General features: G+C 46.1%; 1 long non-coding RNA gene across 1 annotated transcript; it reads left to right on the forward strand.

Annotated features, from left to right (window-relative positions):
- The first annotated feature begins 31,256 nt into the window (after positions 1 to 31,256).
- Positions 31,257 to 36,191, forward strand: LOC125945259 (uncharacterized). Its single transcript, XR_007466755.1, has 3 exons — positions 31,257 to 31,476; positions 32,628 to 32,731; positions 34,859 to 36,191. It is a non-coding gene; the product is annotated as an uncharacterized LOC125945259 (long non-coding RNA).
- Positions 36,192 to 53,758: the final 17,567 nt, after the last annotated feature.

Genomic DNA, 53,758 nt, shown 5'->3' on the forward strand with positions numbered 1-53,758 from the left:
TTTGAAGTGGTTGCCCAGTCTCTCGCGCTTTGCTTGACGGCCTCGAATGTGTATGCTTGAGCGCCGAGTGAAAAATCCGTGTCCGCTGGTGTGTTGACGTCTCGCTCGCTGGTATTTAGCTTCACACATACGTTTAGGTAAACGTTTGCCTCGATACTGGTGCACTGATCTCTGCAGAATTCACCAGTGCGGCGGGCACGCAATAGTTTTGCGTAGTTGACTTCAGAGCGGCAGATTCTGTTTGTTGGATGTACTAATTGAATGCCCCCGAACGGGTGTTGTTTCATAGTAAACCCCCTGTCACACGGGCACGTTCGATCGCAATTGAGCCTCGATCCGAATCCAGTCGGTCGTGATCCGCAAATCGTAATCGAAGTGTCCGATTTCGATCGGAGACCGACGTAAGCAGCTTCTAGCTCAGTGTGACAGAAAACGAGGTACAACGAGAAAGAAAGAGATCCGAAGAAATAACCCTCTAAAAAGGCCGTTTTATTTTTTATGCACGTATAATTTGAAAATCTGTGTGCTGCGTCGACGCCATGCACGTAGTTCTGAGATTTGCAGACGATCAGAATCGGCGGACGTGGCACGTCGTTTACCTAAAATACTGAATGAAAAAGTAATTTTTCTGAAAATTGATTTGTACGTACCTTTACTACCTATTAGGCACGTTTATTATTTGCTTCGGACTTAGTTACACTTAAAGCGTTAGAGCCCAAATAACACGATTCTGATCCTTGGACTGTGTAGTAGCGATCATTTTCGATTGCGATTGAAAGTCCGAGCCGGATCGAGGCTCGATCGCGATCGAAAGTGGCCATGTGACAGGGGCATAACTTTGGCTAGCTGTAACTCAAGCGTTTTATAAATGAGAGCTCCCGTTTGAACTTTTCGAACTCTTCATAGGAGAGCAACACCAGCTTAGTAATCAAATATGTATTAATTATTGAAACTCCAGAACTATAATTTATAAATCCAAACGATCAGTTTAATATCAGACTGTATCTGTCGTGTTATTTTAGTTATTTCAAACATCTGCAGATGTCTTGAGGAGTAAATAAAAAATCAGCTTTCTTTCATTGCCATTATTTTTTTCATTCCCGCAGTACATACAAATGTTTCTCCCCTATTTCAGTTGTCTACGACTACATGGTCAAGGCAATCGACCAATATGGGAAGCCTGCACAGGACTACAGGGGGTTTGCAGAGGGCATCAACTTTTTTGACAGTGGCAATGTTGGGAAAGCTTTGTGTCAATCCAAGAATGGCATGTGCAGCATAAAGCTGTGTTCCAAGCTGCAGTGTTGGGTAGGGATAGTCCTTGGTTGGACGCCCATCAACAAAGTGAATAGAACATCAGGGTGATTCATGTAATATTACAATGATTTGCTTTTATTTGAACGTAAGAATAAAGGAGTCCACATAAATAAAAAGCACGCACATGGGTAACGCATGCAGTTCTTATTGCAAACTGCCACAAATTTGAAAAAAAAAAGGCAATAGCACTGTGCCGCCAATGTCTTTTCCATAATCACAAATAATGTCATAATTTCATAGTGTCAAATAATGCCGCAATTTCACGATGTCAAAAGAGGCTATGAAAATTAAAGTAAATAATATACATATTCAGCATGCGCTTTTGGGGAACCCTGAAAGACACAAGGCAGAAGGAAACAGCTGATTTGTAGTTACCACTACTTTAATACGCAGCTAATCAAATAATGTCAAACTGGTGAGTTTGAAATTATTTACTTTTATTTCCATGGTTTCTCTTGACATCACGAAATTGTGACATTATTGTATATCACTTTACGATAAACACGCAACCAACGCTTCTAGCGTTGTTTGAAACAATAATTTTGTGCTACAGCGTCAACACAGCTAGCTTTCGCGCACCTGTTACTGGCGACAAACAACGCCAGGTCTACATTCTGATCACACCGTGCATCCGATACAGCAGCGAAACCAACATATGTAAAATCAGACGCGCAGGCAGGAATTCGTCAAGCTTAACGATTTAAAAACGCGATTCAGATAGCACTTCTCCAATCTTTTCTGCAGGAGTTGTCACCGCGACAACTAGTACGCCTTAATTGGCACCGATCCCGGCGCATATACGCACGTGGCGTGTAATTTCGCTTAAAGATAAACATGACAGATAGCAGGTGACTGTTCCAATACGATATCGCTAATGATTGTGTTCTGCCACGAAAACACCGCACGGTGACCTTAATGTACAGCAAGCGAAAGACGTGAAAAGTTTATACACTATTCCGCAAGCCGAGCGCGTTCGCTTATTCGGTACTATGATCTGCCACTTACTCTTGCCGATGTGCCTTAATTAAAGTTCTTTCTCTGTAGGTTCGCTATCCAGCATTGTCGGGTGAGCTTGTTTTTCTCTCCTTGAGGAAATCGGCGCATGGAAAACGGCCTCGGGCACGGGCAGTCTTGATGCAGCTGTGGCGCGTGTATTTCACACACCGACGTGTTCCACAGCTTAATGTCGCCATCACAGTTTTTGCATCCGACCACAGCACACGTTTTCCCTCTTAATCTCCACATGGAGCAGAATATTGTTCGACGTTTGACAAACTGCGCTTGTTAAACGCCGCTGGCTACGCTTTCGCGACTGAGCAATGGTAGTTTCGTTTGCGCGCCCAAGGCCAGAGATGTCCAACACGCGCGGCGCTCCGGTGGCGCCATCTGATTTCAGTTGCACAAACCGGCTGCTGCAAATCGTCTATAGACGGTTTTCAGCAGCGGCGCACGGGCGCGGCCATGTTTGATCACGTGAGTGCGCCGGCATGACTGGCCTTGGGTTGAAGGCCAGCGAAGGAGCCGTACTGCTGTAGTCGTGGGCGACGGTGCGGCAAGCGGCGTTGTTTCGGGTCCACCGATGGACAGCGGCGGGATCGACAACACAAAGCTCTGGCCCATGGTTCAACGATCATGTAAGTGAACCATTGTTTGTCATTTTAACGTTGTATGTGCTCGCGCCGGAGCGCTCTGGCGCTCGATCATCGTGCATGCGCGTCGCTCATTCGCGCCGAGCGATTCGAGCTCATGGAGGCTTCTTGTGCAGCGTTCACGTCAGTTCGCTAGTTCTTTTTCTTTTTGTGGCTAGTGCGGTGTACTTGAGCTACGCTCTGAGCTGTTTGAAGTGGTTGCCCAGTCTCTCGCGCTTTGCTTGACGGCCTCGAATGTGTATGCTTGAGCGCCGAGTGAAAAATCCGTGTCCGCTGGTGTGTTGACGTCTCGCTCGCTGGTATTTAGCTTCACACATACGTTTAGGTAAACGTTTGCCTCGATACTGGTGCACTGATCTCTGCAGAATTCACCAGTGCGGCGGGCACGCAATAGTTTTGCGTAGTTGACTTCAGAGCGGCAGATTCTGTTTGTTGGATGTACTAATTGAATGCCCCCGAACGGGTGTTGTTTCATAGTAAAACCCCTGTCACACGGGCACGTTCGATCGCAATTGAGCCTCGATCCGAATCCAGTCGGTCGTGATCCGCAAATCGTAATCGAAGTGTCCGATTTCGATCGGAGACCGACGTAAGCAGCTTCTAGCTCAGTGTGACAGAAAACGAGGTACAACGAGAAAGAAAGAGATCCGAAGAAATAACCCTCTAAAAAGGCCGTTTTATTTTTTATGCACGTATAATTTTGAAAATCTGTGTGCTGCGTCGACGCCATGCACGTAGTTCTGAGATTTGCAGACGATCAGAATCGGCGGACGTGGCACGTCGTTTACCTAAAATACTGAATGAAAAAGTAATTTTTCTGAAAATTGATTTGTACGTACCTTTACTACCTATTAGGCACGTTTATTATTTGCTTCGGACTTAGTTACACTTAAAGCGTTAGAGCCCAAATAACACGATTCTGATCCTTGGACTGTGTAGTAGCGATCATTTTCGATTGCGATTGAAAGTCCGAGCCGGATCGAGGCTCGATCGCGATCGAAAGTGGCCATGTGACAGGGGCATAACTTTGGCTAGCTGTAACTCAAGCGTTTTATAAATGAGAGCTCCCGTTTGAACTTTTCGAACTCTTCATAGGAGAGCAACACCAGCTTAGTAATCAAATATGTATTAATTATTGAAACTCCAGAACTATAATTTATAAATCCAAACGATCAGTTTAATATCAGACTGTATCTGTCGTGTTATTTTAGTTATTTCAAACATCTGCAGATGTCTTGAGGAGTAAATAAAAAATCAGCTTTCTTTCATTGCCATTATTTTTTTCATTCCCGCAGTACATACAAATGTTTCTCCCCTATTTCAGTTGTCTACGACTACATGGTCAAGGCAATCGACCAAGATGGGAAGCCTGCACAGGACTACAGGGGGTTTGCAGAGGGCATCAACTTTTTTGACAGTGGCAATGTTGGGAAAGCTTTGTGTCAATCCAAGAATGGCATGTGCAGCATAAAGCTGTGTTCCAAGCTGCAGTGTTGGGTAGGGATAGTCCTTGGTTGGACGCCCATCAACAAAGTGAATAGAACATCAGGGTGATTCATGTAATATTTACAATGATTTGCTTTTATTTGAACGTAAGAATAAAGGAGTCCACATAAATAAAAAGCACGCACATGGGTAACGCATGCAGTTCTTATTGCAAACTGCCACAAATTTGAAAAAAAAAAGGCAATAGCACTGTGCCGCCAATGTCTTTTCCATAATCACAAATAATGTCATAATTTCATAGTGTCAAATAATGCCGCAATTTCGCGATGTCAAAAGAGGCTATGAAAATTAAAGTAAATAATATACATATTCAGCATGCGCTTTTGGGGAACCCTGAAAGACACAAGGCAGAAGGAAACAGCTGATTTGTAGTTACCACTACTTTAATACGCAGCTAATCAAATAATGTCAAACTGGTGAGTTTGAAATTATTTACTTTTATTTCCATGGTTTCTCTTGACATCACGAAATTGTGACATTATTGTATATCACTTTACGATAAACACGCAACCAACGCTTCTAGCGTTGTTTGAAACAATAATTTTGTGCTACAGCGTCAACACAGCTAGCTTTCGCGCACCTGTTGCTGGCCACAAACAACGCCAGGTCTACATTCTGATCACACCGTGCATCCGATACAGCAGCGAAACCAACATATGTAAAATCAGACGCGCAGGCAGGAATTCGTCAAGCTTAACGATTTAAAAACGCGATTCAGATAGCACTTCTCCAATCTTTTCTGCAGGAGTTGTCACCGCGACAACTAGTACGCCTTAATTGGCACCGATCCCGGCGCATATACGCACGTGGCGTGTAATTTCGCTTAAAGATAAACATGACAGATAGCAGGTGACTGTTCCAATACGATATCGCTAATGATTGTGTTCTGCCACGAAAACACCGCACGGTGACCTTAATGTACAGCAAGCGAAAGACGTGAAAAGTTTATACACTATTCCGCAAGCCGAGCGCGTTCGCTTATTCGGTACTATGATCTGCCACTTACTCTTGCCGATGTGCCTTAATTAAAGTTCTTTCTCTGTAGGTTCGCTATCCAGCATTGTCGGGTGAGCTTGTTTTTCTCTCCTTGAGGAAATCGGCGCATGGAAAACGGCCTCGGGCACGGGCAGTCTTGATGCAGCTGTGGCGCGTGTATTTCACACACCGACGTGTTCCACAGCTTAATGTCGCCATCACAGTTTTTGCATCCGACCACAGCACACGTTTTCCCTCTTAATCTCCACATGGAGCAGAATATTGTTCGACGTTTGACAAACTGCGCTTGTTAAACGCCGCTGGCTACGCTTTCGCGACTGAGCAATGGTAGTTTCGTTTGCGCGCCCAAGGCCAGAGATGTCCAACACGCGCGGCGCTCCGGTGGCGCCATCTGATTTCAGTTGCACAAACCGGCTGCTGCAAATCGTCTATATATAGACGTTTTCACGAGGGCGCTCCCGACGGTCTGGCGTGGAGAGTATGTAGTGTTGCCTGTTCGGTCTGGACTGTGAGCTTGCCTTGCGCTTGCATTGCGGAGTGGTAGCTTTGCTTCGATGTTTCCATTTATTTTGTTGCGATAGCAATTATAGACGATTTGCAGCAGCCGGTTGGTGCAACTGAAATCAGATGGCGCCACCGGAGCGCCGCGCGTGTTGGACATCTCTGGCCTTGGGCGCGCAAACGGAACTACCATTGCTCAGTCGCGAAAGCGTAGCCAGCGGCGTTTAACAAGCGCAGTTTGTCAAACGTCGAAAAATATTCTGCTCCATGTGGAGATTAAGAGGGAAAACGTGTGCTGTGGTCGGATGCAAAAAACTGTGATGGCGACATTAAGCTGTGTAACACGTCGGTGTGTGAAATACACGCGCCACAGCTGCATCAAGACTGCCCGTGCCCGAGGCCGTTTTCCATGCGCCGATTTCCTCAAGGAGAGAAAAACAAGCTCACCCGACAATGCTGGATAGCGAACCTACAGAGAAAGAACTTCAATTAAGGCACATCGGCAAGAGTAAGTGGCACATAATAGTACCGAATAAGCGAACGCGCTCGGCGTGCGGAATAGTGTATAAACTTCCCATCTTGCGCTTGCTGTACATTAAGGTCACCGTGCGGTGTTTCCGTGGCAGAACACAAGCATTAGCGATATCGTATTGGAACAGTCGCCTGCTATCAGTGATGTTTATCCTTAAGCGAAATTACACGCCACGTGCGTATATGCGCCGGGATCGGTGCCAATTAAGGCGTACTAGTTGTCGTGGTGAGAACTCCTGCAAAAAAGATTGGAAAATTGCTATCTGAATCGCATTTTTAAATCGTTAAGCTTGACGAATTCCTGCCTGCGCGTCTGATTTTAGATATGTTGGTTTCGCTGCTGTATCGGATGCACGGTGTGATCAGAACGTAGACCTGGCGTTGTTTGTGGCCAGCAACAGGTGCGCGAAAGCTAGCTGTGTTGACGCTGTAGCACAAAATTATTGTTTTAAACAACGCTAGAAGCGTTGGTTGCACGTTTATCGTATCGTTTATCGTAAAGGTCAAGAGAAACCATGAAAATAAAAGTAAATAATTTCAAACTCACCAGTTTGACATTATTTGATTAGCTACGTATTAAAGTAGTGGCAACTACAAATCAGCTGTTTCCTTCTGCCTTGTGTCTTTCAGGGTTCCCCCAAAGCGCATGCTGAATATATATATTATTTACTTTAATTTTCATAGCCTCTTTTGACATCGCGAAATTGTGGCATTATTTGACACTATGAAATTATGACATTATTTGTGATTATGGAAAAGACATTTGCAGCACATTGCTATTGCCTTTTTTGTCACATTTCTGGCAGTTTGCAATAAGAACTGCATGCGTTACCCATGTGCGTGCTTTTTATTTATGTGGACTCCTTTATTCTTACGTTCAAATAAAAGCAAACCATTGTAAATATTACATGAATCACCCTTTTCTTTCAGGTATGTTCTATTCACTTTGTTGATGGGCGTCCATCCAAGGACTATCCCTACCCAACACTGCAGCTTGGAACACAGCTTTATGCTGCAGATGCCATCCTTGGATTGACACAAAGCTTTCCCAACATTGCCACTGTCAAAAAGGTTGATGCCCTCTACAAACCCCCTGTAGTCCTGTGCAGGCTTCCCATCTTGGTCGATTGCCTTGACCATGTAGTCGTAGACAACTGAAATAGGGGAGAAACATTTGTATGTACTGCGGGAATGAAAAAAAAATGGCAATGAAAGAAAGCTGATTTTTTATTTACTCCTCAAGTCATCTGCAGATGTTTGAAAGAACTAAAATAACACGATAGATACAGTCTGATATTAAACTGATCGTTTGGATTTATAAATTATAGTTCTGGAGTTTCAATAATTCATACATATTTGATTACTAAGCTGGTGTTGCTCTCCTATGAAGAGTTTGAAAAGTTGAAACGGGACCTCTCATTTATAAAACGCTTGAGTTACAGCTAGCCAAAGTTATGCCCCTGTCACATGGCCACTTTCGATCGCGATCGAGCCTCGATCCGGCTCGGACTTTCGATCGCAATCGAAAATGAACGCTACTACACAGTCCAAGGATCAGGATCGTGTTGTTTGGGCTCTAACGCTTTAAGTGTAACTAAGTCCGAAGCAAATAATAAACGTGCCTAATAGGTAGTAAAGGTACGTACAAATCAATTTCCAGATAAATTACTTTTTCATTCAGTATTTTAGGTAGACGACGTGCCACGTCCGCTGATTCTGATCGTCTGCAAATCTCAGAACTACGTGCATGGCGTCAACGCAGCACACAGATTTTCAAAATTATACGTGCATAAAAAATAAAACGGCCTTTTTAGAGAGTTATTTCTTCGGATCTCTTTCTTTCTCGTTGTACCTCGTTTTCTGTCACGCTGCTTACGTCGGTCTCCGATCGAAATCGGACACTTGGATTACGATTTGCGGATCACGACCGACTGGATTGGGATCGAGGCTCAATTGCGATCGAAAGTACCCGCGTGACAGGGGTTTTACTATGAAACAACACCCGTTCGGGGGCATTCAGTTAGTACATCCAACAATCACAATCTGCCGCTCTGAAGTCAACTACGCGAAACTATTGCGTGCCCGCCGCACCGGTGAATTGTGCAGAGATCAGTGCACCAGTATCGAGGCAAACGCTTACCTCAACGTATGTGGGAAGCTAAAATACCAGCGAGCGAGACGTCAACACACAAGCGGACACGGATTTTTCACTCGGCGCTCAAGCATACACATTCGAGGCCGTCAAGAAAAGCGCGAGAGGCTGGGCAACCACTTCAAACAGCTCAGATCGTAGCTTAAGTACACCACACTAACCACAAAAAGAAAAAGAACTAGCGAACTGACGTGAACGCCGCACAAGAAGCCTCCATGAGCTCGAATCGCTCGGCGCGAACGACCGACGCGCATGCACGATGATCGAGCGCCAGAGCGCTCGGGCGCGAGTACATACAGCGTTAAAATGACAAACAATGGTTCACTTACATGATCGTTGAACCATGGGCCAGAGCTCTGTGTCGTTGATCCAGCCGCTGTCCATCGGTGGACCCGAAACAACGCCGCTTGCCGCACCGTCGCCCACGACTACAGCAGTACGGCTCCTTCGCTGGCCTTCAACCCAAGGCCAGTCATGCCGGCGCAATCACGTGATCAAACATGGCCGCGCCCGTGCGCCGCTGCTGAAAACCGTCTATATGGACACTCAAAAGCAGATTTCTGCCGTCGGCGTCGCCGTCGCCGAGAGGTTCCGTATGACGTCAATGGAGATGAAATCGCGCGCGCCGAACGCTGTATGTGCGAGTGAAAGGGCACGAGGGGCGCGCGCTTTCACGGGGAGTGGGGGGAGTGGACGCACGGCGGAGAACAAACGCGCGTTCTGCGCCGTGCTCACTTAAGGGCTGCAGAAGTAGGCGTCTCTTTCCTCCTTTACAATCACCATATATGTAGATCAAACGCGCCTTCTTCCGACGCGCGAGAGGCCGTGGGAGAGGGGGGGGGGGAAGGAAGGGAGGCGACGTTTAGCTGCGGCATTAAGTGCCTATTTATATCAGAGGCTCCGGCAACAGTCACCAACGCCGCACGCATTTTGAGCGAACGCGGGCAAAACGCCGACGGCGTCGACAACAGTTCTGCGTGTTGCCGGTGCTGCTGCATGTCCAAGTTTATACAGCTGATAAAGCTAATATCATTACTCCGTATAGCTCTCTACAATTTTGCTATCGCAATTGATGCTTCGCCTTTCAGGTGAAATTGCGACAAATTTTTTGTTACGAAAGACTTACGCTCGTAAATAATGGCATATATCATCAAAAGGCTACAGGCCAGCACTGTGCAGTTTATGGGTGGACAAACAACCAGCGGAAAATAACGACTTTGTGGACTAAGTGTGTCCACAACACTGTCACAGCACTCCGCGAGACCACTGCCGCGATGTGGTATGTTCACGCTTCGCCTGTTTCCTGCACCACCTGAGGACTTGGCATTTCACTCTAATATGAACCAATGCACACATCAGTAAAATAACGCATTTTGGTAAACTCTTTTTGGCACATTTCCCAACAGGTTGACAGAATTGTCAGCTCTTCGATGTAATATTGTCTCGTATGTAGTGGTAGAGGCTACATTTGTTATTCCTTCAAACACGACTTCATTCCAGTGCCTAATACGGGGGTCACACGGCGAATTTTTGATCGTGATCGAGCCCGATATGGGTCGCATTTCTTGGTCGCGATTGGCTTCTTTGCTCAATCTGCGGAAGGGAGCCAATCGCGGTCGAACATTCCGATCCAGATTGGTCTCGATCGCTATCAAAAGTGGCCGTGTGACACCGGTATAAGACAAATTGGAGCACTCTGCGAGAGAACTGATCGGTAAATACACTTCGTAACGATCTGGAAAAATCGTGTCCTATGGAAGATGTATGCCGACCCTGTGTCCACCAAAACATTGTCTCTGCATTCACACGCACCCTACGCGGCCCTGCCCAAAAGGTAATTAACTTCAACAGTGTGGTGCTGCATCGAGCTCACCCATCTTTGAGCGTTGTCTATGTGCTTGGGCAGCAAGAGAATGCAAAAACGAACGTCTCACCCTCATCAGTGCGGCCTAGCGCCAGTGTACGAGTTCGGGAACCGTAATGCGCTAACTGTGCGTGGCGTAGAAACGCGCTAAATGAGCCCGCGCAAGTAAGAAAGTAAAAAAAAAAACGGTATTCGCATGAGTACGCGGACAGTAGCATCATGCTTGTAAGAATAACAGTAACGAAAAAAATAAATTCGCACAGTCGATCAAGGGAAATACTTACGTGCGTGCAGAGACTGCTTCGCTGACCACTAAGCGCTTTTCACTCACGGTCAGTAGTGGTTTACTGTCATATGCATATGTATTTATTCGACAATTGTTAAGACTCGACATTACTTTATTATGAACATAGCACAGTGAGACGGTGTAAGGGAAACAAGAGAAAGAGCAGAGATGGCCCTAACGCTGCAATAGTATTGGCTTATTTCGCTTCAGAGATAACAAACCAGGTAAACAAACGTAAAAAATAGGTAAACAAATATATCTTTATAACAAGTCATGTTATAATCCCTATTGCGATTGACAGTATGTATAAATAAATAACTACTAAATACTAAAAATAAAAATCTAGCACCTGGGCTGTATCAGTTGCGCTGGCATCTGTGATCACTGTCGCGCGTCGGTTCGCTGCAGGTACCGCGCTGCTCGATCGCCACGCTTATGCTTTGACATTTGGTTATAAGCACACTGCACCGCACCAGATCCAATAAATTTTGCATGATTGAGCTGTTCAGTTGCGTCGGAAGCGTATGGAGTAACCACCGCACATCTACCAACCACTGACACGCGTCGTCGGGCCGCCGGCGCCTGGTTCTAAGCATTGCCCGACAGCTACGTACGCGCCTGCTTTCGCTAAATGAGGCAACCCTCAACCGCGAAACCTAATGGTGATCAGATTCAATCGACGATACGGTCACATGTGTCCAGAAATAACAATGAAATATACCGCTGATTAGCACGCCAGGTCTCGACGAAGCAGACGCGGCTGCCGCCGCTACCGACGACGAAACACCACATCCACTGGCTGGGCTTGCTGTTGCCATGGCACACCACACTGAGCGCTCACGCGAGCACGTGAAACATGTAACAAGTCAAGCCGCACAAGACAAGCGAAACGGAAGAAAACAATCGAAATAATGCGCGGCGAAGATCACAGAAGTGCAGCCGGCCTGCTCTCGCAAGGCGCACAGTCCAAAATGGTGGCATAACATGTTCTGACGCTAGACCTCGCCCCTGTCGGCCAATGGCGCTGCTCAAACGTCGGTTTGTGAAAAGGTCTATTGGACACTGTGCACGCCGTACCGTGGTGTTGTTCAGGAAGAACAGGCAGCGATCTTCGCGGCACGAGCACCCGGTTGGACCCGGCTCGCATGCGCCACGCGCACGAGGCAGCACTCGAGGAGAAAGAAGAAGACGGTTGGACGCCAGCTTTAGAACGCGACTGCCGGGCATTCTTCACGACCGCAGTGACTCTTAGTCGTGGGCACAGGTTCGCCCATAATAAATATCGTTGTTTTGTTAACCTGTGTACCTCAACATCGTTACAATATAATACGTTATTACTTAGCAAGTTTTGCCTAAAATAACAAATATATGCTGTGCTACTGACTCACTCATCGCCATTACCATCATTTTCAAAGTGCACTTCTCTTTCTCGTGTAGCAGCGCGCAGCACAAAGTGACACTTTGTGAGCCAAGTGCACTTGCTCAAAGTGACAATAAGTTTGCTAGTGTGACAGGGCTATAAGAGACCGGGAGTTCGCGGGTTCCATGCCCGCCCTCGCGAGTAACTCATTTTCCCCCTTGGTATTGCAATTTTCTTTCTTTTTCCTCTTTGGTTGGCGGTGCGGTCGGTTGTACCCCGGTGCCGCGGTGGAAGCCGCGGTGCCAGGCGCCGATGCGAAGCGGTGGTCGTTGGGGTGTTGCGGAGCGCAGCGTCGCAACACCCCAAATAAAGGAATACTGCTCCTGTCAGGTAGACTGCTCCCTCCCTGATAGCGAGATTATATTTGGATCATCAAAACAGTGATGCGTTTATTTAGGAATAGCATATATCCCGTAACAGCAGCCACAGTTGTGCCTACAAGTCAGGCAGGTGACAGTGGTCTGCCTTTTGCCGTCCTTGGGCTATTCCTAAATAAACGCATCACTGTTTTGATGAACGACCACCGCTTCGCGTCAGCGCCCGTCAGCGCGGCCACTGGGGCACAAACAGATCCGAGGCGCCGCCGTGGTTCACGCTCTCCCTTGCGGCGGCGCTGCAGACCGAGGGCGCCGCAGTCCGAGGGAGGCCCAGTCAGGGAAGTGCATGGTTGCCGCAATGGCAAAAGCTCAGAAGGTGGTATGGGACAACATGGAGCACGAAAATCTGGTCGTTATCCATGCTGGTCTCAACGATGTGCTGAAGGGAAGGAGCCAGAACCTAAACAGACAGTTAGAGGTTGGGTTGCGTAAACTCAGAGAAGCTTCTGCGAATGTGCATGTGACCATATGCACAATCCCAGAGGTCCAGGGCCAGGCTAGCGGGATGGAACGGAGTGTGGTTGAGGCTAACCGGGCCATTAGGGGTCTGAGCCGACCACTTGGGTATGGCGTAATGGACGTAAATCGGGAAGTGTACGAGTCTGGCTCCCACCCTTTTGCACAGGATGGCATTCACTACAGTGGTGCCACGGGCGAGAGGGTAGGTAGTAGGATAGGGCGCCAAGCTATGGCTTTTTTGGGGGGACCCAGAGCCCTAAGACCACCAGTGTAGACGAAGACGGACCCAGAGAGGCCCCAAGATTCAAGAAACGTAGAATCGGTAAGAGAAGAAATAGACGTAAGCACCAGGGGCAAGGTTATTCTGACATAGGGTACATTAACATGCAAGGTGGCAGGAATAGGCTGAAGTGGGAGGAGATAGACGAGCAACTAAGGCAGGAAAAGCTGATGGTATATGAGTTTGTGGAGACACGTGCATCTTAGGGACATGGAGCAACCAACCTGTAATCCTGACTATGCATGGGAATATTGCAATAGAACAGAGGGCAGCAGAAAAGGGGGTGGAATTGGTACATTCATTCGTAAAAGTATGAATTGGCAAAGGGTCAAACAGGAATGCAAAGAGCATTTATGGCTAAAAGGGAAAGTTGCAGGAGAGCAGATACTCCTTGGCTCTGTATACTTGTGGACAGGAGCAAATGCCAAAGAGGAAAACAAAAAAATGCTGGAATGCATATCAAGTGACATTAATGAGCTAGGTGGAGGGTGCGAGATTATTATACTAGGAGATATAAACGCACACATTGAAGACATGGACGGGTACACATACTCAACAGGCAACATGATGCTGGATATGTGTGAAATGCATGACTTAGTTGTATGCAACAGTACTGAGAAGTGTGAAGGGCACATAACATGGGAGGTAGGGAGCCTGCAGTCGACGATAGATTATGCACTAATGTCACATAGGATGTACGATAGGCTAAAGGTAATGAACATAGATTAATATGGCTCCAGAAGTCTAGGTAGTGATCACAAATGTATTAAGGGGAGTTTTAGAAGAGAAATGAAAGTTGGTAGGAGGCAAGATGAACAACCAGGTGGGATATTTTACTCGGAAAAGCAGCTTGAAATAGCAACCCAGCAAATTGAGGAAGTAAATTCAGAGGATACAAAAACAGAATGGACATATGCAAATTTAACAGGGCTATTTGAGCTAGAGCTTACTAAGGTACGAGTCAGGACAAAAGGGAACAGAAGACGTAAACCCAAGAGCTGGTGGGATGAGGAGGTTAAGAAGACCATAGAGAAACGTCAGGAAGCATCCAGGGAACACAGATATTCAAAGCAGCGGGGTGAACCAGAAACTGATGTAGGCAGAAAATGGAATAACCTTTTAAACTGTAGAAGGGAAGCATCCCATTTGATCAATGAAAAGATCAGAAGAAAGGGGAGCCAATGGTTGTCAGAAGTAAACAAAAAGGATAGAAAAGCAGCGAAGAAATATTGGAAACATCTAAACTCCTTGAGTAATAAGACTACCCTAGAGCAGAGGTTTATAGTTACAGCTCAAGGTGTTCGACTAGAGGGAGATGAGGCATCACGTGGACCGTCGAGCCCCCGGGCGCTGGCTGCGTTTGTTTACGATCACGCTCCATTGCCATTTTCGCCCGAGAAGCGTCTACCGACTGGCGAGGAGCACGACGATAGCGGCGAACACAGTCGGCGATCGTCTAATCTGATCAGTGGCGAAAGATAAACAAGTGCACGTGTTTCAAGCGGTGTAGGCGGCGCAACGGTCGAAAAAGGAGCGCGAAAGAGAGGAGAAACGAGGAGGAGGGAAGGCGGAGGAGGAGAGTGTCGCTACTTTTTATATATAGGGGTTTTAAATCCCTATATAAGAAAAGTACCGCCATCTACTCTTTCCTCCGCCGCCTCCTCTCCTAAAGCGCTTGCTTTTTTCTTTACTTTTTGCTTGCGAAAGTCAAGTCGACGGTGGCGCACCTAGAAAGTCCACGTCACTGATCTCCACTATAATTTGCTGGATGCCGCATCGCCGCTCACCGCGGCGGGAGCAAGTGAAGTGACCGGAAGTTAGGAGACGCCCGGCCGCTTGTCCCGGAAGGAGGTGTCTGCTGCCTTTACCAGTGCGCGTTTTAAGGGGATCAAGCTGCGTTAGAATGGTTTTTTTTTTCGTTCTTTTTTGCGCAATAATAGTTATTCTTTTTTTTTCTGTCAGGAACATGCCTTTTTGCCAGTCTGAGCCTGTATTCTTGTAATCTTATTTACTTAAAACAATGATATTGATGACCAGCGTTCGAGTGTCCATCATTCACGATAGCGACGCGATCGGCGCGGGATTCCAGCTTTGGAAAGCAGCTGCATAGAATTACGTGAAACATGGCATCACATTAGGAACTTTCGATTGCAGTAGAGATGTCTCAGGATCGATCGCGATTGGGCTCGCGCAAAACGGCCAACCACATTCGAGAAATTCGTTCCCGATCAGGCTTGAACGCGATCGAATATGCTCGGCTACTTATGCGCCAGCAAGGAAACATTTTCCATATTGGATATGTGCTCTAAATTCCGCTTTGCTGTTTTCAGACGGAGTTTATGTATGCTCGTGACTGATATAGCCAGTTTACAGTGCATGGCGTTATAACTCCTCTCTGATGTCCTTCCTTTAACACATAGCAAACACGGAGGGGTGAATAACAAAAAGTTTGATGAAGAAAACTCATGCGCATTTATTTCAAATCATAAGTTAACTCTATTAACGGTGCAAGGATATGGTACAAAGGATGCAGGCTAATGCACAAAACATCTTGTTTATTATATAAAAAAAGAAGCCGGCAGATCCCACGCCATGTGGCAATCGATGTTATGCGAAGCAGTGTGCGGGGAGCCTACAGATCATATGTTAACTCTATTAACGGTGCAAGGATATGATACAAAGGATGCAGGCTAATGCACAAAACATCTTGTTTATTATAAAAAAAGAAGCCGGCAGATCCCACGCCATGTGGCAATCGATGTTATGCGAAGCAGTGTGCGGGGAGCCTACAGCGTTAACGAAACTACCATGAGAGCACCAAGACGTAGGCGGCTCTTTCATGACCTACATGACACGCATGTCATGAGTCCTCGGGAGTCCCTTTAGCTACACCTAAGAGACCTTAAGGTGAAAGCTATAGTCATGCTCATGACTATGACTTCGGCCATCAAGCTTTAGCCTTTTCCTTCACTTAGTACCACATCCGAACCCATTCCGTTGGTTCTTGAGTGTTGATTTTTTTTCGCTGAGTCATTCTCATTTTTTATGAGTCACGGTCATGACTATGACTTCTACCACAATCCACTGATCTGTACTATAGGGGGAGATAAATTAAAGTGGAGATCAGTGCCACAATCCTTTAGTGTTTCCTTCACTTAGTGCCCACGTCCGAACCCATTCCAGTGGTTTTTGTGTGTTAATCTTTTTTCGCTGAGTCATCGTCATTTTTGCTGAGCCATGCTCATGGCTGACTTCTACCAGCACCCTTTAGTGTTTCCTTCACTTAGTACCTACGTCCGAACCCGTTTCAGTGGTTTTTGAGTGTTATTCTTTTCGCTGGGTCATTGTCATGACTTACATGACACGCATGTCATGACATTTGTGTCATGACCTATCACTTATGTTCGTCATACACTCCTGTCCTACTATGCCGATTTTACCGACCAAGTTAACGAAACGACCATGAGGGCACCAAAACGTAGGCGGCTGTTTCATGACCTACATGACACGCATGCCATGACATATCATTTATGTTTGTCATATAATCTTGTCATAGTATGCAAACTTTGGTACATACCAAGTTAACGAAACGACCATGAGAGCACAAAGACGTATGCAGCTAGATAGACAGATATATACTGTCAAAGTAGCAAATGTTCACCAAGGAATGCTTCGCATTAAAAAAAAAATTCTGGAATCTTCCTTTGTGCACACACTTCAGCAATGCTGATGACTACTGGTTGTGAAAAAGAATGTTAAAATGAATTGAATATCGTAGGGACAGCATCAGGTCATAGCCGCGTTCGTGCTCGCGTGCGGTCGAAGCACGACTCCGCGAAGTGGTCGCTACAAAGGCTGCTTCCCGGTGATGGCTTCCACTTGTCTCGCCTTAAGTTGGCAACCCATCGACTGCACAAATCTCTCCGAGACCACGGGAACCTCTGCATAAAATGAACCAACTTGTAGTGCCTGTGGTTTGCAGTGTTGGGATGCACGCCGAAATGCCAGCGGTACAGCCTTGGTTTTACGCAACGCACAATGCAAATTACACTGATTTGAAAAATGCTTACGCGTGAAACATTTTTCCAAAAGACTTCTCCGGCCTGCGTGTGCAATTCACGGCACAACAAGCAGGCATTTTTGGGCAGAAAAAGAAAACACGTCGAGCGCATGCGAGCTGCAAAGCGATGCGAAGCCGCAAACGGCCGACTTCCGGGACAAGGCCTATCACTTCCGGTAGCTTCAGTTGCGCGCGCTCGAAGCGCCATCCAGCCCCCTATAGTACAGATCAGTGGTCCACGTCGCCTTACTTAGCTTGCGGTGGCTGGTTGAAAATCGCAGCGGCGTGCAACGGAAGGATAAGAATACCGCTAAAACGGATCCTCAGCAAGGAAGAGTTGGCAGAGCGATGTCGTATGCATGCCGAAAGGGCTCGATAACGTTTTACTGCCACGCAGAAAGGTTTATCATGTGCCAATAAATACGTGCTCACCGTCAGGTGCGAGTAGCAAGGGCCTGAGCGATCGGCGGGCAGCCATCTTCTATTCCTTTCGGAACGGGGCAGTCTGTGGCTTTGTGAGGTCTCGTGACAGACAGGCAAAGTGGGCGTAGCCAGAAAACATTGGACCAATAGCAGAGGGCTAATGGTGAAAAGGCGTCGAATCAGGAATAATTATTTTTCTTTTGTGCGGTTTAATCAAGCATAATCAATGTGCAGACGTTATATCAGATGGGGAGCTATCGCGGTTTTCGCGACGTCATGTTACAGACAGGCGAAGTTGGGAGTGGCCCGAAACTGTTTTGACCAATCGTGGAGGCTGATTGCAGAAATTGGAATCAAAATAGTTTGGAATAATTTACGTTATAGCGCCTCTGACCGGCTGATTCTTTGAAGCCAGACCTTCCTCTGCGCCGCGTCTCGCTTCGCAGATGGAATCCGGAAGAGTTGCTTGCCGTCTGTTTCGCGTGTTCTGCACCCGAATGCCGCGCAACACGGCATCGCGAACACTACGCCTTAAAAGCGCAAAGGAGACGCGATGCGTGGTGCCTCCATACACCGCTCGCAATGGTCTGGCACCGCGATGGCGGCGGGAGCAAAAGACAAGCAAGAAAAAAAGCGCGCGAGAGCACGTGGCAGCATTCGGCCAATCGCAGGGCCGAGTGCCGAGAGAACGGGCAGGAGAGGAGGAAAGCGATGATCTGCAAAACATGGCGCTACTTTTTTTTTTTTTTATTGAGGGGTTTTAGGGCCCAGCTACAGTGTACTAGAAGGGGGCAGTGGGCTTACTCTCCGGCGGAGGCTATGCGATGCGGCGGCTCCACGAATGGCGCAAATATGAGCTTCTCCGATAGCCCGAGCGGCGGCGCTGGCGTCGGTTTCAATGGCTAAATGTAATGAGCATAGATGAATATAGCTCCAGAAGTCTAGGTAGTGATCACAAACGTATTAAGGTGAGTTTTAGAAGGGAAATGAAAGTAGGTAGGAGGCAAAATGAACAACCAGGTGGGATATTTTACTCGGAAAAGCAGCTTGAAATAGCAACCCAGCAAATTGAGGAAGTAAATTCAGAGGATACAAAAACAGAATGGACATATGCAAATTTAACAGGGCTATTTGAGCTAGAGCTTACTAAGGTACGAGTCAGGACAAAAGGGAACAGAAGACGTAAACCCAAGAGCTGGTGGGATGAGGAGGTTAAGAAGACCATAGAGAAACGTCAGGAAGCATCCAGGGAACACAGATATTCAAAGCAGCGGGGTGAACCAGAAGCTGATGTAGGCAGAAAATGGAATAACCTTTTAAACTGTAGAAGGGAAGCATCCCATTTGATCAATGAAAAGATCAGAAGAAAGGGGAGCCAATGGTTGTCAGAAGTAAACAAAAAGGATAGAAAAGCAGCGAAGAAATTTTGGAAACATCTAAACTCCTTGAGTAATAAGACTAGCCTAGAGCAGAGGTTTATAGTTACAGCTCAAGGTGTTCGACTAGAGGGAGATGAGGCAATGGAACATATAAGAACAATGATGACAGAAAAATTTAAAGAACGAAACATAGCATGTGCTCCATCAGGTGAGGATGGACTAGTCAGTGCAGTGGCTCCACTGGCACAAAGCGAGTGGGAAAGGGCAGACAAGAGGGTTCCTAGTAGCACGTCGACAGGTCCTGATGGCATCCCAATTATGTTGATAAAGACATTGGGCCCAAAATCTAAGAAAGCATTAAGAGAGGCAGTGAGCAAAATGATAATGGACGGTAAAGCCCCCGACGGGTGGAGACTGAGCAGGATGAGCGTGATATATAAGGGAAAGGGGGACAAAGCCGACATAAACAACTACCGTCCCATAACAGTGACGTCATTGGTTTACAGGGTGGTGATGCAGATTATAAAGGGCAGACTGCAGGCGTGGGTGGAGAGCGAGGAGGTGCTGGGGGAACTACAAAATGGGTTCCGGAAACAAAGAAGGTTAGAAGATAATCTGTTCTCATTGGCACAGTGTATTGAAATAGCAGAAAAGGAACACAGGCCCCTATGGCTTGCATTTCTGGATATCAAGGGAGCCTATGACAGTGTAATCCAAAAGGATTTGTGGGACATACTGGGCACTCTAGATGTGGAAGATGGAGTAAGAAATCTTTTAAAAGATATCTATAAAAGTAACAAGGTGCTTATAAAATGGGAAAGCAAGGTATCTGGGCCTATAGAGATACAGCAGGGGCTTAGGCAGGGGTGCCCTCTGTCACCTCTGTTGTTGATGCTGTATTTACAAGGATTAGAAAAAAATTAGAGAGGAGCGGACTTGGCTTCAACCTTTCCTATTTCAAGCAAGGAGAATGGATTAAACAGTCATTACCAGGACTGATGTATGCGGATGACATTGTACTTATGGCTGACAGCAAGGAAGACTTGTAGAGATTAATGGACACCTGTGGTAAAGAGGGAGATAGGTTAGGTTTGAAGTTTAGTAAAGAAAAATCGGCAGTCATGACTTTTAATGATAATCAGGGCAGCGAGCATAGGATACAGGAGGTTACGCTGGAGGCGGTGGATAAGTACAAATATCTTGGAGTGTGGATAAACAATGGGGCTGAGTACCTAACGGAACATGAAAAATATATGTGACGGCTAAAGGTAGCAGAAATGCAGCTGTGATGAAAAATAGGGCACTGTGGAATTACAATAGGTACGAAGTGGTGAGAGGGATTTGGAAAGGGGTGATGGTCCATAGTTTGACTTTCGGCAATGCGGTCCTGTGCATGAGATCAGAGGTTCGAGCAAGGTTGGAAGTTAAGCAGGGAGGGGTAGGTAGACTGGCTCTGGGAGCACACGGAAATACACCAAATCAGGGGGTATAGGGTGACATGGGATGGACGTCATTCGAGGGCCGGGAAGCCAGCAGCAAGATAGGCTGCAGCGCGGCCTGCTCCTTATAGAATTTGTCGAATGATCAAATACACGAATAATAACTGCATTGCCAATGCCATTTTATATTAGATGCTGCAGACCAATTATTGAACGCTACGCACTGTCAAGTAAAATAGGTATTTTATCATAAAAGATTATATTCGTATGTGCCAAACATTGTGGCAGAAACAACTGATACCAATGCTGCCGCATTTTTTTGTCCATTTACTAAGTAAAGAAAATATCACACGAACCTTAGCACTATATCAGTTCGAAACCAGCAAGGCAGTGCAAGCAGCTGATATGAAAAAACGTAAAGGCCACGAAATGAATAAGTTGAGGACAAAAATTTAAAAAATCTTTGTCATTGAAGAACCTTGTTTACATTTTTGCACGTATGCAACGGCCAGGAAAAAACCTCAATGACACTGTCCTTAGTTGCAATAGATTGCGCAGGAGCAGCAGTTACCGGTCGTGTATTGTGAGTAATTGAACCGAAATTATAGTCGCAACAGTGAGTACATATAAAAGCAGGAGTTCTGCAAAATATACATTAGAATTGCGAAGATAGAATGGAATATACAAATACCAGATAAAACTCGCTAAAGGACAAAAAAGAGTGGCTGGAAACAAAGTTCACTGCTTGTATACACAAAACCTCGCAACAAGATATTTAAATATACGTCTAACTCTCCATTAAATCTATGTATTTAAGCAAACGTCACTGTATATAATGCGTCAAACAAGACAAATAAACATGTTGCGCAGTCACAGATAGTAAACTTTGCGCACAGAAAGACAGATGATGTAGGCAAGAACAAAACTATGCTCGCAGAAATCGTGATATGTACTCGGGTCATGCGGCGGTCGCGACAGCGCCGTAAGGGTAGAATAATAGATGAATAATGCAGAAATCAGTACGAAGATGTGTAATTTAACTGCCTGCACAGCGGCAAAATTATTCTGCACCCAAAATTAAAGGAGGGTATTGCTTCGTTTGAAGAAATAAATAAAAGCAGGTAGCTAAAACGATAATGCGGCAAGTTGAACTACACAATATCCGAGTGTGTTTTTGGCAAACGCCGCGTGGGCAGGGCTTTCAATGAGGAAGGTTGGTCAAAATTGGTTATTGATGTCCTCGTAATTTTCGTATTCGCATGATAATTTTGATCATGATGCTAACTGCTAGAATAAACTGCTAGAATAAACGGAATGCGGTCTTATAAGCTAACGAACAGTCATACGTTTTCATAATTACGAGCTTATGGACTTGAAGGAACAGAGCTCTTTAATTGCATTGATTTTTGTTGCTTCGCTATCTAAAGGACAAACTTCTCTCGGCGGGGAAGTTGAGCGAAGTGGTCAATGACTTCGGACACGTTGATGCGGACGTCTCTGTGGGTGTATAGAAGCGCCAGCCTAACCATGCGTTCCACAGACATTGTAGAGCGCAAGTAGTTTTTTTAGTAAACTCTTGTTAAAAAATATTCTCTCTGCGTTGGCAGTGGTCACTGGAAGGGTGGCTAGAATCTGCAGCAGTTTGTACACATTTATATAGAACCTGCAGTCACAATGAGAGAGAGCATCTATTCCGCTGCTAAAACCTTATATCCTCCCTCGATGTCGTTGGCATCCATGTTAAGGTACGTTGCACAAACAGTAGGCTGTTGGATTCCAGTGATCTCCGTCGTTTCGTCAGGAAGCATGGAGAAGCAGCCGGCTTTTGCAACTAGGCTTTCTTTGATAACTTTACAACAAATTTCTATAATTTGGTTTTGTGCATCTGGGCTTAAATACAAGGCATTACCGGGGCCACTTTCCAAATGGTTCTTCAGATATGTATCTCCACAATCAGCTCGCATGCGAAGAAGCGCTCTGAAAATACCTGTATTTTCAGCGGGGGCTATGCTTAAATCCATAGGGCCGCTGTCCCTGTAGCCACGGAGAGCCATACTTTGTCGCCCGCAAAAAAGGATTTCCTCAATAATAGGTAATTTACTTTCTTCTGTTTTCAAATAATTTACTTTGCCTGATTTGGTCCAGCTGATCGATCACATTGGGCACGCTTTCTGAAAATGTTTGGAGAAAATTATCAGCTGCTAGCTCACAGTCACCGTGATATTTAGTATTGTCGTGTGTGTGGAACATTGCGAGCGCGTGCGTTCATTTCTGGAACGGCTTGGACACGAGGGCTCCAGTGCACGCATGTTGGCCAAGTTTATAAGAGCATTAACCCCATAAAGTTCCAGAATTGAAAGTATTTTAAAGCACGCCTTTGGAAATGTCAGTGCACCTTTCGCGTCAAAAGTTTATGAGAACTGTATACCCGTAAAGTTTCGTAATTGAAATCCATGCGCTCCATAGATTCCGCTGCGAGATGCCGCAACGCGCCCGCTCGCTATCGAAAAGCCCTTGAAAGTTTGTGCGTGAATGGGGCTCCTTGCGTTACGTGACTGCAGGTGCAAGGGCGATGCCACGAAATCCAGCCCGAGTTCGCAATGATAGTGCCGAAATGTCTTTTCGACCGTGAAAAAGACATTGTAGACAGAACCCAGAATGATTCCGGCGTCGATGGCAGTTTTGGTCGGCGGTGCATGCCGGCATGCATCAGCCCCCCCCCCCCCCCCTCATCACCCCCCCCCCCCCGGCTACGCCCGTGATTGGCTACCCCCGTAGAAAAAAAATCATCGTTCTGATGACAGAGGCTTGGCAAACGGCGATAAAAAAAAAGAAAAAAAAAGAAAAAGAAAAAAAAAAACGAACTGAGCAGTCTTGTCAGTCTTAATACTACGGCTTCATAAGAAGCACGTGAACGACCTCGGGTAAATGGCGTTGGCGCTTTGAACAGTGAGAGCCGTCTGGAACGACTTCGTAGTTGACGTCACTGATGCGGCGGATAACTATGTAGGGCCCGAAGTATATGCGCAGGAGCTTTTTAGAGAGCCCACGGCGACGAATAGGTCTCCAGGCCCACACTTTGTCGCCGATGTTTCATTTTACGGGTCTGTGCCGAAGATCGTTGCGTCTGGCGTTACAGTCCTGTTGTTCGTGGATTCGCCCACGCGCAAGCTGCCTAGCTGCTTCTGCTCGTTGTGTGATCTCTTCAGCACCCGTCTCGCTGTCATAAAATTCATGCGGGAGCATTGCGTCTTATGCTGTCGTAACCTCACGGCCATCCACGAGGCTGAAGGGTGTCTGGTGAGCGGTCTCTTGACGATCCGTATTGTACGCGAAGGTGACATAAGGTAAAACCTCGTCCCAGTTCTTGTGCTCTGCATCGACGTACATGCTTATCATGTCTGCGAGTGTCCTGTTTAGTCGTTCCGTCAGCCCGTTTGTTTTAGGGTGATAGGCTTCCGGTGGGCGGTACCACATAAACGTAGAACGATGTCCGAAAATTTGAGGACGCTTAAGCCAGGCGGTGGACAGTGGGGCTCGTTTCGGTATGGGCAATAAGCGTCGCCATGACACTGGTAGCCAAAGGAAAATTCAGTAACTTTTGCATATGTGGCTCTATCTTTCAACCTGCATAGCAATAAAGTCATGAAATTACATGTAGAAATAATATGTGTTTTATCTATGTTCTTATTTAGCATGCTATAAATTTATTTAGTCGCTTCACTTGTTGCGCCAATGGGCGGCGCTTTCGCTCTTATCGCTTCGGCTGCCATTCCGTTCGTCTGCTCCTGTCGCTTTCTGCAACTCTGCACAGGTGCACGACCTTCCAACGAATTCTCGTGGCATCATTTTACAGAAAAGGCAGCAGCGGAGATGTTTCGGACATCCTCACTCGAATTTGAACAGCCAACAGGATAGGGACTGGCGTCGTATTCAGACGAATACATACCCCAACCTGCACCACCTACACAGAATACACCCCATGAGCTTCATTGACGAGTGCCCGTGGTGCACAGAAATACCCACACTAAAACACACCACATGCGAGTGTCCTACGAGGCCTCCGCACATAGACAGCCCAATAATACTGAAACATCCACTCACGAGGAATAGGCAGTGGGAGGCATGGCTTGCGGACGAGGGCCGGGAGAGCCAATTGGCTCTTCTGGACCAAGCCCAGCGAGCCACTCGTACGTGCCAGTGGAGCCCTGGAATAGGGGCCCCAATCAGCGATCCTTCTGTTATTTATTTATTTTCAATGAAGTTTTCACTCACTCACTCACTCACTCACTCACTCACTCACTCACTCACTCACTCACTCACTCACTCACTCACTCACTCACTCACTCACTCACTCACTCACTCACTCACTCACTCACTCACTCACTCACTCACTCACCAGGTGCACGCCTTTGCATTCTACTGTGCACTGCAACATTTTGTTTCTGTGTCGATCAGTGGCTTCAGCGATGTATTAAAAACAGAAGAAAGACCACAAGACGTTCTGCGCGGCTCTGTGGTGGGCCAACAAGGGAAGGGACAGCAGGGCCACTTTTTTCCGCTTCCAAGAGAATACACGTTAAGCAAGGTAAATTTTTATGCAGTTGTTATAGCGAATAGCCGCTAACCATAGAGTAAGATATACAAGGATAAGAGAGGACACTTCCATAGGCCCCTGCGGCTGATGATGATGATCATGATTTATTGGCATCCCTTTTGAAACGGGGCGGCGACAAATATTCACCTAGCCTGCTTGATTTATTCAGGTATACTATACATGTTCTTTATCTAGCATTTTTGTATACCTCTCATTATTATTTTTCTCCTGATTTGGGTTCGCAGCTGATGATGATGATGATGATTTTTTGGCATCCCCTTTGAAACGGGGCGGCAACAAATAGTCACCTAGCCTGCTTGATTTAATCAGGTATACTATACATGTTCTTTATCTAGCATTTTTGTATACCTCTCATTATTTTTCTTTTTCAAAAATTTACCTTGTACCGCTGCCTATGATTTTAAGAGATCAGGTCGTATCCATCTTTTCCCTGCTTTTTTTCCACCAGTACTCTAATCGTCTCTTGCTGATCTCTACGGCTGATCTGTTTATGTTTCCTTCCACTTTAAACCCAAGCGCTTCTGGGAGTTGCACGTTACCTACGGTTCTCGCTGGGTGGATCCCGTCGCATTCCATTAGGATGTGCTGAGTGGTCTCTGGATATTTACTGCTGATTTGGGTTCGCAGCGCACCTAGCGGGTTTGTGGAATCTACATAGACTCAGAGATTGGGACCACAGGTAAACTAATCTCGAAGGCTATCTCCTGGCGATTAGAAACATTACACGGCCTCCAAGATTGCTTCCGTACGAGTGCTCGTCCCGGATGCTATGGTATTTTGATTTTTTAACGCGTCGCTTGCATGCATCGAGTAGCTTCGTGCAAGCTGTACCGCCAGAGCAGCAAGCAGACCATGCCACTGTGTTTATGCAGACATTTTAAATTAACATGACAAGTGTTAGAAGAGACGAAACTTTATGTGCAAGTCATATTTAATCACATGCACACTTTTTTTTCGCTACGTTCGATGAACGCAAGCACAAAAATATGGGTGCACTTTGTGCAAGAACACAAAAAACCTCTCTGCGCCGAACAGCACAGTGCGACAAATGTTAACTTACGGCTGAAGTGACAAATACATAAGCAATTTGCAAAGTAATGAAGGGAAAGAAGAACGTAATGAAGGCGTTCTTACCAAGTAATAGCCAAGCAGACAGAGGTTCAGGCAGACGAACCCAGCGAAGACCACGGAGACGTTATCGTACATCTTTTATAGCGTCGCCTTGCCTCATCACACCATGGCCGGTATTTTGTAGCGATGCGTTATGCTTTATTCTATACTAGTCTTATCCACCGCTGACGGACGGCTAGTTACGTTGATAACGTCGACGTCTACAGCCACATAGACAAGTAGACGTATAGTGCACTAGAAATGTTACTACAGTAGATAACTAGTACGCGCGTTCCCTTGGAGACAGGGAGTGTTGTATTTCCCTCTAGCGGGCGGCGTGAAGCCGCGTAGCTCTGTCGCTTTTAGGCTGGAGTGACCACTCTTGTAATCCGTGTGTTACTCTGTGCGCTAACCTTATCGAAACGGCTGTACGACGAAAGGAAGGGTATTCAGCACGCGGTATATTTATCTGTGGTGTGTAAATACATTGAAGTTACCCATCGACAGCAGCTTCTGAGACGAGTGAGGGCTAGCTGACCCGTTTACGGAAATTTCGTTTCGTTATATCTCGGTGACTGTTGTTCGCTTTATGGAATAAAAAACTGATAACTTATCTTTGCTGAAGATCCTTGAATGCTTGCTGCACGGAGGAAGGGGGTTAAGTTAGAGACTTGCCTCTTCTTGGTTAGACATTGCAAGTCGGATAGAGCGTCACAAGGTGCCGAAACCGATTGAAGGAGCGCTGCGCTAATGCAGAAACCATTGCAAGCGCTCTTCGCGTTTCTGCTACGGCGCCGGGCGCATTTTACGTTGCGCAGCGAAACCTGTCTCGAAAAAAAAAATACGCCTGCTTGTGTGTTCTTTATCGAATGCGCCGTGAGAACTAACCAGGCGAGCAGATTTTGTTCAGAACGAGCGAATTTACCTTTGTGTGAAGTCACGCTGGCGCGCAATACGTACGGAGGTGCTTACGCCGGCGCTGAGCGAACTATACGCGCTCCGGTGTTCCAACAAAGTATTGCTCCTCCTGTGCGAAACCAATTCTTTTAGAGTAGGATATGCTCATAGACCGTTGACCAGTGGCTTACAACTTCTGGAAGATCGTCGTCCAGTAATAGGCATTCTGCAGAACTAGGAAGGCAAGGAGTATACAAAAAGGTTTAATAAACTAATCCGCCAGTCCCTTATTGACAAGTGAGTAGGAAATTCAGTGATCAATGCAATTTATCTGTAAGAAACTGATCAGTGTTTTCAGACAGCTCTTGAGAAAGCAACATTACCAAACCTGTTATTTCAATATAGTAGGGGCTAAAATAAGAATTTGGATGGTTAAAATTTTATGTCATCATCATCATATCATCATCATCATCATCATCATGATCATCATCATCAGCCTATATTTTATGTCCACTGCAGGACGAAGGCCTCTCCCTGCGATCTCCGATTACCCCTGTCTTGCGCTAGCGTATACCAACTTGCGCCTGCAAATTTCCTAACTTCATCATCCCATCTGGTTTTCTGCCGACCTCGACTGCGCTTCCCTTCTCTTGGTATCCATTCTGTAACCCTAATGGTCCATCGGTTATCCATCCTACGCATTGCATGGCCTGCCCAGCTCCATTTCTTCCGCTTAAAGTCAACTAGAATATCGGCTATCCCCGTTTGTTCTCTGATCCACACCGCTCTCTTCCTGTCTCTTAACGTTAGTCCCAAGATTTTTCGTTCCATCGCTATTTGTGCGGTCCTTAACTTGTTCTCGAGCTTCTTTGTTAACCTCCAAGTTTCTGCCCCATATGATAACACCGGTAGAATGCAATGCCATATTTTAGCATAAATCCCACAACAAAATATAAAAGGTGGTTGATCCCTCTTATATAGGAATCGGTATAGAACACGAAAGTGAAACGTGTCTTCACAGAAGTAGTGTAATGTTTATTGCACATTGATTTATAATGTCTATTGGTGTTTTGTGGCTAAAGCGCCCTTAGGCGTTGATGCACCCACGCTGACGCCTGGTGGCACGTCTCCTCCATCACGACTACCAACGTCGATGACCATGAGCAACCGTCGTGCATATGGAAGCTGCACTACGCTGCACACGCTAGCACAACGCGAAAGACGAAGCACGTAACTGACACACTAATACAACGCGCAAGACAAAGCACGTAACTGAATCGTCACCGAGTCAAATCAGCGCGTACAGCGCGTCGTAATTGCAGCCTCCGCGATCAACTTCAGAAACATTTTCAGAGCTAATTGCGGAGGCCACGCTCCGCTGTGCTGAGTACGGTGAACGCCACCTAGGTGGCGTTGGTAGTGCTTCTTGATGCCAGCGTCCCTTCGAATGCTGGCATCGAGGCGTCGTAGTGCTGAGGCGCTGGCCATCGAGGCACCCTAGTGCTGAGACCACCGAAGCGTTCACTGTCGGTGCGCGTTAGTGTCATAATGCAGTACTTCTCTTTTCTGCTCGTAGGCGGCGGCACCGCCCCGAGCAAGAGCGCGGGTACACGGAGGAGTGTTAAGCCCAGACCACACGTACGCTTGCGGACGCGCGTAAGCTGGCGTCTACGCGCCTTGCGGTTGCCGCGCCTCTGTGAACCACGAACCTCTCTTCAACGTCTATAATTGATCCAAACGTCAACGTCTTGAGGTGACGTACATACTACGTCTCGAGTACGTACCTTTTTTATTAGGAAATGCATGGATGTCTATAAGATGTACCATCTACATGAATGTTAGACTACCAGATAACCTACTATGGATGTACATAGGATATTATTCAGGCACCATAAAATAATTGGTACACATAGCACTTGAACCATACCTCCTACGTTTCGAAGGCGTGCAGGATGTATGTATGAATGTATGTATGTATGCACTTACGTGGTGTGTAGTGTGTAGTGTTACGTGGTGTGTATTGGGTTATTATTATTATTATTATTATTATTATTATTATTATTATTATTATTATTATTATTATTATTATTATTATTATTATTTACTCACCCGAAGTTAGGGATATGACATTACCGATAGATTTACCCCGACATTAGGAAGTGCTATGAATGCCTGAGATGTTTCAGTAATTAAGAACTACATTGAAATCTCGGGCAGCAAAAAAATATGGAGGTCGCTTAAGCTTCACCGTTAAGAGTGGAACGCGATAGAGTTATCGGGCCCCGTTAGCATCGCATTTTTCTTTATGACTAGGCTTCACTGCAACACAGAATGTTGGAAATCCAGCTTAAAGACCAAACTTACACCAATCCCCTTAAAGTGGGCTTCACTTTTAAACAGAAATGGATTGCTGGGACACGGCCGCTGGATTAAAAAAAAAAAAAAAAAAAAAAAAAAAAAAAAAAAAAGGTGCGGCCTGCCGCTTGCATCGACAACGGTGTGATCCGCCGCGGCGCCACACGTCGGGGGCTGTTGTCTGGCATCGGCATAGCAAATGCGTCAGGAACGCGCTTGGAACGCCGTCGCGCGTGCCAGCCGACGGCGCGTTCCATCGCCGATGACTAGCGCCGTTCGGCCCAACCAAGCGGCCTACAATGCAACTACGGCTGTCACATTCGCTCCCATTGCAACGCGCCCGACGCGGCAGGCCGCACCTTTTTTTTTTTTTTTTTTTTTTTTTTTTTTTTTTTTTTTTTTTATACAGCGACCGTGGCTGGGAAGACGTTCTTACAGGGGCAATATAAGTCGTCTTATATTAAAATGTGAAGGCCCTGGGACCTTTTTAATTATTTTAATAATTGTTTGCTATTGCCCCGATGCGCGCAAGTGTCCAAAACGCATTAGGCAGGCTAAGTCCCAATTTGACCTTGTCGAGGATGCGAGCGACATCTGGATAGTATTTTCGCACTTAAACTACCCGAGCGCACCACTGTTGGTATGGTAGAAATGCTGGAAAAGGGGTTTGTGTTTGCGTTTCCTCGTAACAGAATTGTTTTCTCGTACATTCAAATTACAGTCCGATGCCACCATGGCTGTAGGCTGTGGTTTTTCTGACGGATTTTACTGTGAGAAATGCAACTTTTTGTTCACTAACTCCTTGCGCCACACGGAGGGCCTGCGCGGTCGGGGTGGTTCGGGATCATTTTCTCCGCCACGGACGCCGACGCCAACGCCGCATTTTCTGCGACACGGGGCCCTTAACGCTGTCGTGTTAATAAATATCATTGACCTTCAAGGCTTATCTGCAATCCACTCCACAATGTAAGTATATTCCCCGCGCAGCCTCGTAATATTGCACACGACATTGTCTAAATCTCAATTATATAATTGCTGTGCTATTTTATTTTATTATTTTAATATCTCATGCACTATTCTAATATGACTGTGTTGTTTGTTTTGTTGCTTTTGTATTGTTTAAATAATCTCAAGAAGTGACAGTTCCCTGAAATATAAACAATATTACATAATTGCAATCTTTTTGTTTCGACGCGCTATAAATCAATGCGTCCAAAGTTCGCCTTTATCTCTTGCCTACCCCAATTCGATAATTTTTGGTTGGTGCACGTGTAGGTATAGCAATCGGTATTAGTATTGTGTTAATTGCTTGTTTCTAAGAAATAACTTTTTCTAGCAAATGAACGTAAAATTTCAAATTTCGCGCCTCAATCCTGAAAATTATCCTTAACAAACAGGCGCCTACAGTTATCAACGGCCTTTTGTTTATACTTTAAAGATAAAACCTTGTAAACGTTGCGTTTTTGTATAATTATTGTTACATAATATAGCATTTAATATTATAAAATATTAACCTAAATATAGTAGCAATTTTAAAGAGGAATTGGCAAGAAGCAGTCTGGCGCAACGTCTCGGGTTTTCATTCTGCCTGCTTTGGCGGCGTATTCATTGCGTTGCGATTGCATCATTCTTCTCGGAGCCGGAGTGAGCTTGAAGTCGCGTGTTTGCATTAGTTTTTTGAAGTGCTGTTGGGGTTGGGGCTGCGTGATCGTCACTGGCGTCCTCCAGAGTGCCCACCGATCAGAAAGTCGTACGAACCGCAAGCTTTGAACGTCTGTTTATCACACCATCGAAAGCGGCGGCACAGAAGGCGCGATGTGAGCTCCGGTGGGAACAGCAGCCCTTTGTCTCGTAACGGTAAGTAAACTTTTGTTAGCGTAGCCAGCATGCTTATGTGTATTGATTATGAACACTATGTTGAGAGATGTTAAGAGCAGAGCACGCCGCGAGGTTGCCGAATTGTTTGAAGCGCTTGGCCAGCCTGTCGAGGCAAGCGACAGCCTTGCACACCGGCAGCTCAGTAAGCGTTCGCGACGGGCTAGCAGTAGCGTGCCCAAGCGTGAACCGCAAGTGAGCTACTCCCAAAGCGAGTATCCTAGCATCAATGCAGTAAGCGCAACGCCTGTTAGCAGTAGCGCGGCTACAGGCCATTGTTCAGGGCTGGTATTTTGTAGCGATGCCTTTCCGATGCTAATGCCTCTTCGCGCTTTTCGCGCTTGGTCAGTGGTCAGAGCGACGGTCCGCTCACGTTATCAACGGTATCAGCCGTCGGGAGCGGTGGATGATAAGACCAGTAAATAAAGCATAAGGCATCGCTACAAAATACCGGCCCAGATTGGACAGTAAGCAGTTAAGATTGTTCAGATCGTAATGCGGAGGTTTTCGGTGACTCGTGTCTATCCGAAGCCGGTGAGGATTCAGAAGAACGGTTTTCCGATGTATTTAACGCTGACGTGCAGGCAACCGCAGAACGGGCAGGAAGCCAAAGCACTAGCATCTAAAATTTCGCAGCTTCGCTTGCAAAGTGGGCTCTACAATGTAACATTACCCACAGGTCCCTAGAGCACAGGGGTGTTTCCGGAATCTTGCAAAAGATGCTAAAACATTTCTGAAGACCCCCCGTGGGGCTGTCGAGGTATGTGTATGTGTAGCCTTAAACTAGCTTAAATTTCATTGATAAATTTAAAGGAAATTAGAGCACGCTTCCACTTCAAATTTACCTGCTACGTGTTTTGCATCTGATGTTTGATAATGACAAGAGCACATGTAGGTGGAACGTGGTTGGAGTGGCAGCATGCGTATTTTGCACATTGTATACATCAGAGCATTTGGAGCACCGCCAAAATTTTTTGTGATCTTTTTGTTGGCTGAGTTGTTGAGGTGATAAAATAGTTTTGCTATGAGGAAGTTCGAGATGTAGTAATTTGCTTACTGTGTCAATAAATAAATATGTTTGATTTGGAATGCTTTTTTTTTCATATAATGAAAAAAATGTTTATTTAACATAGGTGCCGTCCGGACTGGCCATGAGACCAGCGAGTTTGCTGTAGAAACAGCCATTTGGGAGTGGCTGCGTCACGCTTCTGCCAGGCACAGAACTGCCATTGCCAAGGTAATGTGTCTTTATATGTTTCGCAATGGTTTAAACATATTTCAAATTTGAAACCAGCTATGAAAAGCACTCCTAGGATACGAAAGCAGATTGGAAAAAAACGAGCCTATCTGCATGTTCACTGCAGCAGCAGTGGGGTATTTTTTTCTAACTGAGCAACATAGCATGAGTGAGGCTCACACTCGAGCTCTCCTGTATTGAAGAGGAAGCAACTGTCATACAATTAGGTAGGCAGGTAGGTAGTAAACATCATTGATACAATTGGGTGACAGTAATTTTTTCTAGTTATAAGAAAATAACTGTGTGAGCTTCTTAGCAAAACGTACACTTATTATCATTTACACTAGGCACTGTCGAGTGTAGCAGTGCACTTGAAGCACCTATTTACTATATTCTTTCACCGTAAACTTGAAGCGTAGGGAAAAATTTAAAGGGGGCTAAGTATCGTGCAGTAAGCTGGGGAATGGACAAGTTTAGTGTACTGACATCGAAAGATCGCTTCACTATATATTCCAAGGTACGTTATATTTCAGTTTGGCAAGATGACTATAGAAGATTACGTGAAGTGATAAGTTGAAATATTAGCAAGCTGTACGGTGTGGATTCATTTAGAGCAACAATGATGCTAAAAATCATTAGGATAAATATTTGTCTAGCAGTGAACTGAGAGGTACGAGATTTCTGGCTTTGTATTTTCTGCTTTAGATGGAGGTTGTGGACATTTAAACCCTACAAAAAGAACTCGTAAGCATCGTGGTGTCCTAAATAATATACTGCATAGGTTTTGTGTCAACCAGCCTCCCAAAAACCAAGACTGGTTCTAGATAACCTGTACAGTGCATTATTCAGGGTGGTCTGTGGTCCAAGTCACCAAGTGCTCGAGTACTGTGTTAGGCACTCCGCCGCTGTGCCGAGTGCTCTCCGTTTCTGCAGTATACCAAGTGCCCCTTTGCATCTCCATTTTACCAAGTGCTCCAATATTGTCAAATGCTTGACCACGTCTGCAATGTGCCATATTAATTTTCAAAGTGTGCTGCAAAATGCATGGGCATTCTAGTTAACTTTGCTTCAATACATAAAACAGCATTTTCCTTTAAAAGTTCACTGGAACGCCCATGCATTTCGTAGGACATTTTGAAAATTAATATCTCAAGACTGATTCAGTCCTGAGAATTCGTTCCAAGTGCATACGCCTTGCGAAACTCAACGGCTGTAATTCGTAGATTGAAAGATGTGCTGTAAAACAAATAAAAGGTTCATTAGAATAATTATGTTAACTATTCAATTAGGCGTATTTCTTGCGAAAGTAATGGCCGCCTCATCGAGTAGGTTAGATCAAGGATTATAATTGTGCTATGTTCCACAGGCAATTTTAAAAAATTTTGTGCAGCTAAATTGAAACACTCGGTATATGTAAGTACTGATACGATACCACTGACTTGATACCGGATTTTGAACAAAAAAAAAAAACTACTCTGGCAAGCTACAGACCACCCTGAATAATGCAGTATATATGTTTTCTAGAACCAGTTTTGGTTTTTAGGAGGCTGGTTGATACAAAAGCTGTGCAGTATATTATTTAGAACACCATGATACTTACGAGTTCTTCTTTTAGGGTTATGTCTGCAACCTCCATTTAAAGCAAAAAATATAAAGCCAGAAATCTCGTACCTGTAAGTTCACTGCTAGACAAATATTTATCCTAATGATCTTTAGCATCATTGTTGCTCTAAATAAATCCACACTGTACACCTTACTAATATTTAAACTTATCACTTCACATAATCTTCAGCAGTCATCTTGGCAAACTGAAATATAACGTACCTTGGCATATACACCGAAGCGATCTTTCTATGCCATCACACTAAACTCCTCTATTCCACAGCTTACTGCACGATCCTTAGCCCCCTTTAAATTTTTCCCTACGCTTCAAGTTTACGTGCAAAGAATATAGTAGAAAATTTATTGAGTGCAAATCTTAGCCTAAAGTATCGATATTTTTTAACACATACGTAATATCTAAAAATGGTATATGATTTTTTTCTCACCAAAGCCTGTGTTAAAATTTATTAGCTCTCGGCATTTTATGTTAAACTCTTTGACCTTGCGTGACCATGCTTTCTGCAGGACTGTGCCACTGAACAGCCCGGATATGTGTGACATGGTTCCCTCGGCCTGTTGTACCTTTACCTATCACCCGCGGCATCTAGCTGCCAGTGTGACCTTGCTTTCTTCAGCGCTGTGCCACTCAATAGCCCGGACACGTCTGACATGGTCTCCTAGGCCTGCTGTACTTTCACCCATCACCCGTGGCGTCTAGATCCCGTGTGCCGAGTTGTCCAAAACTGCCAAGTGCTTTATGATGTCACCAATGTGCCAAATGCTCTAGTACTATTATGTGCTCCGCCACTCTGCCATGAGCTCTCCACTTCTCCAGTATATAAAGTGTCCCATGGCGTCTCCATTTGCGAAGTGCATTACCAAGTCTCCAAGTGCTCCAGTACTGTGTTATGTGCTCCGCTGCTGTGCCGAGTGCTCTCCGTTTATGCGGTATACCAAGTGCCCATCGCGTCTCCGCATTTTACCAAGTGCTCCAATATTGTCAACTGCTTGACCACGTCTGGAATGTGCCATGTGCTCCACTGCTGTGCCAAGTGTATACTTTGTAAATGATGTACATGTCTTAAGTTCAACCAATACCTCTATTGCATAACTTATCCATACAGTGGGTCTTCACATAGACTTCTAAGTCAGTATCTACACATATTGTAGAGTTGTGTTACTGTTTCTGTAGAGTAGATGTGGGTCAACATGCTTTTTTTTTCGTCATAGAAGGCTACAGCGCGGAACCAACAAAGACAAGGAACACAGACACAGTGCTGACTTTCAACAAGAATCAGCTTTCTGAAAGTCAGTGCTGTCGGTTCTTTGTGTGCCTCTCCTGTCTTCGTCGGTTTCATGCCATGGCCTTCTACGATGTTCAACCAACAAGCCCAACTGGTTACTCTGCTCAAATGTTTTTTCTACCACTCTTGGCACCTTTGTGCTGTTTCCTATATCAAGTGCCCAGCTTGCTGCTGCCATTGATGTCATCATTGCCAAAACAGCTTTCATAAATAACAGCATAAATTTGGACAGCACAATATTATTTTTAAATTTTCATTTCATTCTAATATATAAAGATTGTACTTATTTGTTTATTTCTACTCACATTCTGCAGATATCACAAGGACCATGCATTGCGTTTGTTTTACTCCCAGAAGATGTGTGCATCACTCCTGGAAGTTTGTAGTTTGTGTATTTCTAGTCAGGTTTTGTGGATTTTGCTTCGACAAACTTTCTAGTCACATTTCGCAGATTTTACTTGCACATCTATTGATTTTATTGTTTTACTTGCACATGAATTGTCTGCATTTTGACAAGGTCACAAATATATCTGAGAAAATATTGAGCTTTATGCTGCCAGAAGTAAGAGTTGCGTGTTCAAAGGAACTCTTGTTAAAGTTCATGCTATTCATCGCTTCAACATTTCAGGTCTCTCTGTTCATATTAGTATTTTTTATGCAATATTGTCTTAGCTGCGTTTTGTGTATGGTATAACAAGGATTCCTCAGCGAGAGCTTGTGGTATACTTTGCAAGGGCATGATTTAGGGATTTATTGCTCTGGTTTAGTTCTATATTTTCTAAGCAACAATATCCTAAGATTCTGTATGATATAGGTAGGGTGGCTAGAAGGGGAGGTGTGAATACCGGCGGCGCAAGCGTGACCCCTCAGCGCACCGATGCCGCAGGGCGGCGCTGTTGACCGAGGCGCGGGAAGGCACGCAACCGAAATGAGCGCATCGACAGCCGCCTCGGGTATCGCGCGCCGTCTGCGAGCGTCATGGTATACGTCTTTATTATGAAATCAACGTTTTATCAGCCCACATCACCACTCCTGTGAGATCTTACGGGCCCAGTTCGCATTGCGTCGATAGATTCAAACGCGGTTTCTTTTTTTTCTTTTTTCTTTTCTTTTTTTTTTTTGTCCTCCGGATCAGGATCATAGGGGCTTGGGGCTCTGGAATAATTTCGATCACTTCGGTTTCTTTAACGCGCACTCACACCTTACGGCACACAGGTGCCTTGCATTTCGACTCCCTCAAAATGCGACCGTCGTCGTCGAGGTCAGCAGTAATCACCCTATGCGTGCCGTACGTACGATCTGTAAACTGCAGTCATTACCCGATTACCTCTCGACGTACAAACCACTTTGTGCCAGCGCTTGAAGACGTGTAGCATGTCCTTTCGACGCTCAAATAAGCAATTTACTATGATTGCAGACAGCAACAGATCTGGTCATAAAATCGTTTATTTAAGTGAGGAAAACAACTATGGGAAAATTTGATCTACAACACGCAATATTTCAGTGCTTTTAGTTTATTCTCAGTGCCCTGCTGCATGACACCTTTAAGCAAAAAATGAATCCTTGTTACGCAATAAAAACGTACAACTGATGCTGTCAGGGCAGCAGAATGCTGTAGGCAACCAATTTTTGGCACATCTCCAATTGATCAACTGCATAAACTTTGCCACAGCTTTGGCATGCAAACGAGTGAGTTTGTTTTTAATAAGGGCATTAATTGACCAGCTTGTAGAATGGTTCTGATAGCAGTGGCGCACCGACGGGGGGGGGGATTCGGGAGTTGTAACCCCCCCCCCCCCCGAGGCCAACTTAACCCCCCCTTTTGTTTAACCCCTTTTCTTTCCTTACGCATTCGAGTACTGCAACTAAGATGTAAGACGCGCAATCGGCTGCACACTCGCAAAAAGCGCATTTTTTTGACAATTTGCCGTGAAGAAATCGAAATTAGTGCTGTTTAGATGGTATTGGCAAACTGTCAACCCCCCCCCCCCCCTTTGCAGAGATCCTGGGTGCGCTACTGTCTGATAGATATAAAAGGCCCCCAAGGTCCCTTCTGTTTGTTCTTTAGATTCCACAACGGTTTTGTTGTGAAGCTGCCCAGCCAAGTAGATGCTACAGCTGGCAAGTCCTTCTCCAATGAAGAACACTACCATTTTGGTTAACACAACAGGCGCAGCATTTCGTTCAATGCAAAATCTGCAGTCCAGTAACGAGCAATGTTTTGTTTAAACTTTTGCAGTGACCACAGTTCCAAAGGTCACTTAAGCTCGATAATGAACAATTCTTCTGCGACTGGACTGGGCATTCCATCCCGCTGTATATTTACAGCCTCCACGTCTGCCGGTGGGTATGCATGCATTCCCCCGTCTTGTCAATAGACAAGCGCCGCTTCTCTAAGCTTGTAAGATAATAATAATAATAATACTTTATTCGTACTCAGAGAGTCGAATATGTAGTCCAGGCATACAGGGTCATAGTAGGCGTGGTTTGCGTGCCGAACCTGGGACCCGTGGAGGGTGTGAGACATTTCTTTTTCTTTCTTTCGTCAGAGTCCTGCTAATGTATTTTGGCAAGTTCGGATGTACTGTGGGCACGGCATCTTCTGAGAGGGCAGGAATGTGACGTGGTATCAAGACTGCAGTTCCATTAATAAAGTCGCGAACGATAAACCTAAGGAAAAAAAAAACAGAATTTAGAAAAGGCGGTGGTGATCAGATTGAGCTAGCGTGAAAGGCCTCGTGAATAATACTAGGATGGCAATTGGCAATGCCACGACGACGCTGTGCAACACGCTATGTATCGCGAGAAACACCACAAAACAGGCGACGAGACCAAAACTGACGGCGAAGGCACGGAGGCGAGGCGAGGCCGGCAGGCCGGCGCGGCTATGCTCCCCGCGCCGCGAGCTGTAGCGCCATATTTCCCCTGGTGGCATCGGTGCGCAAGGGGGTCACGCGCGCCTGCAGGAAAGCGCCGCCGGTATTCACACCTCCCCTTCTAGCCACCCTAATATAGGTCTCATTTTTTCTGTTCAACATAGCTTTCATTTTGTTAAACATATCCTGAATAAAAGCTTGAGATACTCTTTGAGGATATACACGTGAGTTTATTTTAGTTGTATTTTTCTATGAAAGATTACTTTATTATGTGTAATGTTTGTTCTAAAATAAAGTTTTGCTGTGGAACCAATGTTTGAAGGCTGGTATCATTTTTCTGTCAGGTGAAAAAGACGCCTCACGATTGCCGCAGATGCTGGGGAATGTATAGAATTACATCTTGGGCACGTATTTATAACGTATTTCGGCTCAAAACTAATATCCAAACAATGTAACAAATGTCCAGCAATTACATCCATATAACATCTTTTCGACGTAAAAAAAGAGGACTTTTGACAGTACCACCTACGTAGATTTTACGTAAACTAGATCTATTTGAACCTCTAATAGAGGTATTGAATGTCCAACTGAAATATCTAATGGACATCCAGGCAATGTTTATGGTTTATAGGGATATAGCGAGGAATGGCGGTTTGCATCCACAAATACGCGCGACAGCGCGCGCTCACTGGCCTCACTTGTTTACACCTTGGCAGACGCCACTTCGTATTTCGTTGTTGGCAGTGCTTCAAAATGCTTCGATATCTATAAACGTAATTGTTATCTTTTTGGAGCTGTTAGATCAGCACAAAAGTGAAGAAGAAGCACTTTCTTTCCCGGTATAATTCTGCTTAACTGAGAGTTGAATGTACCGCGCCGTCGCTGCGTAGCCAGGCGCGCCTACGCGAGGCAGCCCAGGCGCGCGATAACTGAGAGGAGCTGATCACCGAGATCACGCCGCGTTTCGCCGCGTACGAGCCGTGCCGCACCGTCTGCGCATGCGTGGGCGCGCGGACGCGAGCTTGCGCGCGTTTGCAAGCGTACGTGTGGTCTGGGCTTTAGATATATAAGGTGCGTCTGTGTAGCTCTCTGCAAATGCGTTTGTGGCGCAATTGCAATAAAGAAAAAAAAAAAGCGTTTGTGGCGCAATGGGTTAAACGCTCGGCGATCTATCGTCGCGGACCGAGAGGTCGTGGGTTCGATTTCCAAATTTTGCATGTTTGTGGAACTTTTTCTTCTGGTTTCTTTCTTTGTATTATGTTCTATGACGTATTTCCGTGACGGAAATACGTCAGTGAAGTCTTGGTGGACCTCGGCATAAAACACTTTCGTGTTAATAAGAGTTGACGTACATGAATTGAAAGCACTGTTTTGTGGAAAGAGTGCTGAAATTTGTTCCTGTAATTGCGTTGTGTGTAAGCATAAAACTGATTACTTACATTTTTCTCCGGACCACAGCTCCAGCATGGACAACTCCACCTCCTGTGTGTTTGGGTATGTGAAATGTGCTGCCTTCAGTCTTTGAACCTGTCTCGCCTAATGACATTTTTTTGCATGAGTAAGCACAGATAACTGCTGCGACAAACGATTTGCGTTGGTAGGATTGTCTAATGCGAAGTAAAAAACATGACTTTTGCTATTCAGAAATTGTAAGAAGCTTTATGTATATGCACCTATAGAATGTGCAGTTTGTACTGTAGATGCGAGATACGCAGGTCTGCAATATTTTTTTGTGCATTGTATCTCTTGCTCTACAAAAGTCGCTAATAAAATTGCAAAATAAAGCACCTTTAACTAGTTGTTATTCTCCTGCCGAAACGCAGCAGCCATGCGCTATGGCATGCTGGCTTACGTATCATAAGGAAATAGGGATGTGGACATCCAAACACGGATGGAAGGGATAGAAAAGGGATGGAAAAGGGATAGGGACATCCAAACACGGATGTGCTGCTGGCGTTTATTCAATACATGAACCAACCACGCAAAAGGAAATTGTCATTACAATAAAAAAAGGCTGAAAATAACAGTCGTTAGAATAATGCAGACTGTAGCAGCAAACCGAACTCGTGCTAGTTTCCTCTTGCGTAAACCGAGAAAATCGCACAATCGTCGAACACATTGCAGATAAACGAGATGGCCATCGCCCCCTCGCGCATCAGCAAAACCGTTGCCATAACAGCAGGCTTCATTAAATTTTTTTTTTATCGGAAGCATGGCCTACCAAGCACCAGGGGAGAAACTGGCGCTCGTGATGCAATTCATTTTTACCTGGGGGGTATACCAGTTGACAGAACCGTGCTTTTGCCGCTCGCGGCATGACGCGCGCGTTTTTGCCGCTAGCGTGGCCCTATAGCCTTACATGTTGGCCTTCACTATAGCGTAAAAAGCTCTTGGTACGCGAGCGGCATTGACATTCTATAGTGTATTTTCCGCATCGTCTGGCCGACTGTATACGATTGCTTTCTGGCGAAGTATGGTTTTTAAAGATTTCGGAATCCCTGGCAGTGGCAGCGGAGAAGTCTGCACGCTGTTTAAACCTGCTACGAACTTCTTGCAGGTTTGTTGTTTATATTGTCATAACACTCGCTTTTTATTAGGCCAATTTGTGCCCCTAAAAATGGCCTACACTCAAAGAACACTGATAGCGGCAAACACAGTCGGCGGTCGGCAAAAATCTGTTCTGCGGGTCAAGCGCATCGGCTTTTATACAAAAGTCATCGAAGGTTCCAGAGTAATCCCTGGTGCCCGCGTGTCCTCCAGAAAGCACTAGACAATTCGCGTCGCCCATACAATCAGATTACATAAGCGTCGGTGACAAGAGACAAAGGATAGAAGCATCGATAGCTTCGAGAAACTTCCGATACATGCAGGCTCGTCCTGCTTCAAGCGGTAACGTCTTACTATTGTTAGCTGGTGATAAGCGGTCACCGGTGATAGATAAACAAGTAAACATGTCAATATTTAAAAAAATTTATTTACAAGTACTGCTGTCTCACACTTGAGACATAGCAGGTGTGGGTACGTACATCAAGACAACATACAATCAACATGTCACATGCAAACGAACTACGTCTACAAAACGCTCAAGTGGCAATTCTCAGAGATGAGTATGTAGGTTATTCCACAATTCAGTGGTAAATTGCAAGAAATATTGAAGCTATTTAAGTGAGCTCGGAAGGGAACAATATTCAAAAGATTGACTCTTCGTGTTACACGCTCCGAAGAGCTAAGAAATGTCACAGGTACGTCAACAATGACAGAAGTATGTACAATTTTGTGCAACATTATAATCCTTTCAAACGTGCGCCTATGTGCCAACGGCTCAAGCGATACCAGGCCAGCATGCAGAGAAGAAGAGAAATTGCGATCGTACCAATTACAAATAAATCTGACAGCTTTATTCTGCACAGCTTCAAGCTTTGATATATCTGATACGCAGTGAGGTGACCAGACAACAGATGCATACTCTAAAACGGGCCTCACGAGGAATTTGTAAGCTGCTAGTTTGCATTCCTTAGTTGCTGTTTTAGTGTTCTTTTTAAATATCCAAGTCGGTTTAGTGCCCTGAAACAAATGAAGTCCACGTGTTTGTGCCATTTAAATTTTTTAAATATCCAAGTCGCTTTAGTGCCCTGGAACAAATGAAGTCCACGTGTTTGTGCCATTTTAAATTGGAAGAAAAAGTTAATCCAAGATATTTGAACTCGGTGACATAAGTCAAAATCTTCTGATCATTACTGTAGGCGAATTTCAGGGGTTGCTTTTTGTTCGAAAAGGTCAGAGATACCGTTTTATCGGAGTTAATTTCCATTTGCCAGGTCTTGCTCCAATTGCAGAAAGCATTGAACGTGTTATTCAGCATTTCCTGTGCATTGACACTGGTAATGTTAGAGTACAAGACACAGTCGTCTGCAAAGAAACGTATCTTAACAGCAGTGTTAGTAAAAATGCTCTCGACATCATTAAGGTAAATAATGAATAAAAGTGGTCCTAATACGGAGCCCTATGGGACGCCGGAGGAAATACCGACTGAACATGAGTGCTCCTAAATTAATGAGACAAACTGGGACCGCAGATGCAAGTAGTCTCTTATCCAGCCAAGCAAGTGATTGGTGTGTATACCTCAATAGTGTCAAGTTTCGTAAGTAGCTTAGCGTGACATACCTTGTCAAACGCCTTGGTGTAATCAACAAAAATGGCGTCAATCTGCCCACGATTATTAAGTGTAGTGGCAACGTCGTGAGTGAATTCCATTAGTTGCGTAACCGTGGAGAAACCTGATCTAAACGCATGCTGATGATGTGAAATAATGTTGTTATTGTTGAGGTACTCTATAATATGCTTATGAATTATCTGTTCTAGTAGTTTACAACAAGTAGATAATAACGAGATTGGTCTATAATTGGAAATTGTTTCCTTATTGCCACATATGTGTATTGGTACAACTTGAGCAACCTTCCAGACACGAGGAACAGTTTGTGATTCGACAGATTTTTGAAAGATAATAGTTAGATACCGCGCACAGTATTCCGAGTATCTCTTTTAAAAACATGTTTGGGATGTTATCTGGTCCTGCACTTTTACTAGTATCAATATTTAACAAGAGGCTGTGAACTCTGCTGAACGTTATCCGAAGTTTTCGAAAACATGCTGAAGCACTACCAGAATGAAAAGTAGGGATAATGCCGTTATCTTCAATAAAAACATATTTAAAATATGTATTGAACGCTTCAGCCATCATGACAGCATTAGTACACGACTGTCCATTAACGACCATAGAAGTTGGACACAGGAGGAACAACTGTTTTCCAGAATTTGGATGGGTTATCTTTTTGGAATGTCGTCAGAGTGTTGTTATAATAGTTGTCTCTAGCATGATGCATTTTATTCTTACAAATTTTTAAGGTGAAGTTAGCATTGAGTTTGCTCGGACATTCGGAGTGCGAGAGCTACGGCGAAAGCGCTTTATCCGGCGAATCAACTGCTCTCTAGTATACCATGGGTGCTTCGGGTTTCGCTTTACCAACTTTTTGGGTACAAAATTGCTCTTTATTGTAACACAACGCTCATGTTGGCCCACTCTGCTGCTGCCATGCTGGTTCATTGGTATTATTTATGTTCGAAGTGTTCTTAGCTATTATCCTTTGCCCTTCCGAGATCACTTTTTTTCTCTGCACAGATAGCTTTACTTTTAAATTACAGTGAACAAACTCGGCAATACAACCTGCGCGAAATGCATGGAAGACATATGTCATCGGATTCTCGGCACATGATGCGCTGTGAATGTTTAGGTATTTTCATTTAGGCTCTTGCTATGGAGTCTCAGAGTAAACTTTAGGTGGAAGGGCAAAGACTACAACCGATCTTGGAAATGCACACAGTGCCGAAAGGCTGAGTCAAATACGCCATGTCTTAAGGGTGCTTCTGTCGCTGCTCTGTTCTCGAGATGAATAGAAAGCTTGACGAGCTGTTACCTCTGAAAAGGATGGTTCACGACCTGGAAACATCAGTCAAGCTCATGTAGGACAAATACGATGTAGTCCTTGCTGACGTAGCCAGGCGTGATAGCGAGATTAAATGTCTTAGCGTCAAGGTTTCAAAGCTCGAAAAAACAGGGAGCTCTGTCGCCGAACTGCAGCGCATTACATCTTCTGTAAGTAATCTCGAGTATCAGAGCAGATAGTTGAACCTCGAGGATCATGGCCTCTAGCATATTCAAGACGAATGCCTGCTCTCCGAAATGAATGCTATCGCATCCAAGTTAAAGTTCACAGATTACTGCTAACGGCGTTATTATTAACGATCAAAGAGGCATTGCTGAACAATTCAATGTATACTTCAACAGTGTATTTTCTGCTCCAACTGATGGCCTTCCCGCTGCCACAGATACTGAAATTACACAATTTTCAAATATTATTAGCTACCCTGGAGTGCTCTCAATGCTTCTTAACTTGAAAACAAGGACTTCTTCTGGACCAGATAACATACCAAATGTTTTTCGCCGATATGCCGAACCTCTCGCAAAGTACATTGTAATCATATTTCATGCTTCCTTGTCGTGTTCGAGTTTGCCGAAGGACTGGAGGACAGCCCGTGTGGTGCCCATTTTCAAAAAAGGCCACCGACTACTTTTAGAAAACTATCGCCCGATCTCACTAACGTCAAGTTAGTGAAAACTAATTGAACATATTATTGCAAAAGCTCTCCACGACTTTCTTGAGGAGAACCAAATTCTAAAGAACTCTCAACATGGTTTCAGAAAAGGATATTCTACAGTATCACAAGTAGTCACGGTCTTTCACACTTTTGTTTCTTTCATTGAAAATAACAACCAACTTGATTTCATTTTTCTAGATTTTAGTAAAACCTTCGATAAGGTGCCTCATTCCAAACTAATATTTAAGCTAAAAAACTATGGCATACCAGAACTACTTGTTTCTTGGATCGCTCAATACTTAAGCAATCGCGAACAGTTCGTGGATGTAGGTGCGCATCACTCGGCCTGTCTTTCAGTGACATCTGGGGTGCCACAGGGAAGTGTATTGGGCCCTTTTTTGTTCCTCCTGTATGTGAATGACATTGTTGATGTTGTAAAGCCGAATGTTCAAATAAGCCTATTTGCAGATGATTGTGTCTTGTTTAAAGAAATTATCCACGCTAGTGACCAAGATGATCTGAATGATAGCCTCAGTAAAATTTTCGACCGAAGCTCGAGTACGCCTGTATTATCTGGGATCCCTACACTCAATGTAACAGAAAGAAATTTTAACGAATCCAAAGACAGGCTATCCGCTTTGTTTACAACAAATTTTCGACATCGACTTGCCAACTGAACTAATGAGGTATAATAATATTCCTAGACTTGAATCGCGTCGAAAAAAATTACGGCTTGACTTTCTCAGTTAATTAATAACAAATTGGCACTCGACCAGGCATTGTATGTACGTCCTCTAGTAACAAGACCTACTCGGCAACATCACCAAAATGCTCTAACCCCCTATTTTTCCCGAACCAACCAATTTAAATACTCCTGCTTTCCACGCACCATTAACGACTGGAATAACTTTCCTTTATAAAACTTGTGTGACGATTGTTTACTTCTCGTATCAGCATCATTGCCGTATTGTTACGGCATTTTGTTTTATTGACATTGTTTTACTTCTTGTGACCTAATATTGTATTTTATCCACCATGCATGGACTTCGTGTCCGCGGTATCTATTAAACAAATAAAAATAAAATAAAGATCTAGACATGCTGAATGATCAATCGATATCTGCAATCCACACTGCCATCCAGGGCGGATAAAATTCCTGGTTTCATTATACGTTTCACAAACCAGATGGTACGAGATAAGTGGTTAGAAAAAGGAAAAGCGTTTCTGGCTGCTCTATCTGGCCTTTATGTGATGGAGAACTTTACAATGCATACCAGGGTTCTGCTTAAGAATTCTAAGGAATGGGCGAAAGTAAATGATTTTCGTTTCGTCTGGCACCATGGTGGAAAGATCCTTATTAGGAAGGAAGAAAGTAATACCGCTGATGTGGTAAAGAATGCAGCTAACCTGAACAGTATGAAATGATGGGTCAACCTGCATGTCATCAGTTCACCATGTCTAGTGCAGATTGGGTATCTGCAACAGAGTTTCAAAATTACATCGGTTCGGAACGCAGTCTATCTACTAAATACTTTCATTTACACTGTCAGTCTACTCGAAGCAAACAGAATGAGTTGTGTTCTTTAGCAGGCAGGCAGGCAGGCAGGCAGGCAGGCAGGCAGGCAGACAGACAGACAGACAGACAGACAGACAGACAGACAGACAGACAGACGGACGGACGGACGGACGGACGGACGCACGGACGGACGGACAGACGGACGGACAACGAAATTTATTTGATCCTTAGGAGTAAGGTCAGTACCCCCTAACGGGAGGCCGCTGTAACTGCTGGCCGCGCCCACGTAGAGGACAGAACGCCGTGACGCTCCGCCCTTTCCTGGGCCCTCTGGATAGCCTGGACTTGCTTTCAGAGTACCGTGCTTCTGATGGCCTCCTCCCATTCGGCTTCGCTGGAGAGTAGGTCATTAGGTAACGCGGGACATCGCCAGAGCATGTGAGCCATAGAGCAAAATGGTTCATTAGAGTCGGGACAACCAGGGTCCACGTCTGAGTATATCCTACTAAGGAAGCCCCGCGACGGGAAAGATCCCGTCTGCAACACTCTAAGAGTAGCTGGCTGACTTCTGCTGCGCTTCGGGTGAGGAAGAGGAAAAGCTCTCCTGCCAAGTTGGTAATGTTTAGTAATTTCATTAAATGTGAGAAGTGGATCGTTCTGCAGAGTCCCTCCCTGCCCCTCCGGAGCCTCCAGACCGTCGCGGCGCGTGTGTTCTCGCGCACGGTCGTGGGCCACCTCGTTGAGGTTTGGGAAGCCCTCGAGAACGTTCGTCCCCATGTGTGCGGGGAACCACGTAATATGAGAAGTGGGGCGAACCCTCTTCTCTAGAATAGAGGCCGCCTCTCGTGCGAGGTTACACGATTCGAATACTCTGATTGCGTCTCTCGAGTCGGTGTAAATGTAGAAATGCTCTGGGTCACACAAGGCCAGCGCAACTGCGATTTGCTCTGCTATACCCGGGGTGGCCGCCCTTACTGAGGCGGATGAGCGAAGCACTCCCCGCCCGTCTATAACCGACAACGCGAACATTCTCCTGTTGCCGTATTGCGCCGCATCGACAAAGAGCGAAGAGTCTATGTCATCCCTAACTCTCGTCAAGATGGCTCGTGCACGGGTAGCCTCGTTATGATGTGGATGTACATTTCGCGGGAAGGGCCCCACCATGTAGGTCTCTCTCGTTTCCCGTGTCAGTGTTATCCGCCATTCCTCCACTATCCTAGGAGCCATGCCAACCTCGTCAAGGATTCGCCTGCCAGCCTTGGTCGACGACAGCCTGATCGCCTGGGCAGTGACTTGCGCCTGTATGATCTCGTCTATGTTATTGTGCATTCCGAGTTGATCTAGCCTGTCGGAGCTCGTGGCAATCGGCAAGCTTAGCACTTTCTTGATGCTCTTGCACATGAGGGTATTTAACTTGGTCTTTTCCGTTTTGGTCCATACTAGATCTGACGCCACATAGGTAATATGGATCATCAGAAACGCATGGTACATCCGATGGAGGTTGTCCTCACCTAACCCCTTCTTTCGGTTGAACACCCTAGCGATTAACCTTAACATGTTCTCCGTCTTGGCTGTAACGTGGGTAATTGTTCTGGCATTACAGCCCCTCGCATCTATGAGCAGGCCTAGGATCTTGACTGAGTCGACTCTAGGAATTTTCTGCCCATTATTCGCGTATAATGCCACGGGTAGCTGGTCGAGCGGTGTCAGACCCCTAACCCCTTGCCTCGCCGGTCTGTAGAGTAACAGCTCCGACTTACTTGGAGACAGCTTGAAACCTGTGTCCGCGAGGTAAGCCTCTGTCTCGTCCAAGGCCGCTTGTAGAGCTTGCTCCATTTCCGCTAGGGAGCCCCCTGGGCACCAGATAGTGATGTCATCTGCGTACAGAGCGTGACCTATGCCCGGGAGGCCGTCCAGCCTTTCTGAAAGACCCTTCATGACTATATTGAAGAGCAGCACTTGGTGAAATGACTGATCCCTGGGGGGTACCTCGAGCCCCCAGTTCGTACACGCTCGACCGAATCTGCCTCACCTCAATAGTAGCGGTTCTATTCATGAGAAAGGACCTGACAAAGACCTGGAATTTGACTCCCAGGCCTATCCCGGCTGTGGCCTGCAGTATGTATCGATGTAATACTGTGTCAAACGCCTTATTGAGATCCAGGGCGAGAATCCCTCTCACGTCTCGAGTGCCGCTATCAAAGATTTGCTTCTTCAGCATTAGCATAACCTCGTGCGTCGATAGGCCGGGCCGAAAACCCACCATATTATGTGGGAAGAGGTCCATGCGCTCTATGTAGCCGGAAACCCTGTTCAAAATGGCGTGCTCTGCTACCTTGCCTATGCACGAGGTCAGTGATATCGGTCTCATGTTGTCCAAATTAAGGGGCTTTCCAGGTTTTGGGATGAGTATCACCGATGCCCCCTTCCATCCGTCGGGCACGTGTCCTGTCTCCCATATCTTGTTAACCTCCTTAGTGAGTAGTTCCACTGTCTTATCGTACAGGTTACGTAATAGCCTGTTAGAAACCTTATCCGGACCCGGAGCCGATCTGCAATTTAAATTGTGGAGCACCGCCCTGATCTCCGATTCTGTGAAGGGCGCGTCCAGCTCGTCCACCGTTGCACACTCGATCTGCGGATAATCCTCTTCCTGCGTCGGCCCTATGGGGAGGTATCTATCCGCGACCGCATTAAAAAGCGACTGTTCAGTACCTCCCTCCTGCTTGTGCCTGTGTATGACTTTACTAAGTGTTTGCCTTTGATTCGCCTTAGCCTGCGCGTCACCCAGGAGGTGCTTAAGAAGGTTCCACTTCCCTCCTGAGCGCATGGACCCGTCTACTGCCGCACAGACTTCGTCCCATTGTAACCTATCGAGTTCCGTGCAATATCTTTCGATCTCTCTATTAAGCTCCACAACTTTTTTTCCTCAGCCTGCGGTTTAGCCGTTGCTTTTCCACCTCATCAGAAACGAGGATTTGGCCTCTAGCAGATGCGCTAAGTGCGGGTCCATTCTTGGGACCTCCGCTTCCGTTTTTACTATTGCAGTAGCCCTCTCTACGTCTCCCGTGAGCGAGTCAATAGCCTCGCCAAATGAGGAAAATGTGTTCGTTCGCTCCTTCCTAAGTTTTCTAAACGCATTCCAGTCCGTCACTCGAAATACCCTGGCCGGTCGGGCGTCCAACCTTAAGGTTACTGCCGCTATGAAGTGGTCACTGCCCAGGTTTTCCTGCTTATTGACCCACGTGATGTTACCTACGCTTCTTACACATGTTAAATCAGGTGTGTTTCGCGCAACCGACGTGCCCAGCCTAGTGGGGAACCCTGGGTCCGTGATTACTGTAAACGCGAGATCATCCAGGATCCTCACCAGATTCTTTCCTTTTACCGTCTGTCTGACGTAGCCCCATGCACTATGAGGGGCGTTAAAGTCCCCGGCAACTATCAGGGGAGAGTGCTTGGCTATAGACGTCGCCTTCATTAACAGAGACTCAAACGTCTGTCTCTGGTCTGACGGCGGGCTACAAACATTAAGCACAAAGATGCTCTGCTTAAGCCACCCGTGCGGTATAACCTCCACGAAAAGGGCCGCCATCTTACCCCGTCCAGAATGAATTTGATGCTCAATGAACGGTAAATTTTTTTGATCATCGTGGCTAATCCTCTTCCTCCCTCGTTCCTGACCGACACAGTTTTGAAGCCAGAAAGGGTAGGGACATCACATAGTGTCTCTTGTAATAATAAAATCTGCGGCTTTTCCACCTGATTCGTTAAAAACTACCGTAGTGGAGCCTTGCGCCTTTGAAAACTGGCGCAGTTCCACTGCCAGATTACCAGATCTTTGTGATCGCCCGCCATGATGCTACATTACCATGGCTTGCTCCGCGTCCGGAGCATCCTCGGAGTGATTCACTGTCTTGGTTTGCGCTCGGACCTTGGCTTTGGCCCTAATCGCCGCTTTTTCCTCTAGTACCGTTACTCTTTGCAGCAAAAGCTTTACGCTTTCCTGATTTTCTCTACTTATCCTGAGTAGTTCCTCCAACATATTTCTTTGCTGAGCCTCTCCTTCGGACGTTTCCAAGTCGCTCTCTTGCTCCTCCTCAGGAAGGAGGGCCTTACGCTTTGCTTTACTGAGTCCTACGCGGGGTATCTGTTCGATTACCTTTGGCATCTGGTTGCTCGCCTCTATTTCACCGGGCTTGGGGTTTGCCTTGGCGGCTTTGAGTCGGCGTACCTCCTCTCTAAGCTCCTTAACTTCCTTCAGTAATGCCTCCACGTGCGACCTGCTACCATGGTCTAGCGAAGTCGACCGCGTTACCTCCGCGGGTCTCTGCTGCTCCTTCTTCGTCTTCCCTTTGACACGATCCGCACAGGTAGGCTCCTTCTGTATCCTCACGCTGGACACCGAGCGCCCTCTGAATCGAGAGCGGTTGCCGGTTGAGCCGCGCTTTCGCACCGCTGGCGTGCGAGAGCGGCTTCGCTCGGTGCTGCGCTCCCGCACAGCTGGTGTAGGCGAGCGGCTCCTGCCGCCCGCCGTGTTGACGTCGGTCCCCAGCTGCAGGTGCTCGGCGCGTCGGCAGCGCTGCCGCCGTCGTCTTCTGACAATATAGGGAACTTGAAATTTGTCCCTGCACTCCTTGGCCGCCGTGGAGTGCGGGCCACCGCACAGCGTGCACTTCGGATCGCACCAGTGATCTTCCTCCGGCGATCGTTTGCCACAGGAGCGACACCACTTGTTTCCCGGGTTGGGACACACGTCAGCCCGGTGTCCCAGTCCTCCACACTCGTAGCAGACTTCCATGTGGCGTCGGTAGAGCGTGCAGCGAAAGATGCTCGCGCCGCATGGCACGTAGTTGGGCACTTTCATGCCCTCGAAAAGCACCACCACCGCCGTGGTGTTCTTGATCCGCCTGGCCTCCAAAGCACCCGGATTCCGGTTATTATTGCGATAGCAATTATATGGACACTTCAACCGGATTTCTGCCTTCGGCGTCGCCGTCGTCGTCGCCGTGAGGTTCCCTATAGATAAAATTTTCGCCGCGCGCCGTATGCCCGAGCGGAAGCGTGTGGGGACGCGTGCTGTCACGGAGAGCGAACGCACTCAATCTCCCACGCGCAAGCAAGGAAGCGGGAAGCCAGCGCCGGAGGGAGCGGGGGGGGGGGGGGGGGGGGCGCACTTTTACTCTGCCAACAACCGCGCTCGTCGCTCGCTCGCACCGTCGCTTATCTCCACACGGCTCTGACCTTTATGCGCCGTGCATTCTCCGCTCAGTTTCCGTTGAAGCGATAGACCGCACGTACCTTCGCCCGCTGCTGCGGCGTATGCGCTTGCTGCCAGCGTTTTGACAGTCGTTGTCTGCAGTCATTCAGTGTGATCTATTCATGTTTGTTTGTGCGCGCTCACACCACGCTTGTTCAATCAGTTAGTAATAGTCGGGCCACATTTTCCAACGCACGCTACACATGCAATGCTGCCCGGGTCGGCAGTGCAGTGCTACAGGTGTGTCCCTTCGCATGCGCTGCCCACGGGAAGCGCTTCTCATCAACACCACCGTTTCACACGCGCCTTCTCGTGGTCATCGAGTCTCTCTTCATGTCGGTCTACTTACGCCGCAGCACACCTGCTTACTTAATCAGCTCATGTTTACTACAATTCATATTCCTACCAAAGCCACTCACCTTACTTCGTATGACATTGCTGTGTTACTATCGCATTCATTGCTTCGCCCTTAGGGCGAAACTGTGACATTTTTTTTACAATTCTCGCTCTGAGTTCAGCTTCGCTGACTTCCACGTCGACTCTTTTTATGACACCCTTACACGTATTCTCGGGAGGGGCGAGGTACGCCGCCACGCCAAACGTGCCTTCGCCAAGCCTGATTTGCTGCACTCTGGCGTACGCGTCGGCGTTTTTCTCGTGTGGAGTGCACACCACAAAAATGTTCTGAACTCCATTGGGACACATCGTGTCCTCTTCAATTTCGGCCGGAGCCAAGGCTGCCGCCATGGCCAAGGCTTGCTCAAAGCGTATTCTGCTGACCTTGTTTACATTCAGGCCGTCCCTCAGTTTGACAATGATGCGAAAGGTGTCCCTCGGAAGTTGAGGGAGCCTCGAAGCTGCGGTGACACGTCGTATCGCGTCGCGTGGTGCGGCGGTGTGGCCGCCTTCCCTCCACTTGCCATGTGTATTTGCACCGTCTTGAGCCGAAGAATATTCTTTCATGCACCTGCCGGGCCGGCGACCGTACGCCACCGTCCATTCCTGGTCGCATGCCTCTTCTTGAGAATTCTCCTCTTCTTCCACATCCATCCTGGGTTGCATGTGCGGGAGTGGGGTACGCCTAAGCCTACCCGCGTTTCCTCGCCGTGGTTAAAACACTCACAGAACGTCGAAAAGTCCTTTAAACGACGAAAATACGGTATCGGCAGAGTCCTCTTGACTTGCCGCGTCGATTAAAGCATAATCACCCGGTTCCGCAGGGAGAACCACTCGAGAACATTGATGAAAGCCGGAGCCGATGTCAACGCGCCCACACTAGTCGACTTCTTCTTCGTTCTCCTGTTCTTTAGCGGCTTTAACAGCCGTAATTTTCAATTTGACTTCATTATGTTAACTTAGACATGGTACAACCATAGTTCTCTTGTTTGGCATCTGCCTGACTATCAGTGTTTCAATCACTTCAGGACCACCTCTCGTGGTGGTGGTGTTAGATTACTTGTTCGCGACAATATTGATGCTGACTACATCGAAGAATTCTCATGCGTCACCGATCAAGACGAGGTTCTGTACTTTATGTGGGACAGAAGCGTTTACTCATCATTTTATCGTCCACCGGGTGTGAATATCTCATGTGTCTTGTTTCCTTGAAAACTCCTTTATATATGTTTCTATGTATAACTATGACAGCATATTGTGTGGCGACTTTAACATTGATATAGCTGGCACTCAGTGCTTGATTCGGGACTTTTATATCTAGCTTCAGTCGCATGGATGTACAAGTGTTATCTCCATGCCAACACTAGTAACCTATGTCGCGTCCACTTGCGTGGATCTGTTTATAACTAATATTTCTACGGCCATCACAAAGGCCGGCGTTCTTTCGTGCAGCCTGAGCGACCACATGCCAATTTTTTTCGGTCTTAAATGATGCACCAAAAAGAAAGGACAGTGTCCTTCACCGAGGCAACTGATTACACTAAATCGTCTAGAATATTTTCGTACTCAGGTGCACATACCCAACTGGAGCGATGTATATGCCACACAGTATGCCGAATTAGCATATGAGGAATTTCTGCGGGCTTTCAGAGCGTGTTAGCAAGACAACTTTCTTCTGCGTACGAAATGAGAGCGATCTTCGCATATTCTCAAACCATGTATCACGAATGACCTGTTTCGCAAAATAAAGTTCAAGAACATGCTCTTTAATTATTATTGCGATAGCAATTATATGGAAACTCAAGCGCATTTTTGCCGTCGCCGTCTTCGTCGCCGTGATGTTCCGTATAAAGTCCACTGGCGATAAAATCGTCGCCGTGCGCCGTGCGTTGTGTGTGCGAGTGAAATCGTGCGAGG

Source organism: Dermacentor silvarum, chromosome 5, assembly GCF_013339745.2.
Source record: "Dermacentor silvarum isolate Dsil-2018 chromosome 5, BIME_Dsil_1.4, whole genome shotgun sequence".
NCBI classification, from domain to species: Eukaryota; Metazoa; Arthropoda; class Arachnida; order Ixodida; family Ixodidae; genus Dermacentor; species Dermacentor silvarum.